A 72,089-nucleotide genomic window follows, 5' to 3' on the forward strand; every position below is an offset into this window, starting at 1 on the left:
GGATGGGCGCTTGAGGGCATCACAGCAGCCACAAGGGGGTGAGTACAGTTGCTATCATTACAACTTACGGCTGTTGGGGTGGCATCCGGGTGGTAGTTGTGTGTCAGCGGGTGCCCCTAGGCCAGGCAAGACATAGCAGCATAGGTCCTCTGGTGGCTAAGGGTTTGAATGTGAAATACTGCTTACCTAGCTTGTTAGTATTCACTTCTGGGCAGGGCTGCGTGAGTCTCAGGTGTGCTGCAGTTGGCGGTGGGTGCCCCTCCTCATTCCTTGGTGACTGGTAGTGCCATGCATAGTGCGAAGGCCTGTTCCCTGTGAGTGAGGGTGCTGTGTATGCCAACAGTGGTGTTGGTGCAATCATTAACCCAGTGTATCCTTTGTCTCTCTCCCCCCTTTCTTGTTTCGTCATCCTGTCCTTATGTGCATTAGCATCATCTGGCGGAGGAGCAGAGGCACTGGCGACAGAGTGAGCTGCATCCCACAGGACCCTGGAGGCGGAGTCCACCGACGCTGAGGGAACCAGTGGGATGGAGGGCGAGGGGAGCACCACGACGGATACTGGAGGAGACAACACAGACACTCATACCTTCTCCGATGAGAGCTCCCTGGTGGTGGCGGACACCTCTGTGACCACCCCAGCTGCAGGTACAACCAACACCCCCCGTACCAGCACCGCCCTCCCAGTAGCCCCACAGCGCATTGCCCATGCCCCCTCACCCAGGAGGGTGGGCATCTCCTTCGCCCCAGGCACCTCAGGCCCTGCCCCAGTGAGCCCTGCTGCCCTGAGTGAGGAGGCTATTGACCTCCTGAGATCCATCTCTGTAGGGCAATCAACCATTGTGAATGCCATCCAGGGGCTGGCAGCCCAGATGCAGCAATGTAATGCATTCCTGGAGGGCATTCACAGTGGATTAGCAGCCCAACAGAGATCGATTCAGGCTCTGGCCTCCTCTCTGATGGCAGCCATTTTCCCTGTTTCAGCCGTTCCCCCTCCAACTTCCACTTGCCAGTCCCATACTCCTCAACCCCAAACCATCCCAAGCACACAGCCAGACGAGTATGCACACAAGACAGCACCCAAGAGTGGCACAGGCAAACACAGGCACTCACACAAACACCATTCAGTTGCAGATATGACAACATCCACTGTCTCCCCCTCCTCCTCCTCCACCTCCCACCCAGTTACATCTACACTCACACCTCCATGCACTACATCAATATCCACTGTCAGCATCATCACCACACCAAGCAGAACACACACCTCACTGGCAGACACCTCCACAACATCCATGCACGTGTCCCCCGTGTGTCCTCTCCCACCGTGTCTGTCCCCCTCCTAAAGGACTCAAATGCAAGCACTGAGACACCCAACAGCCATCCACCTCACAACAGCAAACAGTCCATGCACCTGCACCCAAATCCAGCAGACATACACCTCCAATAACCACTCCCTCATCCTCCACGCCCATCACTTCTTCCTCCTCCCACCCCAACGTCCCTAAAAAGCTTTTCCTTTCCACGATTGACCTCTCCCCTCCTCCTCCTCCCCATCAGGCATGCATGAGCAGGGTAGCAAGGACCCAGCCCAGCACCTCAGCCAAACAGTCCATGGGGCCAGTGGTGGCACCACCTACTCGTGGATTCAAGAGCAACAATACTGAAGGGGAAGGAGCCTGCACCACCAGGCAGAGGGGGGTAGAGCCCATCCACCCCTCCCAGGAAGGGTAAGGGATCCCCAACCCATGACCAGGAGGAGAGGAGGCAATCTACGCCATCGGAGGCTGTCAGCCAAACACCGCCACCACCACCACCAGTTGTCACAGGGCCCCCACCGTCAGCCGTGGTTGTGCAGCCATCAGAAAGTGCAAGGGCTGACCAGGAGCCTCACAGATCCACCACCACAGTGCAGCCATCAGAAAGTGCAGGGGCTGACCAGGAGGCTCCCACAACCACCACCACAGTGCAGCCATCAGAGAGTGCAAGGGCTGACCAGGAGCCTCCCACAACCAGCACCACAGTGCAGCCATCACTGTCGGCGGACGCCATGTAGCCCAGCCTCCAGGGGCTACTGTGCAGCCTGCCCCCTCCAGAACCAGTGGGGAAGACACCCACATGAGAGACTGTGGCCTTGCACTCCCCAGGACAAAACACAGGGCATGTTGCCCCCTCCAGAACCAGGGGGCTTGTTGCAGCATCCGGCTGAGGTACAACCCCCTCCCCCTGAGGTGCCTGCCTATTTGACAACTGATGCCACTGCAATGTTCTATCCGGATTGGTGCAGGATTCGAGTGGGGCCTTGGACTGTGCCCTCTGGCCATGTGGGCCCTTTGAACTATGGACTGGGTAGTGTCCCTTTTTCATACAAGTGTACATATCTGTTTCATGGCCAAATCAGATTGTTGATTTTATTGTTGGACTGATTAAAATCACTTTCGTCAATTCCTGTTGTCCTTGCATTATTCTGCAGTTTTTCGGGGTCAAATTGTTTTTGTAATGCATCTGGTTGTGTGTATGGCGTGTGTGTGTCACTCTCTTTTTCCTCCCACCCTCCCTTGTGTGCTAGGCGGCTGTACTCACCGTTGTCATCTTTATGGAGGCGTGGTTTTTCCCTGTCTCTCCAATGGTGAGTCATTTGACTTTTGTGCTCTGTTTCTGCCAGACTTTTGATTGCACTGGTACCACCCTGGGAATGGTGGTGGATTTTAGTGTCAATATAGTGGGCGGAACTTTGTCTTCCCCCTGGCTGTAGGCGGCTACCGCCGTGGTGACTATTGTTTCCGCCCTGGCGGTCGGTGTGGTACATTGGCTGTCTTTCGGAGATATCACTACCATGGTCATAATTTGGCGGTAGTTACCGCCAGCCTGTTGGTGGTATTACTGCCACTTCATCACCCTCTGCCAGGGTCGTAATGAGGGCCTTTATCTTTAAAATTGTCTTATAAGATAGTGTCAACAGTTGTAGCAGAGAATGTGGGCAGTGCAATTACATTTTAGACTATATATTAGATAAAATATAGAGGGGTGGTTTTGCCGGGCTGCAAAATGGCCACTCCTTAGATGACTTTGTCAGATGACCACCAAACTCCGGCAAATATCGCTTTGACGTGTGCCATCCCCTACCTTGTGGCAAAGGGTTTACATGCACCCAGGACCCTGTTGAAACAACTGTAGCTCGGTGGCAGGCTGTTCCGTTGCTATCTGGGCTGGATGGCGGCCCTGTGTGATTGAGGTTGCCGACCCGCCGTGTAGGAGTGAGAGGCATGCCTCACGGACTCTAGAGGGTGAGACCTGCAGGAGACTATTGAATGAACTGTCACCCTGATCTGACCCCGGAACATCTGTTCATTGCCCGCCAAGCAGGCCGGCTGACTCCAAGTGCTGCGAGGAGGTGCTGGGCCAATGGGTGTGGCCTGGGGAGTCGGCGTTGGGGTATTGGGTCAACGACTTGCACTCTGCCTCAAGAGAGACAAAAGGCGCCCTGACTGTGGACCTGATGAGCCAGTTTGAGAGTTGTGAGACACCTTCTGCAGTCTGCTGCCTGGGGATCAAGTACAGCTACAAGCCTCCCCTTGGAACACCGTTCACCGGCCTGAAACAAATTTCCCAATGAGGAGAACAGACTTACGCACGTATCAGATGGTCAGAAAGACCACCCGAGGCTCTAAGCCTAATCTTAGATTGGGCGAGACACCCTCCTCAACACAGGCCCATCAACAGCCCTAATCACCTTAGGACTATCACCACATGTAGCCCACCATAGCTGTGTTCTCATATCATTCTGTGATCTAAGACTCACCCCTCAGCACTTGACTGGCACCTCGCCTATTCTTGTGCTGTGCAACTTCTGTGTCAACCCAACGTGTGCTGTCAATATAAACTTACCAACCCAGGCGCGGACATCCTACCTGATTGGATTTAGGAATTATCAACCAGGCTCCCCTCTGGGTGACTCCTGTTATCTGGGGCGGCACCATATATAACTGATAATGCTTTGATAAGCCTGCATGTGCCCCCTGAACTGCGGACCTGATTCAAAGGGTGGATAAACACAAGTCGAGATTGGACCGCCTGGAAACTCATGTCTCCAACATCGATGATCAACAGCGTCTCCACATGGATGAGGTACTGGACTTACTCAAAGCAAAAATGAAGACCTTGAAGCTAGACCCAGGCCCAATAATCTGCGAATTACCTGCATCCTGGAATCAACTGCAATTTCAAAAATGAAAGATTTTGTTGAGTCAGTGCTGCAAGATCTGTCTGACGATCACCTTTCTATGGTGCTCATCGCGCTCCCATTATCTGCTTGGTGCCCGGCGGCCCCCAGAAAGCCGGGTCGACCTATCATTGCTAAACTATTAAATTACCACAATCGCAATGCGGTCTTGCAACTGACACGTGATAAAAGTCCAATACAATACCAGGGCAATACCATCTAATTTTTCCCAGACTTCACATTATCGGTGCAAGCGGCCTGCCGTGACTTTTTGTCTGTCAAGAAAATCCTACAAAAAGCTCACATCCCATGTGCTCTACTCTACCCAGCCAAGCTCAAGATAACCCTGGAAGGCCAATCCCATTTTTTACAGATGCAAAGTCAGCATTGAAGTTTGCCAAGATATCCATCAAAACTCACCACTCCCCCTGGAATTCGCCCGGGGCTGCATATCATGCCTCCATGAGTGACATTGACTGAGGTAATGCAACGATGACTCACTGATGGTCAATTATCACAATTACAAGTTCTGTTGTTGTTACAAACCTCATTGTGTCATTTCTGTTAAGCAGGAAATAACAAATCTAATCTGAGGCTCTTCATGACGTCATGGCCTACCCTATGCCAATCCATAAGCTTGTTCACTTACACTGATCGTACTTGACACTTCAAGGTTGGCCGCCCCACCAACCCGGCTGGGTCATTGCTCGGTGTCGCCCCAACCTTAGGGTTGTTTCCCGCTGCTGTTTTTACATTATGGGTTTCGGGCTGCTGGGGAGGGATAGGGATCAAATTCTCAACCATGTTTGGGGGTTGGAGTGGGTGGGGGAAGGTATGGGTCATTTTTTTTTCAAGCATGTTCTTCTCTTTTGCTTGTTTTGTGTTTGGTTCCACACATCACAGCACACATCCGATATTACTCTCAGTAGCACATGGTTACCAACTAGACATGAGCTAGTATACAATTTTATTCACTCATTGCCACGCCGACTACCTTCAAATGCTTAACCTGAAACGTTTGCGGATTAAATGAGCATAGGAAGGCACGCCTACTCCACTCTTACCTACGGAGACACAATGTCGACATATGTTTCCTCCAAGAAGCTTACTTGTCAGACACTAGGTCCCCCAGACTCCAAGCCCAATGTTGGGACAACCCTTACTCATCTACACTCTCCTATTAGGCCAGAGATGTATCAATATTATTGCACAGAGGGCTCCCGTGGCAGACATCTCACACTATAATTAACCCAGAAGGCAGATTCGTAATCCTTGTGGGCTCCCTATACAAGCAACCCATAACACTGGCCGCTGTCTATGGCCCAAATGTGGACAACCCTGAGTTCTTCTCTGAACTATGGACAAAAATACAAAGCCTAGGCCCCCGGCCGATTATTTGGGGCAGGGGCTTTAGTGCAGTCATTCCGAGAGGAAGTACACAAGGAAATCGTAGACTTTGTTGCCCTCAATGAGAGTTCGGTAGAATCACCTTCCACACTATGGGAGGTCTTCAAGGTCGTAATACGCTGCAACTACATTGCTAAACAAGCAGGTGCCCTGAAAGCCATCTAGCCGACATTGACCAAATTCAAACTGGAAATTCAATCTCTTGAAACTCAATACTTTTAGTCTAAAGATGTATATCTCTTGGCTGATATCCGCACCAAACTGAGTGCATTTCAGAAGGAGGCCATTAGGGAAACCCGATACCTCCATCGCGATGCTCAAGCCTGTTAAGAAAAAGGTGACCGCCCGGGTAAAACGCTGGCAGGGCTGCTCCGTTTCCCTTGTGCCTCCACTCATGTAGCTGAACTCTTCGATTCTGAACTCAATCCGGTTTCCTCTACACAGGATTTACTGTGCGTGACATCCGCCTTTTACTCCCAGCTGTACAATGCGACCCCAACCCTTGCTGGGCCTGAACTATCCGCATACTTTGACACCACACACCTGATATGGCTAAACCGTGCACATTGTGCTTATCTAGACTCCCCCATCACCACCGAAGAGATCATTCAAGTTATTGCAGGCCTCCCAGGGGATAAGGCGCAGGGAATTGACAGGCTTACTACAGTCTTTTAAAAGGAGTACCCCTTTATACTAGCCCTGCATCTATTAGCTACCTATCGGGAATCCCGGGACATGGGATCCTTGCCCCCCCTCCCTACGGGAAGCAATAATTATAGCTCTCCTCAAACCGGGCAAGCCCCTTAATCAATGCGACTTTTACAGACCACTCTCCCTCATAAACATAGATAACAAAATATATGCAACAATGCTGACGAATCGCTTGCTACGCCAACTGCCCAAAATTGTACTCCCCAGACTAGGCACATTTTATCCCAGGGCGCTCCACCTCACACAATATCTGCACCTTTTTGCGATCATGCATCATTTAGATCTTCAGGCTTCTGCTATTGCCACCCTAATAGACGCTACCAAAGCATTCATCCCTCTGGAATGGGCCCACCTATTTCCACTACTTTCCCCAAATAGGCCTTAGTCCACAATTCATATAACAAATTCAGTTCTTATACACACTTCCCATAGCTTGCGTGCGCATTAATGGTATCTTATCCACTCCTTTTCCATATCACCTTTACTTTTCGCCATCGTAATGGAACCCCTGGAGGCATGACTCCGCCAATGCCATGCAAACAGAGGCATAGGTGTCACTTCAAGAGGGATAGTGGTGTCAATATGCGTCGATGACATTGCTTTATATGCAGGTAACCCTTGTGAAAACTTGTCACCGATGACAGTGAGGTGGTGCGATTTGACGGATACTCAAGAATACGGGTGTATTGGGCCAAATCTATCATTTTTCCCATTCCTGATAATACTCACCCCTTTCCCATTGAATTTCCTCTGAAATGGGCCGAAGAACCTATAAAAGACCTTGGAATTAGGCTGAGCTGCAACACCGAGGCGATTTGGCTTGCAAACTATGGCAGGGCACTGTCATGGCTAGAGGAGAGCATACCACTGTGGTCCAAATTACCCCTCTCCCTTGCTGCCCGGGTTGTGCTGGTGAAGAAAGTGGTTCACCCCAAATTCCGTTACCTTTTCCTTAACATCCCCATCCCATTAACCTCCCAATTTTTCAAGCACATGAAATCTAATTTAGTCACCCTGGTTTAGGCGGGCAAACAACCACGGGTTTCCTGGGAACTTCTCAAATTACCGCTTAAACAAAGTGGCCTGGGTGCACCGGAAATGCCCCTCTATGCATTTTGCGCTCAGGCACAGTATTTGCACTACTGGCTGTACCCCATATCTTTCCAACCACACACAGCTAAGGAGGCAGATCGTTCCACACCATGGGGGGTTATTCCAACTTTGGAGGAGGTGGTAATCCGTCCCAAATGTGACGGATTTACCACCAGCCGTATTACGAGTTCCATAGGATATAATGGACTCGTAATACGGCTGGTGGTATATCCGTCACTTTACCGTCACTTTTGGGACGGATTACCACTTCCTCCAAAGTTGGAATAACCCCCCCATGTCCCCTACCAACAGCTCTACATCAACCAGGTTTGAGGAAGAGAGCAGGGCTATCAGTGCTTTACGCCCCATCCAACGACTTGGTCCCCCTGCTTCAAGACGAGGGCGCACAGGTACGTACACACACTTATGATCTCATATTATTCTCGGATTTGTTTCCCAATGACCAGTTCCTCCCTGCACTGCCTAATGTGGAAGCTGCATGTCCTGCTTTCTTAGACACATTACTATCGATTACACATGTCGCAATATACACGCTACATTTCAACCCGTGCCTCCTCCCCACCCAGCTATTGAACATATCCTTACAACTACATCTACACAAAGACTGATCACCAGTCTCTACTACGCCACACAGATCTCCACATCAATAATCTTCCCCAGATCATGTGAGCATTGGAACGAGGACATCTCCCCCGCCCTCACGGACACTCAATGGTCCTATTGCTGCGACCAAGTGGAGCTTCCCAGGCCCAACTACAGACTAGCCTGATCCATTTCACATTTCTCCACCTCTTCTACCATCACCCTCTACCGATGTTTAAAATTGGTCTGGCCCCAGGCGCAAACTACGTAAGCTGCAACCACACACAGGCTTCCTTTATCCATCTTACATGGCACTGCCCGGGTATCATGTCCTTTTGGAAAGCTGTATACGAAATTATTCGCACCATTGCTGGCTATTCCCCCCTCTCACTGCGCTGTTGGGCCTTTTGGGATATGTGAAAGAGGTGCCTGGTGATGGCCGGCGCTTCATCGCCATGTTACTCTTACTAGCTAACAAAGGGTGGCGATACATTGGGGCACGAAACACATCCCTTCCACCGCAGCATGGCAACCTGATATGGCTTACTGCCAAGAACTACTCTCCGGGCACTGATGCCTCCAAACTCCCACCCCAGAGACATACGGAAACCATTTCTATCTTTCCTCCTTAGCAGGGACTCAGCCTCGCCCGATGAAATCATAATAGCTGATGCTAATCGCCAAATTTAAATGAGGTGGGGACTGCTGTTCAAGGGTGGGTTCCTCTGCACTATACTGGTATCACAGCGTACCCATTCCCCACTAGTTTACATTGCCTATGATCCGCTCAGTGTCTCATTATAGAATAGACATGCTGCATTGATTCACATTGTCCAATAGTCACAGTGTATGCCATTTCTGGTTGTGACTATAAGCACCATGTACTATGTGTTGTGTTCCTTCTTCCTATTTCTGTTTCTTGCTTTTTGGGCTATGGGAAGTCCCCTAATAATCACACTTCAATGATACTCTCTAGTGTTTGATTCAGAGTTTCGTTTAGTCTCGTCAAGACTGTCTCCCAAAACGTCTGAAGTTGAGTGCACTCCCATGTCATGTGTCTGCGTCCAGGGTTCTACAGCGGGGACAACTCCTAGGTTCGCCTCCATATAAGGCCCTGAGTTTGTGTGGTGTCAGGTACAAACTATGGGTGTAGTTGTGCTGAATGTGTTTGAGGCGAGTGTTGCGGGACACCTGTGCATATGCCAGTATTCTGCTCCATTCACTGTCCGATAGGTCGCAGCCCAGCTCACTGTCCCATCATGCTCTGAGGGCGTCCAGCGGTTTCCTGGCCAGCGCGTTCTGTGCTCTATAGAACCATGTGATCAGGTGTCTTTCTGGCTGCATCATCAATAGCAATTGGAGGATTGCGTGGGTCGGGGTTTCCTCAGCGCCCTGCGCCATAGCTCTCAGAATGTTCACGAAAGCACCTCATAAGTGAGGAACTGGTCAGGGGCAAGTTCTGCTGTGCTATTAGTGATGCTATTCGGATGAAGGCTCCCAAATGGTAGCAATCACTAACCGTTATGATCCCCACTTCTGCCCGTTTGTCCAGCTGTGAAGAAGTTTAGGGGGTCCTCATTGGGCAATCCCACCAGTGGGAGCTCAGGTGCATAAAGCACTGTGCACCTCTGTCATTTGAAGCAGCCTGCCAACAGCGCACGGCAGTGGAAAGGAGGGGACCCGGCCGCAGAATCCTCAGTGTGAGCCTGAGTAGCTTGGCCAACAGGGCCCTCGGTTTTGGCTTGGAGCTCCGCCTGCCCAGTCTCTTCCAGCCACCCGGTAGTCCACTAGAGCTGCACCACTTCAAAAAATAACTCAAAGTGGGGGACTTCCAGTCCTCCCTCAAGTGGTGGGCAGTGGAGACTGCTAAGTGAGACCTATGATGGCTTTTGTCCCAGATTAGTTCTCAAAGTCCAGTTGTATAAACTTGGCTGCTGGTACCCTCACTGGAAGGTCATCAAAATAGTAGAGCAGCCATGGGAGCATGACCATCTTGGAGATTGCTGTGCATGCCATGAGGGGTAGCTTAAGTGATTTTCAGAAGGGAACGCATCACTATTCCCAGGTTTCCCTTCTGCAAATTGTCTATCTCATAAAATATCTAAATGCCAAGGTATCAAAAGGTGCACAGCATCCAGGAGATGTCGGGTGGACAACCAGCTGGCCAGGGGGGCATCACAAACCACCAGGAACACACATTTTTGTCTGGTTAACCCAGAGGTGTGAGTAAGAGCCAAACTCTTTGAGGAGCTGCAGCACAGAGGCGATGTTCTCCTAACCGTTCTGCAGTCGATCAACAGTTCTCTCCCTTCGACTGTGATTTCCTTGCCCCGGCCTGCCATCTCGAACCACTTTGCCAGTGGCTCATTCTGTGACTGCAAATAGGAGGGGTGACAATGGGCACCCTGTCTTGTGCCCTGAATTATGTCATATGCCTTCGAAATAATGCAGCCTATCTTGACCCTGGAGGTGGGGTTTTCATACAACAGTCGCACCAATTGGACCCACCTCTCTCCTATTCCCATGCAGAGCATAACTACTTCCAAGAAGTCCCACAGCACAGTGTCAAAGGCCTTCTGTAGGTCCACTGACATGCCCATGGCCCAAGGATTGGACCTTGCTTCGCAGCTGTAAATGATGTTATGCAGCCAACAAAGACTGAGGGAGGTGTTAACGTGCCAGAATAAATCAGTTTTGTTCTGCATGAATCAGCTCTTGCATGTGCAGTAACAGTGTGGTGGATAGTGCTTTACTAAGTATCTTAAAGTTCATATTGAGTATGGAATGGTGCTGAAAGGCTGAATTCATGTCCCCTGAGGAGCTGGACTTGGGCAACGGGATGACCAGGGCCTCCCTGGTTGTGTCAGGGAGCAGCCCCGATGTAACTGCCTCTGCATATAGTGCCTCCACTCTTGGAGCCAACGCTCCAGCATAGGTCGCGTAAAACTCCACTGACCCTGGGGATTTGCCAGTGGCCATGGCCTTTATGGCATGTTTTATTTACAGGGCCGTAAGTGAGCCTCACAGTTCTCTTGCCACTGCTGTGGGGAGGCATCAAACCTCCAGCCTGTCAAATAGGTCACCAGGGGACCTCAGCATGTTGGTTTCCATCTGTCGGTACAGCTTGACATAGTAGTCTCGGAATGCCGAGCTAATGTCTTTGGGTGAGCAGAGTGTTTCTCCCTCCGGAGACAGCAGCCTGGTCATGGGGGTGCCTCTGCTTTCTGGACTGATGAGCCAGGTCAGGAATTTCCCCAGCCTACCGTCCTCTTTGTGGGCTTGGTTAACATACTCTTTATAGTTATGGCATCTAAGGCACTTCAGGGCTACATTGTATTGTTCTCTGGTTTGCAACAGCCTTGGGAGAGCGTCCACGTGGGGGCCTAGCACATTATCGAGCCTATGGAGGATGTCATCTAGCCGTGCCAGTTCCCGGTCGACTATGCGGTAGATCCCTACTGTTTAGATCAGGCATTGCCCCTGGACCATGATCTTGATGGCTTCCCATTCAACTAGGCAACCTGCGGCTGTCCCTTGGTTTGTAGCAAAGTATTGCACTATTATCTCTCGCAGTGTATACTGGAAGGTAGTATCAGTTAGGGCTGCTGAGTGCAGTCACCACGTTGGGATTGCGGGATGGTCATCAGCCAGTTGAAATGACATTAGAAATGGGCTATTGTCCGAAATAGTGTGGCCTAAGTACTCAGTGTGAGGTATGTAGTGGCACAGTCCCTGTGAGCAGATGTAACAGTCCAACCTTGTGTGGACTCTAGATATGCTGGAATAGTATGAGTAGTCCCTTTCGGTGCCATGTTATGTGCACTAAACATCCTCCAGGTCCCAGTGTGCCATTGTGTATCTTAGGCCCTCAGGTGTTCTGTCGGTGGGAACCCCGGGCTACGGTTGGGTAGAATGGTCCAAGGTAGTGTAGAGAAAAAATTCTCCCCAAGAAGCAGGGCCCCCTTGGCCATGTAGTCCAGCTGCATCGAGAGCGATCTTAGGAAGAGTGCGTGGGTCTGATTTGGCATGCAGACGCTGCTGTAGTGCTTTCCTCTTAGCTAGTTTCTAAGCACTAACATAACACAACAGAAATGCACTTCTGAGGTCAAAGAAGACTTTTATTGTTGTTAATTCTTCCCCAACCACAATATTTATGAATGACGAATTAGTAGCTTTCAAGTCCGCGTTAATCAAACAAAATATATCAGTTTGCAATATACACAGCAGGTTATATTTATAAGATATTGAATGCAAAGCAAAACAAATACTTCACCGTGTGGGAACTATTTACAGCTACATCTTTCTAAGGTCTGCAAGCTGATGACCCCTGTCAGCCGCGAGAAAGAGATTCATCTACCCACACGGGATTGCTGGCAGCTGGCATCTGGAATCTGCCGGACCTCGTGCTGGAGCTTGGCGCCAGCTGCCAGCAATCCCGTGTGGGTAGATGAATCTCTTTCTCGCGGCTGATAGGGGTCATCAGCTTGCAGACCTTAGAAAGATGTAGCTGTAAATAGTTCCCACACGGTGAAGTATTTGTTTTGCTTTGCATTCAATATCTTATAAATATAACCTGCTGTGTATATTGCAAACTGATATATTTTGTTTGATTAACGCGGACTTGAAAGCTACTAATTCGTCATACATAAATATTGTGGTTGGGGAAGAATTAACAACAATAAAAGTCTTCTTTGACCTCAGAAGTGCATTTCTGTTGTGTTATGTTAGTGCTTAGAAACTAGATAAGAGGAAAGCACTACAATTGGTACCAGAAGTGGGGTCGGTCATTAAGAGGTGATTAAGAGGGTGTTGACGAGTTGGTAGATTTCTAAGTGCACACTTTAAAAGTGTAATAGTTTTTTTGTTGTTTGGAGAATTACAGAAATTGTTTTCTGTTTGGGGAATCACAGTAGCACGGCAGACCATGTCTGGGAATGCATGTATTGGTAAACTGCCTGATGGTGCTACGAAAAACTGTGAATTGTTTTCTGTTTGGGGAATTACAGAAGAAAATGCATGTGTAGCTAAAATGCCTGATGGTGTTTTGAGAAATAATTCCTGTTGTACATATGTAGAAAACGTGTCTTTTGGAAGTAATGATGACAGAAAGGTCTGGATACCTTTATCTGCTTACAGAGAAATGCAGGAGAAATGTAGGAAGTTGGAACATGAAAATAGGAATTTACGTGAGCAAATTAGCCCGACTGAAAGTTATAAAACTGCTGTTTTTGAAGAATCTTTCTTTTCCCATTCCAGTAATGAGGGGGTTAAGACAGCTCCGAGCTGCACTGAGTTTTCCTGTGAGCCAGGGTTTTTGGCAGCCAAAATGCATTCCTTAACTGATAACATGGACGAGAGAGACCAGAATGTGATTTACGAGTTACTGTTGCAAAATGCACAAGTAAAACAAAGGATTTTAGAGCAAGACACCCCGAGTTTCATTAGCTTGTTTGATTTTTGGAAAAAGAATAGCCCTCATTTGAGAGAAATCCTAACACTATTGTATATGGTCACTGTGAAAAATTATATGCAGTTGCGCGCTTGTGATTTGGCAAATGAAATAATGCAGACTTTTGGTTTTTGCGCAGTGCAAGAAGGAAATACTTATGTACATGTAATTCAAGAACAAGGGAAGAAAATAGTGCCCCTAGCTAGAATCATACAATGGATCTGGTACTTGCAAGACAGGGCTAGAGTACCACAGGTAAAAGAGTTACCAATGAAGTTGAGTGCACCATTTGAACTCGTGTCCACTGAAGATAAAAAGCATGTTTGTTTTACTAATGATTCATTGACTGAAATGTTGCTTTCTGGCACAGTAGAAGGAACAGCGTTGTATAATGTGTGTCAGATTTTAAAGCAAGAGCTACGTGAGATGTGTCATTTTTACACTGATTTTTGGTCCATTGCTAATGTTTTAGCACCTAACTGGTTCAATTACCTTGCAGATGTTAATGAGAAAAATTCAGAGAGAGAAGTGTTCACCCAGAATTCTGCCTTAGTGGGGATGGCTAAGTGGGTGCCCCAGAAATGTGAACAGCTGAGAGAAAAAGCCACTTACAGGTGGACAGAGATGAGAGAGATGCACATTCCCCTAGATTTGATAAAAACTGTGCAGCACGCACAAAAGCAATCTGTCATGCAAGCAGTCACAGAGCAGTTGGGGAGAGGAAAGTTACCAGGACAGAAATGGCAAATTGATCAGGTTTTAGGGAAAGTGATTGCTGCAAATTACCAAGGAAAAATCGAAATTATGCTGATACCTAGAAAAGAATCTGATTCATTCATACAAATTGGAGACAGAATGGCCCAAATTGGCAAAAGTGCAGTGAATGGAGGTTTGTTAAAGAAGGAGTCTGCCTCAGCCCTTCTGACAGTGCAAGAAAAGGGAAGCTGTGGTGCAGCAGATAAAAACCTCAGTGCTGGTGTGTGGGCTGAAGCCCCAAGTGATCCTCCAGAACCTGCAGAAAATATAACAAAGGGCCTCAAAAACGTACTGCTGATTATAAAACAGGGAAAGAAAGAGGAAGGGTGCAGTTTAAATGAAAAATGTTATTTGCAAGAAAAGTCATACTTGTTTCTTTTGCAGATCCTACCACGTTTCGCCACTGTCCCTGAGTGTGCTGTGTGGTCCCCCTTCCGGTGTGTGCGTGTGGGGTCGGGGAAGGGACCGAATCCCCAACCTGAACCTGGCTGAGTAAAGTGCCAGCACCATGGATCCATTTTGCGCAAACTGCGCCTTCAGTTCAAGTTCAACTTGTTTGATTGCATTCTTCCACTGGAACTAAGCTGTGTTTTTTTTTTTTTCTTTCCCTTCTCGTATGGAACTCTGACTTTTGCTTACCTTCCAGAAAACCTTTCAGGTGGACTGTGCACCTTTACATGAGCAGAACTCATGCCACATCAAATTGCTAACACTGTTGAATTAGAGACTCATTCAGAGTATAAAAATTGCCCAGTCTTTTCTATGTAGATGTATCTGATGTGAAAGGTTATGAAATCTATATGTTAATTCACTTCTATTGCTTTACAGTGATCATTCAAATGTGACTTGCTGATAATGTTTTTTTTTTGTGCTGATGTTTTTTTTTTTTTTGTTTTTGTTTGAAACAAGAGATATGTGAAACAAAAATTCATTGGTCAAAGGGCGGAATGTACTGCCATTTGATAAAGTTTGTTTTGACCAATGACTTTGTGTTTCACCACTGCACATATTAGTTGCTCAATGTTCACCAGTAGCACATGGTATGTTTTGTTCAGTTTAGCCGCCTATGGGCTTTGACATGGCATTAGCCATTACTTTCTGTATTCAGTTTAGCCGCCTATGGGCTTTGACATTGCATTAGTCATTACATTCTGTATTCTGCCTATTGGCTTTGACATGCTGTATCCAGTCTAGCCGCCTATTGGCTTTGACATTGCATTCCTATTGGCTTTGACATGATGTATTCAATTTAGCTGCCTATTGACTTTGACATGCTATTAGATATTCTGCCTATGGGCTTTGACATGATATTATATATTGCATTTTGTATTCAGCTTAACTGCCTATTGGCTTTGACATGATATTATACATTACATTTTGTATTCAGCTCCGCTGCCTATTGGCTTTGACATGATATTATACATTGCATTTTATATTCAGCTCAGCTGCCTATGGGCTTTGTTGTATTCAGCTCAGCTGCCTATTGGCTTTGACATGACACTAGACATTGCATTTGATATTTAGGTTAGCTGCCTATTGCCTTTAACATGACATTGCATTTGATATTTAGGTTAGCTGCCTATTGCCTTTAACGTGGAGTTAGATCTTGCAGTTGAGAATCCAAGCTGTATTTTTCCAAGCTGTGTTTTTGCACCAGAGAACCAAGATGTTTTTCTCACAGTAGACTAGACATGATAAGAGAGAGTACATGGGTGTTGTTTTCTTCGCTTGAGCTTGGGAACAGGAGTAGTCTTGGAGACCTGGCCAGTCTCCAAAAGGCTTGCTCAGTTTCCCAGGTCTGAGAGGAGGGGGCACACCTTTGTAACAAATGTAACAGGCGGCAGAGAGTCAGATTCGAATCTGCCGGACCTCGTGCTGGAGCTTGGCGCCAGCTGCCAGCAATCCCGTGTGGGTAGATGAATCTCTTTCTCGCGGCTGACAGGGGTCATCAGCTTGCAGACCTTAGAAAGATGTAGCTGTAAATAGTTCCCACACAGTGAAGTATTTGTTTTGCTTTGCATTCAATATCTTATAAATATAACCTGCTGTGTATATTGCAAACTGATATATTTTGTTTGATTAACGCGGACTTGAAAGCTACTAATTCGTCATTCATAAATATTGTGGTTGGGGAAGAATTAACAACAATAAAAGTCTTCTTTGACCTCAGAAGTGCATTTCTGTTGTGTTATGTTAGTGCTTACAAACTAGATAAGAGGAAAGCACTACAGCTGCCCAGCACTACACGCCTGCCACACAGAAGACCCTCCACCAGGACAAACCATCCCTGCATGTCTATTTTGACAGTCGTTGAAGTGAAGGGAACTCCCGACTTGACCCATATTAATGCCGCCTGTGCAAATGCCAAGTATGTCATGGCATGAACCTGCCCCCACCAGTGGTGCTGTAATCGCTCTGCCTCCATCTTCATGAGACGTGTCTCATGGAGCATGGCAATGTGTACTCCCTGCCTTATGAGGTACATGCGAATTTTGTGTTGTTTGGCTGCTGTCTTCATCCCTCAGATATTTCACTTCATTAGTGTGAGACTGTGTTGAGTGTGGGCCATGGTGAATGCTGCAATGTGAACCGAACACCACGCCCCTTCCCCCCCACCTTCGCCCCCCAAAGCAGCTCCCCACCTTTTTATTTCTATCCCTGAGATGGTGAAATACAATAACTGTTGCCCCAAAACTCCGACCCCGGAGCAGTCCAGCAATGGCTGGCTGCCCAAAATGTGACTTTTGAAAGTGCAACTAGCACACTTCTCCGTCATCCCAACACCTAAGGAATGGTGGCATGGGTTAGGCTCAGAAAGTAACCAAACTCATGGTCCCATTCCATTGCTGGCCCTGATGTCCCTCTCGCTGCACCAAGGGGAAGCTGTGAACAGATGTTGAGGGGCAGCCCCTTAAGCGTCAAAAGTGACAACAATGGTGCCCCTAACAACAAACCTTTCCTATATGCTGGTCCAAGCTGGCAGTTACTTTAAAGGAGTTTATCTGCAGCCTGAAGAGTTATCCTCGGAGGGACCCACCCCCCCCATTTGGGGTTGTCGAGGTCAGAGTTCACCGAATTGTGCCCTGAGGCAGTGCTATTGTTAGAGTCAGATGGCTTGGCAATTGTGATTGCTGCCGTTGCACGCATTGCTGCCGCTCTGTTTTTGTCCCTATGCACAAGGACATCATCAGCGCCGGGAGTCCCCAAGGCCTAAGCTGGGAGATCACTCAGCGTGTAACCTCCCACAAGGCCACTCGCCCCCTTTGAGGCCTCTCCTGACCACAATCACTCCTGCACCTTCAGGTAGTCTGCACCAGATCCAGGCGACCCTGTTACTGGGTGTTGCCCCTGATTGATTCCCATTGGGAAAGTCGCTGGGCGTCCTAGGGCCTGAACTTCCTTTGCGCCCCCGTTGTGTCTCACTGGGGTCCCTGCAGCCAACTAGCCCTGGTCAGGCCCCCAGCAATCATTTGATCACCTGAAGATCCTGGCCGCCATCAGGGAACTCTCTTAATGCAGCGGGGTCATGGGCGCCACTCTCGTTGACCCACATCAAGGGAGAGCCTCATCACCAGGTGGGGGCCTATGCAGGGGCCCAAATAGTACAGGAGCTGCAGGGGGCCTGTTCTCTATTAGGGGCACCCTCCTTCATCTCCAGGGGCAGCTCCTCACCCCTTCACAGGTCTGTGACACTGCCAAGCCAAACATGTCCTCATTGAGTTGCCTTCTGGCCCCCTCAGCCAGCCAGCTCCCCTCCTGCCTCTGCTGCCCCAAGTGGTTCCTATGGGTTCTGCAATGCCCCTGGGGGAGAGGAAATGGTGGCTGCTATCTTCAGTCTCTGTCACCACTTGAATTGCACAGGCAAAGTTCTTGGGGAGCCCTGGCAGTCTCTCAGGTTGCAGTGTGACTTCAAGTGCTCTCCTTCTTCATCCCCTCTCCACACTGTGGGGGGAGATCTGCGCCATCAGTGTGGGGGACTCCCGGGTGCCTCAGTTGACTCAGCCATCATAGGGGGTAGGGCCTGTCATCTAGGGCCCCTCTCCTCCCTCTTGATAGGCCTTCTCTATCCTGCGCATGCGGACATTGCTCCAGTGAAAGCCCTCCGCACCTGCATGATTCAGGCTCCATCCCTAGGCACACCCAGGCCTCTGAAGGTTGCAGGCTTACTCCTCAAGTGGGCCTCACTTATGCACTAATTTTGACCCTGGCAGTTCACTGACCGCCAGGGCCACGTTGGCGGTATCACCATCGACGGGCTGGCAGTGAAGACCGCCACATAATGAGCCTGGCGGGTTGGCCTCTGCCAACCCGCCACATCCCTACTTGTACCGCCAGGGAGGTTGGACCTGCCAGGCAGGAGATAAGCATCTCTGACCTGGCGGTCCAATAAAGTATTTGGAGCCGGCTTTCCTCCAGGGTTTCAGCAGCTGTAGCACCGCCATGAAAACCCTGGCGGAAAGGCTACCAGTGACAGGAAATTTCTTCCTTTGTCACCGGCAGACGACTCACCCCCCCCCCCAGCAAGCCCAATACCCCCTCCCTCCCTCCATACTGGAACTCCCCATCCCCCACCAGAAAAGCGCTCCCTTCCCCCACCCCCTCTTTTAGTGCAGCATTCCCCACTCCCCGCATGTACGCACACAGACTCCCACACGAACGCCACATACACTCATTCATGCACCTTGCATACACTCATACACCTACACTGACATACATGCATTCACTCACAAGCATCCATACACACATACACTCACATGCATCCATACACGCACTCACCTCAACATTCATACACACACACTCACCTCAACATTCATACACGCACTCACCTCAACATTCATACACGCACTCACCTCAACATTCATACAAGCATTCACCTCAACATTCATACACGCACTCACCTCAACATTCATATATGCATTCAACCACGCATACACAAACACATTCAATACACTCATACACACACACATTCAATACGCTCATACACACATGCATACACACGCATTCAATACACTCATACACACACGCATACACACACGTATACACGCTTACATTCACACACACAGACAGCACCCACTCACACATGCACGCACAACACCCTCCGTCCTCCCACCCCCTCCCCTGTCAGACGCCCGACTTACTTTGTCTGGCGAGGAGGTCATCCGGCAGGGAACGGACGCTTCCACCGCCTGCAGTGCTCATAATACGGCTGGTGGAGTTCTTTTGGCGGGGCGGGCTGGTGGTGTAACCGCCCATGCGCCTCCGAACGCCAGCATGACTACTGGAGGATTTCCACCAAAAATTTGGTGGAAATCCTTCAGTACTCATGATCTGGTGAGCGGAAGACCGCCAGCACTGGCGGTCTTCTGGTGCCCGTGGCTTTGGCGGTCTTGGCAAAAGACTGCTAAAGTCGAAATGAGGGCCTTGGTCTCTTGCTGCCTCACAGAACAAACGCCGCTCCATGGGGCCCATCTCCCATACTGGCTCCAACCTTCACATGAAGAAGCGGGCTCCTCCAGGTGTTCCTGTGACCCACGTGGTCCATATGTGTGCCGACCAGCTCTGCCCACAACTGGTTTCTAGCTGATATCTGGCATCCAGCAGTCCCCAGGGGTACAACAGCCCTCTTTCTGATGCACATGGGTGTCTGATCTCCCCCAGGGGCTTAGTTGCTGGCGATGGCTCCTGGCGTAATTTGCTGGGATCAGGATTGAAACAGGCCAGCCTGGAACTCTGGGATTAAGCGTCCGCCATCTTGGTGGGTGTAGCCACGCCCCCCATTAGGAGTGTTCGTTTTTTTTTTTAGGACTTTGGGTCTGAATTAGATCTCGGCGGACTGCTTACTCCTTCACAATGATAACTGGTATCTTATCTGCTGAAATATAAATCTCATTATTTCCATTTGGATTTATATTTTGGCAGACAGGATATCTGTTCAGACTGAGTGACAGTGCTCATTATTGTGCTTATTTGGGTTTCAATGGAAAAACATTGGGACTGAGATTTACTAAAATTTAGCATTGGGGTTGTGTCACTTACTTGGCGCAGCCCTAATGCAAAATCTATTATGGGATTTACAAAGTTACTCAAAGCCCTGTTAGCATGGATTTGAGTGGCGTGGTACAAAAAAAAACACAAGAGCAGGACAGCGTTACCTTGCATTGGTTTGCGCCTAAATGGTGCACCTACCTGAGGCTGGTCTACCAAGGCGAAATATATGTATTTTTCCTTGTTACTTTCTCTTTGCATGAGTTTGCTGCATTTTGAAGTACAAATGCAAAGAGGGCTAAACATCTAATAATGGGTTTCGGGCAGGAAGTTATCCCTTCCTGCACAATAAGTATTCTGACCACAAATGAGGCACCATTATTGTTAGATTTTTGGTAAACTGATAGATTGAAATCCAAAATCTTGAGATCCATATATTAATTTTGTTGAACTTGTCTGTCAAGTGAAGGTGTGCTTTGTGAGGCACCACATACACACCACATTATCCTGCACTGTGTGATTGGTTGATTATCGCTATGCGCTACAGTTTGACTGGTTAGTCATTACTGTAGCTGTGCTGTGACTAGTCATTGTTTACATCACGTGGTTTGTGTAGAATTGGATTGAGCGAAAATGGGTTCTGCATTGAATACGTTTTTAATCCCTATTATTGAAGGAGAGAAAATAAATCCAGAAGATTCCACTACCTACAAGATGATGCCACACTCAAGGTTCCAAATGTGTAAGTGGTTAAAAGAATGGAATGAGATCACAACAGGTGACAAGAACATGCAATTTCCTTTAGAGGGTACTTTGAATGCGAGAAAGCTTGAGTATTTGAAGAGTGTGATGTATGAAAGAAAACCAGTGCCTCAACCTGCACAGTTTGAAGCACTGAATGAGTGGGATCACACAGCAATTGAAAAGTAATGAAAGAACATAAAAAGCTAGGTTAGAAATGCTGTGAGACTTTGGTTAGATTCAAGAGGGGGAATACAGAGAAAAGCACAGAGAGAGGATACGATGCTTGGGAGGGGTGTGTTTTCTACCTTTGTAATGAGGCAGGTAGAAGGAAAATAGATAACGGAAATGATGAAATTAAAGCTGAATAAAAAAAGAAAACTATATAGAATGATTCAGATGAGGAGAATAGATTTTTAGGTGACTTATTAGACTTGAGACCTTCTCCACATACTGATGATTCAAGTAGGAGCCAAGTATGTGCACACGTATTTCAGGAGTGTCAAGTGCATCACCCAAAAATGAAACAGGTCCTAGTGGGCTTGTTACTACTAATGACATTACACCCACTGCTGATACATCTATTCCTATTATTGGTACAGTTACTCCTGTTACTAACGCACAGTCAGATGAACAGTGAAGAAATACATTAATATTTTTAAATTAAAGGACAAGTTACTTACCTTTGATAATGCATTATCTGATAAAGACAGGATTTAGTCACTGATTCCTTATTTTAGAATCCTCCCCCAGGCGCGAGACTGGATCCGGAAATTGTTCCCACAGCACATCTGCGTGTTGGAAGAGGGCATCATGCGACTTCATAGCAACATCGTCCACCGGATGTGAAGTTGATGGGAGTCCATATAACCCTCTCACTGACGCACTGAAGTCAGTTTATTCTGTGACTATTTTCCACACCCAAAACATGGAGCCACAACTAGAAACTCTCTAATGAAACAGTTTGCTAAAATAAAAGCCATCCTTGTGTCAAATAATCACTGAATTCTTAATTCAGGATGTGAATTTCCATAACAAAATCTTTGAGACAAAAGAGGACTCAGTTCGCACATCGGGGAGGATCATTAAGGAATCTGCGGCTTGATCCTGTACAGATAATACATTACTGAAAGTAAGTAACTTGTTCATCTGATAGAAACATCCAGCTGCAGATTACTTTCTTTAGAATCAGACACCAAAGTCATATCAACCCCGGTTGAGGGCCTGTGAAAAGAGACCAATAAAAGTCTTTAACTAGAAACAAACCTGTCTAGAACAAGAGAAAAAGACCCGATGTTCATAATATTTTAGGTGAGCTATAACACACTCTACAACATAAAAACCTGTGGAAGAAACCACAGGTAAATAAAGTCACAAGACATTACAAAGCAAGGGAATAACATCATCCATATTAGTCTGACAAATCTGTGTCAGAAGCCAACCAACAATATGAATATAAAACTATTCCCACCCTTAATTGGATCCTAACCCATGCATTCTCACCCCATAAAAACTGTGGAAAGGACCAAATGTAAGTAAAGGCAAAAAATGACATTGAAAGCACGGGGACAATGCTAACCATGACAATTGGGCAATTTTGCCAAATGATCTTATGATTATAAATCTATTTGCTCTTATATCCAGACCCGAACTGTGTATTAGATACAAGTGAAAAACAGATCAGCAGGTCATGCCACTGCACAATATCTCTATGCCACATAAAGTCCCGTTCTAGTCAGACCTGCCATGTAAAGACACAGAAAAAAGGTCTATCTCCTGTGGAGAAAGAATGCTCATTAAAAATAACTAAAAGACAACAATAGCAACTATTGGCATAGAATCAATCTTTTCTATAGGAAACTTAACTAGAGATAATACCGATACCTCTAAGACATGTCCTAATGTATATACACCTATCTACCAACAAGTGAAACATTATTACTTATAGATACAAAAATAAAGCTGAGTAATCAGTCAGACAATACTGCCATAACAGAATGGAAACTACAGTGGGCATCATACCGCTTAGGAAAGCAACAGCCATCCAAACCGCCTGAGACACCACCATCCAGCAATAGTAGTATAGAGTTGAATAAGATAGTAAGTATGAAAAAGAAACCCTGATAGCCTTACGAAAACCAAGGTTAGTACAAGACCATACTTGTGATTGTTTTTATGTAGTGAGGTGTCCCTTCCTGCACAAAAAAAATCCTCCGCAATATCCAGGCATCCTTGCAACCTTGGTGCAAGGGTGCCTGCGTTAGCACATGGAAGCAATGAGTGTATCTTGTAGATATGGCGAATTCCTGCCATTTGACGCAGGGTAGTGCAGCAAAAAGGCTTGCAATGCTTTCTTATGCTAAAACTTTGTAAATGAGGCCCATAATTTGTTAAGGCTCACAAGATGATTACCTTCTGGTTTGAAATGTACTAAGTCTAACAAAGTAGACAACTTTTATTATCAATCATAAGAAATGTCATTTATCAACTAAACGTAATGCAAGTACCAGGGTGTTGGACCTGGCTTTTTGACAGGGTCATCCCCAAACTTTTTGCCTTCCTCCTTCTCTTTTTCTGACCTCATTTTTGCTGGCTTTTAGACTCTGCGCACTTTACCACTGCTAACCAGTGCTAAAGTGCATATGCTCTCTCCCCTAAAACATGGTAACCTTGAATCATCCCTGATTGGACTATTAATTTACTTATAAGTCCCTAGTAATGTGCACTTTATGTGCATAGGGCCGGTAGATTAAATGCTACTAGTGGGCCTGCAGCACTGGTTGTGCCACCCACTTAAGTAGCCCCTTTTCCTTGTCTCAGGCCTGCCATTGCAGGGCCTGTGTGTGCAGTTTCACTGCCACCTCGCCTTGGCATTTAAAAGTACTTGCCAAGCCTAAACCTCCCCTTTCTCCACATATAAGTCACCTCTAACGTGTGCCCTAGGTAACCCCTAGAGCCGGGTGCTGTGTGGGTGAAAGGCAGGACATGTACCTATGTAGTTTACATGTCCTGGTAGTGTAAAACTCCTAAATTCATTTTGCACTACTGTAAGGCCTGCTCCCTTCATAGGCTAACATTGGGGCTGCCCTCATACAGTATTGAAGTGGTAGCTGCTGATCTGAAAGGAGTAGGAAGGTCATATTTAGTATGGCCAGAATGGTAATATAAAATCCTGCTGACTGGTGAAGTTGGATTTAATATTACTATTCTAGAAATGCCACTTTTAGAAAGTGAGCATTTCTTTGCACTTAAATCTTTCTGTGCCTTACAATCCACGTCTGGCTGGGCTTAGTTGACAGCTCCTTGTGCATTCACTCAGACACCCCCCAAACACAGGGTACTCAGCCTCACTTGCATACATCTGCATTTTGAATGGGTCTTCCTGGGCTGGGAGGGTGGAGGGCCTGCTCTCACACAAAGGACTGCCACACCCCCTACTGGGACACTGGCAGACAGGATTGAACTGAAAGGGGACCTGGTGCACTTCTTAGCCACTCTTTGAAGTCTCCCCCACTTCAAAGGCACATTTGGATATAAAACAGGGCCTCTGCCCTACCTCATCAGACACTTGCTGGAGAAGAAACCTGAACCAGAAACTACATCCTGCCAAGAAGAACTGGCTGGCTGCTCAAAGGACTCACCTGTCTGCTTTTCTACAAAGGACTGCTGCCTTGCTGTTGGCCTGCTGCCTTGCTGAACTCTTGTCTGGCTGTGAAAGTGCTCTCCAAGGGCTTGGATAGAGCTTGCCTCCTGTTCCCTGAAGTGTCAGGACCAAAAAGACTTCTCTTTTTCACTTGGACGCTCTGTGTGGCGAAATTTTCAACGCACAGTTTGTTCCGCGGCAAGAAAAACGCCGCACACCGACGCTGATCGACGCAACGCCTTCGGGACGACCGAAACTTTGACGCACGGCCTCGCAAGGACAACGCCGCCCGACTTCCAAGGAGAAATCGACGTGACGCCTGCCGTGAGATCGAAACTTTGACGCACGGCCCGCAAGGACAACGCCGCCCGACTTCCAGGGAGAAATCGACGCGACGCCTGCCGTGAGATCGAAACTTCGACGCACAGCCCCGCAGAATGACGCGCAGCCGGAAAACAAGCAGGAAAATCCACGCACAGACCCGGGACATCTGGTAATCCCCACGATCCACAGAAAAGAGACTGTCCGCACACCGGAAAACGACGCACGACTTCCCGCGTGAAGAATAACGACGCAAGTCCGTGTGTGCCGGGGAGAAATTGACGCACACACCCCTTTTTCCACGCATCTCTCCTTCTGTGGCCCTCTGAGGAGATTTCCCGCTCCAACCCAGGTACTTTGTGCTGAAAGAGGCTTTGTTTGCTTTTTAAAGACTTAAGACATTCTGATATCACTTTCCAGTGATATCTCTACAAATTCACATTGCAACTTTATTCTTTTTGACCTACAATTATCCTGATAAATATTAGATATTTTTCTAAACACTGTGTGGTGTATTTTTGTGGTGCTATATGGTGGTATTGTATGATTTATTGCACAAATACTTTACACATTGCCTTCTAAGTTAAGCCTGACTGCTCGTGCCAAGCTACCAGAGGGTGGGCACAGGATAATCTTGGATTGTGTGTGACTTACCCTGACTAGAGTGAGGGCTTTTGCTTGGACAGGGGGTAACCTGACTGCCAACCAAAAACCCCATTTCTAACATTGGTGATCAGCGGTGAGGATAGGACTTGTATTTGTGCAGTGACATACAGTAGCTAAGTATTTCACTACCTACCCACAGTTGAAGGTCAACTTGATTTTTATCTCTTTTTGCAAATTCGTTTTTTCCTGACAATTTTCAAAAACTAAATCCTCACTCAACATGTCTCTGACTGGGTCTCAGATAGGAGACTTTGACCTAGCCCGGTTGGATACATATACGGTCAAACAACTAAGAGGATTCTGCAGGGCAATGAGGGTACCCACCCAAGGGGCCTCCAAAAAGGAGGACTTTCAAGTGGCGCTGAGGGCCTGGGCAGAAGCCCATTTAGAGGATGATGAAGAAGAGGAGCAAGAAAATGGCCCCTCAGAGGATTTTTCACTATCTGTGGATGGTGTTACCACTGCAATTGTGCCCCCTTCCAGACCAGGGAGCAGTGTCTCTGTGCAAAGCCTGACCGCAGAGGAAAGGAGAGAGGAAAGGGAGTTCCAATTGCAAATAGCAAAACTGAAAATTGAGGCTCAACAGGAGGAGAGAAGGGCAGAAAGAGAAGCCAAGCAAGCTGAGGCTGAAAGAGCAGCCCAACAGATTGCAGCTGAGAGAGCCTTGACTGAAAAGAAACTGTTATTGGCTCATGAACTGAGTCTCAAGGAGCTGGACCTCAAGGCAAAACAGTCTGAATCCAGCAATAATGGTGGCAGCATACTGACAGGACCTGCTGGAGAAAAGAAGGTTTGTATACCCAAAAATGTGGTGCCCAGTTTTGTGGTGGGAGATGACATAGATAAATGGTTAGCTGCTTATGAAGTTGCACTAAGGGCTCATGAGGTTCCTGAAGGGCAATGGGGAGTAGCTATGTGGGGTTATGTACCGCCATCGGGAGGGATACACTGGATTGGATCAACTTGATCAAAACACATACCCACTCCAAAAAGCCACTTTACTTGCCAAGTTTGGGCTGACCCCTGAGGGATACCGTCAGAGGTTCAGGGACAGCACCAAACAAACCACACAAACCTGGGTAGATTTCTTTGACTTTTCCAGTAAGGCACTGAATGGATGGGTGTGGGGCAACAAAGTAGATAATTATAAAGGGTTATATGACCTGATTCTGAGAGAGCATATGCTCAATACTACTTTTACAGAGTTGCGCCAGCACTTGGTAGACAGTAAGCTGACTGATGCCAGGAAGCTTGCTGAGGAGGCGGACCTCTGGGCAAGTACCAGAGTGTCCAAAAAGGTATCTGGGAGTGACCCCGAGAAGGGTAGTTCCGGTTCCCCCGACAAAGTGAGGGGGAGGTTAGAGATGACCCAGACGAGTCCCAGAGTAAGGGGGGAGGAAAGGGTTCCCATACCCCATCTGAGAAACAGGGTGGGGGTTCTGGTGGGCAGTGGCCCAAAGCATCCCATTCCCAGCCCCGCTGCTTTGAGTGTTCACAGCTAGGACACAGGAAGGGGGACTCTGTCTGTCCAAAGAACTCATCCAATATTGGGACCTCTACAGGGGTGGCCCATGTGGCCTTAGGGGAATGTAGTCCCCAGGGGCAGGTCATAGACCATGCCTTCATCTCCTTTAGTTGGGAGGTGGACTCAGAGGGTAAACTGGTGATCCCTGAGGGTGGGAGTCGTCACTTCCACCAGGTGGGAGTGAATGGGGTCCCAGTCACCGCTCTGAGAGACACAGGGGCTAGTTTTACCATGATTATGGAGAGACTAGTGTCACCAGAGCAGTACACCGGACAGGTGTGTAGATTGACTCCAGCCATTGGGGAAGATTTCTTCCGCCCCATGGCCCGGGTGTTCCTAGAGTGGGGTGGGGAGGTGACCCAGAGGCGGGTCATAGTTAGTCCCCAGCTGCCCATTGACTGCATTCTGGGGAATGAGTTTCCCTTAGTGTCAGGAGAGCTGAGAGGGTCGACCCCCAAGGGTGCCCTGACAGTTCAGATGTCTGGCAGTACCACTCCCCAGAGGAGGGTATGTAAGCCCAGATGGGGAGGCACGGTGAGGAAGGACTCACCCCTGTCCTCTGTTCAGCCTCAGGGTACAGACCCTGGGCTGAGGGACCAGTATCAGGGACTCACCCCTGACCTGGTGAGAGTGGAGAAGGGGTGCAAGACCCCTGGGGTTACTGCCCCCCCTTCTGGGATGCTACAGGAATCCCTTGGGAGCTCCCTACCAGCCCCCCAGTTGGAGGAGAAGCTCAGCCAACGGCCCCCCTCAGGGTCTCCACCTAGCAGTGGATGGTCGGGGGCCTGGCTCATAACACTGACAACTGTCAGTGGCATCTGTTGGTTTCTGTCCTTATGGCCAGAGTTTTCCCTGGGTGGGGGACAGAAGTCCGACCCAAGGAATGGAATGGGCCACATCACTTTGTTGGCCATGGTGGTACTGTCTGCATACTGGGATGCATCTGTAAGCAAATTAAAGTTAGGAGCTTTACAGATGGGGTCCTCAGGTGATGAGAAGGGTTCCCCATGGGCCAGATCAGTGGCCCCAGAGAGTATAGACAAAGAAGCCTCACTGAGTTCAGAAAGGTGTAGAACTGGCGAGTGCCCCTGCAGTAGTGGCCATTGTCCATGTTCTATCGCCTTAAGCAGGGAAGTCCATCAGAGTGTTGATTAGTCTACCCTGGCTTTAGGCTGGAAGGGGGTCATGTTGGACCTGGCTTTTTGACAGGGTCATCCCCAAACTTTTTGCCTTCCTCCTTCTCTTTTTCTGACCTCATTTTTGCTGGCTTTTAGACTCTGCGCACTTTACCACTGCTAACCAGTGCTAAAGTGCATATGCTCTCTCCCCTAAAACATGGTAACCTTGAATCATCCCTGATTGGACTATTAATTTACTTATAAGTCCCTAGTAATGTGCACTTTATGTGCATAGGGCCGGTAGATTAAATGCTACTAGTGGGCCTGCAGCACTGGTTGTGCCACCCACTTAAGTAGCCCCTTTTCCTTGTCTCAGGCCTGCCATTGCAGGGCCTGTGTGTGCAGTTTCACTGCCACCTAGCCTTGGCATTTAAAAGTACTTGCCAAGCCTAAACCTCCCCTTTCTCCACATATAAGTCACCTCTAATGTGTGCCCTTGGTAACCCCTAGAGCAGGGTGCTGTGTGGGTGAAAGGCAGGACATGTACCTATGTAGTTTACATGTCCTGGTAGTGTAAAACTCCTAAATTCGTTTTGCACTACTGTAAGGCCTGCTCCCTTCATAGGCTAACATTGGGGCTGCCCTCATACAGAATTGAAGTGGTAGCTGCTGATCTGAAAGGAGTAGGAAGGTCATATTTAGTATGGCCAGAATGGTAATATAAAATCCTGCTGACTGGTGAAGTTGGATTTAATATTACTATTCTAGAAATGCCACTTTTAGAAAGTGAGCATTTCTTTGCACTTAAATCTTTCTGTGCCTTACAATCCACGTCTGGCTGGGCTTAGTTGACAGCTCCTTGTGCATTCACTCAGACACCCCCCAAACACAGGGTACTCAGCCTCACTTGCAAACATCTGCATTTTGAATGGGTCTTCCTGGGCTGGGAGGGTGGAGGGCCTGCTCTCACACAAAGGACTGCCACACCCCCTACTGGGACCCTGGCAGACAGGATTGAACTGAAAGGGGACCTGGTGCACTTCTTAGCCACTCTTTGAAGTCTCCCCCACTTCAAAGGCACATTTGGGTATAAAACAGGGCCTCCGCCCTACCTCATCAGACACTTGCTGGAGAAGAAACCTGAACCAGAAACTACATCCTGCCAAGAAGAACTGGCTGGCTGCTCAAAGGACTCACCTGTCTGCTTTTCTACAAAGGACTGCTGCCTTGCTGTTGGCCTGCTGCCTTGCTGAACTCTTGTCTGGCTGTGAAAGTGCTCTCCAAGGGCTTGGATAGAGCTTGCCTCCTGTTCCCTGAAGTCTCAGGACCAAAAAGAATTCTCTTTTTCACTTGGACGCTCTGTGCGCCGAAATGTTCGACGCACAGCTTGTTCCGCGGCAAGAAAAACGCCGCACACCGACGCTGATCGACGCGACGCCTTCGGGACGACCGAAACTTTGACGCACGGCCTCGCAAGGACAACGCCGCCCGACTTCCAAGGAGAAATCAACGCGACGCCTGCCGTGAGATCGAAACTTTGACGCACGGCCCCGCAAGGACAACGCCGCCCGACTTCACACCCCTTTTTCCACGCATCTCTCCTTCTGTGGCCCTCTGAGGAGATTTCCTGCTCCAACCCAGGTACTTTGTGCTGAAAGAGACTTTGTTTGCTTTTTAAAGACTTAAGACATTCTGATATCACTTTCCAGTGATATCTCTACAAATTCACACTGCAACTTTATTCTTTTTGACCTACAATTATCCTGATAAATATGATATCTTTTTCTAAACACTGTGTGGTGTATTTTTGTGGTGCTATATGGTGGTATTGTATGATTTATTGCACAAATACTTTACACATTGCCTTCTAAGTTAAGCCTGACTGCTCGTGCCAAGCTACCAGAGGGTGGGCACAGGATAATCTTGGATTGTGTGTGACTTACCCTGACTAGAGTAAGGGCTTTTGCTTGGACAGGGGGTAACCTGACTGCCAACCAAAAACCCCATTTCTAACACAGGGGAAAAACAGAACCCACATAAACTAATAATGTAGGCTACAAGCTACCTTCTTTAAAAGTGCAATAAGTATTTTTGAGATAGACTTCCTCAGTGCTGTATAATCTCATCAACAGAACATCATTCTATTGATGAACGCCCATAAATGAAGCATAAGGTCAAACAAATACCATATAAAAGTATAAGAGACACTTCAACATATTAACCGAGACTAATAATAGGATCATAGTAAATAAACACTCTTTTCAAAAGGTACATCATATATATTGAGACTCCATGTCAAAAGTACCATATAAGGGATACTAAATCTCACAAATGTTGATATCGTACTTTAGAGAAAATAACACTTTACAGAGGGTGGAACTCTGTACCCTCAAATGAGGATCTAATGGTTCACAAGTAGTCCCAGTATATATATATATATATATATATATATATATATATATATATATATATAAATATGTATATATAAATACACACATACATAATGCTCACCACAGCTTGCAAAAGATACTCCACCTAGAGTACGGTACATACCATGAAGGTATCAACTCTTCAGCTCAAGCTCTTCTTCAGAGTAAAGAAAACTGTATGACCTGTATATCAGGTCTCAGTTGAGAATCAAACGGAAATAAACAGCTGAAAAGCTGTAATCGACAGACCTGAAGTAGAAAGTCACCACTTCTGCACCAAGTAGTAAACAATAATAATGAAAGCCACTAATCTTGGGATAGTAGGGTTTACTTTAAAGACTATGGGGGTCGCGGATGACGGAAGCACCGCCAACAGGCTGGCGGTGCTTCATAGCCCATTCTGACCGCGGCGGTAAAGCTGCGGTCAGAAAACCGGGGCAGGCGGTTTCCCGACGTTTTTGCCCTGGCTGGGCGAATCCGCCATGGCAGCGCTGCAAGCAGCGCTGCCATGGGGATTCTGCCCCCCTTACCGCCAGCCTGTTTCTGGCGGTTGTCACCGCCAGGAAGAGGCTGGCGGTAACGGGTGTCTTGGGGCCCCTGGGGGCCCCTGCACCGCCCATGCCACTGGCATGGGCGGTGCAGGGGCCCCCGAACAGGGCCACGGCCGGCTTTTCACTGCCTGCCTAGCAGACAGTGAAAAGCGCGACGGGTGCAACTGCACCCGTCGCACGGCCGCAACACCGCCGGCTCCATTCGGAGCCGGCTTCTGTGTTGCAGGCCTCCTTCCCGCTGGGCCGGCGGGTGCTAACATGGTTAGCGCCCTCCGGCCCAGCGGGAAGGTTGGAATGCCAGCAGCGGTCTTTTGCCCGCGTAGCGGCCAAATGGCGGTTCCCGCCTGACCGCCTATGACTCCACTTAAAAAGAGTCCTTAGAATAGATGTACCTATAATATCCCTTATTATCCTAATAGGCCGGAAATAAGGGTCATGTTAAAACTTCTAACCACAGAGTAATCTCAATAACCATTAACCGCTGTATTAAGTAGAAACACTGCACTGGTCATTTGGAAACATTCCTTTTCTCAAACGTCGGAAAGAAAGAATCCTAACATAACACTCAGAGATATGCCTAGATGTCCTTGTCACATCGACCAGCTCCAAAACACTGTAAAGGCAAATCAGCATGAACACCACATAAATGTACACCATCAAATGGCATATCTTTCAGGCTATCCTGTACAGCCTCTGAAAACCCAGATTGACGCAGCCTTGGATGTCTGCACAGCGCAACTAACTGAGCCATAGCTCTGACCACAGAATCTGTGGGATCCATACCACATTATACAGTGAATTTTGCCACTTCACAGCCATCTTACACCACTTGTAGGAGTTCATTTCTTGCTTCCTCTGGAAAAGAAGGCAGTATGCATGCCACTGTGTCCAATAATGCATGAGAAAATCTGTGCAGAACACATGCCGTTTTTAACAAACTCAATGCTGAACTGACAGAATATATTTCTCCTACAATGTTCCAGCCTTCTGGTGTCTTTATTGGGAGGAACCAAAGGCAGGACACTAGGGTCCGGAGAGGCCGTAGCAGCCTGCACCACCAGACCCTTTGTGATGGGATGTCTTAAAAGACCAACTGGCTCCTCATGGGCGAGTCAATGCCTATGGGCTATAGCCCGGTCCACTGGTACTCCTGTTTCTAACAAAAGGTCATATGGAGAATTGTTATAAGGGAGTAAAGGATCTACTATCATCTCACCTTGATGAAGAACATCCACTAAATTATCTGTGGATAATTCCACTAAGGGAAGCTGCCAATCTAAGACTACAGCTGTCCTCCTCAATACCTCAGCATAAGAGGAACTCACCTCTGTTGCCATACCAGGAGGAGAAAGTAAGTCTGAAACTGGAGAGAAGTCAAGACCACTAGCCTCACCCAGTTCTGTCAGCCAATTGTCCTCCAAAGGGAGCTGGACAATTGGAGGTTGTCTAAAGGGTTTTGACAACCTACATTTCCCCAAAATATAATATTGATTTATACAATAGAAAAGAATAGCACAGAAATTACAACATGAGCTAGAGAGGATGAAGTGAAGGTAATAGGTCTATTGACCCTGCAACCATTTATTAGAGGATCAGGCAATAGTACTAAAGAAGTGTTAGGTTTAAGGAAATACAGGGATAAGTGCAAAAGGAAAGATGGAGTTAAAACACAAAAGAAAGACAGAATTTTAAAAGATAGTGAATGTAAGTGTGAGTATTAATCAGCAACGGTTGTTGCAGTATTTCCTTTGCTAGAGGTGCAGAGAGGAGCATATGTGCAAGACTACTGGAGCAGTTCTAATCTCTTTGTATTTACAACAAACTTTTGAAAGCCTATGGAAGAACTAGATAAATGGTATGCAGAGGTGGAGAGACTGTGACAATGTCAAAGGTGCTTTGGGTAGATTTGAATACCTTGCTTGAAATCATTGTTCCTAAGGATTTATGGGTTGAATCTGAAGCAACTGTGACATGGCCAACTGAAAGCCTCAAAAATTGCATCCTTACACCAATTCAGCTCTTGTCATGGAGAAGGATAAAGAAAAGCACATTTGAAGCAAAAGGTCTCAGAGAGAGAGGTGATTTGGCCAAAGATTATGAGAGCTACTTAAGAGCCAAAAGAGTCACTGCATACTTAATATGAGAGGTTGACACAGATTTATAGGAAGTATAGTGGAATTGAAGATCCAACAAAAGAGGTCATTAGCAGTTTGGTATCCGCCTTTGTATTAGGTTTGCACCCAGAGTTTAGTTCTCATCTCCAAAAGAATTGATCTGTTGGCAGACTAATAATATTGATGAGATACTTCAGCAAGCCAAATACTGTATTGACTGCCTTGATTCAAAACAGAGGAATCTGAAGGAAAAGCTGATAAATTCAAAGACGAGGCGTTTACAGAGGAGGAGTAAGTATTAGATGATGGACTGTGGTTTTGATTATGATTTTGTTGATGGTACAAATTATGAGGCAAATTCAACCATGCAATGAGTGGGTGTGCAGGGAAATAATGTGCAAATGGCACAAATAGGGAATGCTGTTCCTCATGGTAGAGGATTTGTAAATAACTCTAATGGAATGAATGCAAATATGAAGATGTTAAAGAAAAGTACTCCCTGACACTTTAGCAGGTGTTTTGGGCACTACAAAACTTGGATGTAAATATAATCCAGATGGAATTCCAAAGTATACACAAATGTGTCCCCAGATGTAGTAGACTTCAACTCAGATAGCACAGAATGGAATGTTGCAGGCAAGAGTCCCTGCCTAACTGGCTTCTGTACAGAGGATGGAAAATCAAGGGCAATTCATTGTGAATATACCTGGCGCTCCAGTGATGCTGCAAAACATTTGAAATAAAAAGCCTAATTTTCAACAGAACTACAGTTTTCAGCAAAATCCTTTTATACATTTTTTAAAATGTGTTCTATTGAGTTTTAAATCAGACAATGATAAGGTACAGTCAGGAGAGTATAAGCATACTGTTACATTTGAAATGTTGTGTCTTGATTCATCATCATACAGCAGATACGAGAAGAAGGTAAATCAAACCAAACTAAAATAACTGTAACAGTGGAGTCTATTGAAGATATAAGTAATATGTACTGTGTGGTATTGCTGGTGTGTGTCGATGAGTCTCGAGCTTGGGTGGCAGTGCATGGTTGTGTCACTGGCATCATGGCTCAGTTGTGGGTGGTAAGCATTAGCGCCTGTGGGTCGATGCTGGATGTCAGTGACGGGGTGGGCTTTGCACACCAGTGACTGCTTAGGGTTTCGCATCCAGTGATTTTGTCACCATTTATCTCTCGGACTTCCCTTTGGCCTTGTTGGTTTGAATCAAAGAGAAGGGCTCTGAGTTGGGTGGTGTCCTTCCAGTGTATGAGTTTGTGATGTGTCCCAAACCCCATGATCGAATTTTGTTAATCGTGTTGTGTGGATGTGACCCCCTAACTGCTGAGAGCAGTGTGCGCTTCAGGTTGGGTGTATGTGGTTTTTTGCTTCAGTGTTAGTAAGGTATGCCTCCCAGCATTCGCCGCCCGTTTTGTTGTCTCTCCTCATATGTGGTCACTTGAGTGTATTTGTTTCTGCGTGTGTGCATGTCAATAATGTGCCTTGGCAGCGTTGAGGGACGGGGGCCGTGGGCGCCTTCCATCACATTGATGTTTGTCTCTTAAATAGGACAAATGGTAGGTCAAGGAATCTGTGCATATGCTTGTCACCTTTAGCTTTGGGGCGGAGGCCTAAGAGGCAGGACTTGGGAGTTGGTGTGAGGGTGTGGTCAGCTGGTTCAGAAAATATATTTGTGACCTCATGCCAGATGGCTTGTGACATCAGACACTCCCAGACTATGTGGTAGAATCCTGCTTGTACTTGGGGCACGCAGGGTTGGGAACATGCGCTTAATGCATTGTGGGGAAAGGTAGGCATGATGCTAAATTGTGTGAAGTGGAATGTCAGGTTTCAGGTCACCTCTTTCATGTGCTGGAGCACTTTGGACCAAGCCTTGTAGGGTAACGGTTGCGGCAGGGCACTGTTCCACCAGGCCCATGCCCCCTCCGCATACCATGTTGGGCATGAATTGAGTGATGTGTATAGTGTGGTGATGGCCTGACACGTGCCTCTGTGGGTTAGGAGAGCATGTAGTGTTGGGAGGGGAGTGTGGTTCTGGTTCCCCTGCATTCCATGTGGTGTGCAGCATGTGTAGTGTGGCGTGGAATGTTAGAAAGTGGCAAGCTCCTATGCCATAGGTGCCCATGATGTCTTGGAATGACATGAGGGTGCAGTCTTGGTATAGATTGGCCAATTGGTCAATCTCTGTGGTGTTCCAGTAGGTTCCATATCACGATTGACGGGGAGTACAGAATATGGGGGGCCATGCTATGCACAAATCTGCACCAGCACAATTGAGCCACCGTCATCGGACATGTTTCCTATTGCAGGTGTCTTTCCGGGTCTGTCAGCCACATGTAGATACTTGTCCCTACTAGAATCCTACAGATGGCTGCCCTCTCATGGAATGCAGTTGCATGCAACCAGTTCATTGGCCTTTGCAGCTGCACCACCGAATAAGACAATTCATAGGTATGTGCTTTAAGTTCCCCCTTGAGAAGGGGCCATTCTAAAGTAGCAAGAGCTAACCGCTGTCGGCCTGCACCCCATATCAGTACCAACAGGAGTCCATGAAGTTCATGAAAGAAGCAGCTAGGGAGTATGATCGGGAGTGCTGCAAAGTAGTAGAGTAAGTGGGGTAGCACCAACCTTTTGGAGACCGCCACTCTGCCCAGTGGGGGGAGGGGCAGTGATCGCCAGAAAGGCAAAGACCTGCGGATTGATCCTTGTGGTCTGTCTACGTTGCCTTCCTTGATGTCCCTGTCTGTATGGTGTACCTTGGCACCATAGTATTTAAAGGTGTTGTAGCACCATTTAAGCCAGAATCCCGAATGGGCGATCATGTTTGATTACGGTGTTGGTGCTAAAGAGAACAGGCAGGATTTGGGCCAGTTGACCATGAGCCTGTGATGTTGCAAGTTTCATTTAGTGAGAGCATCAGACCTGGCAGGGAGGCTCTCACCTCCTGTAAGAAAACCAGGACGTCATCTGCATTCAGCAAGATGATGTGGTGTGTGCCCAGTTCTAGGATCTCCCAACAGGGCTCGCGCTGGAGCAGTTGGAAGGCCAGCATTCAGTTTCCAGGGCAAAAATCAGCAAAGCGAGGGCATACCCCTGCCGGGTGCCCCTCTGGATTATAAAACTGTCTGAGATCAGCTGCTCTGTCTGGACTCTCGCCCTCGGGCTCTGATACAGTGTGCAGATCCAACCAAGGTATCCTGGTCCAAACCCCATGTATTCTAGGGTTAGCAATATGCAGTGCCAGCTCAGAGTATCAAACCCCTTTTTGATGTCCAGTGACACCTCCACCCAGCCATGAGCCTCAAGTGAGGTATCCTGAATGAGGCGCAACAAGCGTTGAATATTTAGGAAGGTGCTGTGCCCGGGTATGAACACCAACTGATCTTCATGCACAGGGGTGCAGAGTATGGGGAACAATCTGTATGCCAACACCCTGCCTAGAATTTGATAATCTAGGTTCAGGAGAGAGAATGGTTGGTTGGATCAGACGTCTGGGTCTTGTCCTGGTTTAGGTAAAACTATGATCTGGCTCTCCCTAAGCGAGTCCAGCAGTTGTCCTCTTGGTCTGGCTACGTTGAACATGTCCAATAGATGTTGGGCGATTTGGGCAGAAAATGTGGCATCATACTCCATCTGTAGCCCATCCGTGCCTGGTGTAGTATGGTCAGGCACCACTTATAATTGTTTTTCCCCAGGTGCGTATCTGCTTCACTGCCCTGGATACTCTGCTGTTGAAGTCCCTCCACCATTGCAGTCTGGTTATCCACCTCTGTTTCTAAAGGGCACAACTCCTGTGGAAGAGCCATCAATTCCCCCTGAAATTGTCGGCGTATCCCCCAGGTGGCGGCCATGCAGTGACCTTGTGTGACCACTTTGTATGAATCCCACTCCAGTGCCCTGGATGGGATGGAACCTTTGTTCAGATCAAAGTATTGGGTGATGCACTTCAACAGGCCATCCCTGAATGGGGGGGGGTCAGCATCGCTTCTGTTTGCAGCCACCAGATAGGTATCCTGGGGAGCAGCTTAGGCTATTGCAGGGCTAGTTGCAAGGTGCTCTGACCGCAGTATCTGCACACCCAGTTGCTCGGTGCATAGGAAGAGGTCTAGCCTGGTATGGAGGTCATAGACGGGGATGTAGCCCTAGCTCAGGATTCTGAAACGTCAGTCCTGGAGAGCCAGGTCCATGCCAGATTTTTAGCATATCCACATTTAGAAAACTGTAGATTTTAAATGTGGATATGCTAAAAATCTGGCACGGACCCGGCTCCCCAGGACCGACTTTGCAAAACCCTGCCCTAGCTGCCACGCATCGTGCAGTCGTCTCTGAACAAGTGTTGTGTTGTGCAGATGCATGCGGTGTTACGCAGAGGGGACAGAATGGTCGTGGTCTATATCTGGCACACAGTTGAAGTTGCTGCCTGATATCTCCGGACAGTGTGGGTCACGAAAAAACGCAGGGGTAAGCATGCCCAGGAAGCCTGATTGGTTGGTGTTCGGCACATATACACCCACAAGTGTGAGGTAAGCCCCATCGAGGTGTCCCTCTGTTATCACATATCACCCTACTGGGTGGTGTGGTACTACATAAGGGACCCTTGGGGCAATCCAAAAAAGCACTCCATGTGCATAGACCAATGCAAATGTGCCATACACTTGTCTCCTCCATTTTGTGCGTACTTTATGTAGTTCTGCTAGTGTGAGATGTGTTTCTTGCAGCACTGCAATGTGTGTGAAGCGCTGTTTGAAATATGAATGTATTCAGTAGCGTTTAGCAAGAGCAGCCGTGCCACGCACATTCCATGTCAGGGCATTATACTGTAGGGTGTGACTATCTGTGCTGGTTCCCATGTTGTGTGTTGATAATGTGTGTTTCGGGTGGTATGCCCATACATACATTTCCCATGTATGTAGCGCTCTGCACCAGTTGCTTCTCCACTTTGCAGCTCATTGTGACCTGTGATGTTGTGTTGAAATCCAGCAGTACCTCAAGATCACTCCGCTAAAGTAATAGGAATAACAATAAGATCAAAGAGCCTCAACAGCTGTTCCCATCCCGGGTCAGGTGACTCTTGTGTCCCTAGCCATAAGTCCCCAACATTCAAACAATGAGTAAATTTAGTAAAAGGTGACACATCTCCTCTTTGGAGTCAATGTTGGGCGTGGATGCTCAGCAATTCACACTCTCAGCAAGCGAGTCCATCTCAGAAAATGTGGTATTCTGCCTGCTGCCGTAGTTGGGGTTGTCAGTGATAGAGCTTGCTCAAATAATTCTTCTCCCCTTGCCAGGAACTGTTTCTAGTGCCTGTGAGAGATTTCATATTGGATCATCTGCTGCTCTTGGTGTGAGCTCCGATCCATGACTTGTGTTTGAGGGGTCTGAGTTCCCCTGTCTGAGCCAGAGTCTGAAGCATCCTCAGGTCACAGAGTAGTGAAAGGGTTTGTGCTATGCTGTGACTCCAATGCCACCACTCAGGTCTGTTCTGTGGCCACCTGGCCCTGAGAAGGACAGGTTCTAATTATTATTATTGAGGTTTTATAATGCGCGTAGCTATCCCTAAGTGTTCCCTGTTCTAGGTAACAGGAGGGCAGCCAGGCACACAACAACTTAAAATAGATATGCTGTAAGATCTTTGTGGAAGGAGGTTAGAGAGGTGCAGCTTCGCAGAGATTCCGATAGAGTGTTCCTGAACTTGGAGCCAAGAAACGATAAGCAGCCACCCCCCATCCGAGTTCATTTAATTCTGTGAACTGCGTAAAGTGACCGAATGCTTGAGCGCAATGTGTGAGAGGGGTGGTATAGGGATACCAGTTTATGGGGGCATTGTGGTCCAGACTGAGAGTTGCTTTTGTGCTTATAGCAGAGAGCTTGAACTTGTTGTGTTTATCAACTGTGAGCCAATGTAGGTCACAAAGTAGACCAGACATCGAGGCATATTTAGACAAATGGAACAGGAACCTGGCAGTGGCATTCTGTACCACTTGGAGGCGTCTGGTCACAGTCTTGTCTATCTGAAGATAGAGGCCGTTGCCATAGTCCAATCTAGAAATAATCATGACCTGAATGACTCTTCTTTGGGAAGAGAAAGGAAGCATCCATAGGATCTTGTTTAGCCATTTCAGAGGCTATTTTGGTTGCCTGAGGTTTCATGGACAGGGTGGGATCCAGCCAGAAGCCAAGATTTTTCACCTTCTGGACTGGTTCTGGAAGGACCCCTAAAGTAGCTGGCCACTGCTGGGGATCCCAGAGCTGGATATTCTTGTCCAGTACCATTACCTTGGTCTTGTCACTGTTTAGTTTTATAGAGTTGGAGCTCATCCAGGAGATAAGACCAAGGCAGGAGGCTAAACCTCTGTAGTTGTGTCCCTGCTCTGATGACAAAGAGAAATGATTTGTGTGTCGTCAGCATATGAAAACAGGGTGAGGCTACAGCCTTCCACCAGATCTACTAATGGGCAGACAAATATGTTAAACAGCACAGGACTGAGGGCTGACCCCTGTGGGACACCTGCTGTCAGGGCAAGAGAGCTGGACACAGCATTAGCTGAGAAGACCTGAAAGTGACGGTCAGTCAGGAGGGAGATAAACCAGGCAAGTGTTGTCCCTTGAAGACCCAGCTGAGACAGTCTGATAACAAGAATGCCATGTGACACAGTGTCGAAGGCGGCACTGAGATTTAATAAAATCAGTGCAGCAGTACTGCCCGAATCTAGGAGGCAACTAAGATGTTCTGTGAATCCCAGAAGGGTGGATTCAGTGCTGTGTACTGATCTGAAACCAGACTGTGAAGGATGAAGAGCACCCTTGGCCTTCACTAAGGTTGTCAGTTGAGCACTGACATGATTCTCCAGCACCTTTGTGAAAATGAGCAGCATAGAAATGGGTCTAAAATTGGACCAGATAGATTGGTCCAGATATCTTTTTTTCATAATAAGGGTAGAACCTTTGCATGCTCCCTTGCTTTAGATATATGTCCCGCCTTTCTTTCCTCTGTTAGGTTAGGGCACTACCCATTCGCCATCTGCCTGAATCTCTGTAGAGTTGTGAGCCACTCCCTCAGCATGGAGTCAGCCTCATACAGCCTCTGGGGTTCAGAAGAAGTGGGAGTTCTTGCCATCAATTACTTTGAGCCTTGCTGGGAGCAAGAGTGCATACTTTAGCTGTAACAGCAGGAGATGTTGCTTTGCCTTCGCGTAGGAGCCGCAAAGCCACTCCACCTCAGCTTTGAAATTAGGGTATGCTGCAATCTCTACAATTACGTAGCACCAGGGGCCCTTCATTCAAAACCGCTGCAGGACTAGATATTGGTCCCAGTAATTGAGGAGACAAGCACAAGAGGCCGTGGTGGTGCTCCATGGGGTGGCGATCTGCCAGGTATGCGGTGTGCCCATTCCACAGAGAAAAGTTTCAGAACTCCGTTTTCCAGTACTGTGGTCATCAACCAATTTTTGATGACAAATTCAGCACTGGGGCCTTCTGATTGTCCAGAGAAACCCAGAAAGAAGATGTTATTGCACCATGAGTGCCCCTCAGCCTCCTCTGCTCAGCAGTGCAGCAAGGCCACCTCTTCATTCATGGCTTTCAGCTGTGTCTATAGTTTCCTTACCCTGGGACTCATGGAGGTCAATGCGGATTCTGCACTGTCCATCCGGTCCTCCAGCTTGTGGTGGTCCGCTCTCAGGAGATTCTTGTTCAAAGAAATTGCATCGATTTTTGCCTTCAGCATAATTTTGGTGTCTAAGATACCGTGGATAACCTTCTCAAATTGAGGGGAGTGCGTGTTTAGGGTGGCTTCCAAGTAGCTGAAGGCACTCAAGGCCTGGTCCGCAAAGGGTATCAAGGGCTCGCTGGGGTCTGAGGTCAGGTTTTAGCAGATCTAGGTTTCCACATCATAGTAGTATTGTTTTTAGGGTTGTCAGCTAGTTCTCGTGGGGTATGTGTATGATTTCAGTCCTTTGTCCCGTTTGATGTCGTACAAGTGCCAAGTGTGGTCAGGGAACTAAGCGTTGGAAATAAGGCCTCCCCTGGGGACACCGAGTGCTAATGGAATACCTGGTTGCAGATTGCCCGCAACCAGCTATGTAGCAGTGTTGTTTTCACAGGCCATCAGGCTACTGTGTCTCATTATGTTTTGGTCCAGCAGTATTTGGGCCTGCCCTGGGGTGGCCGCGTATGTTCAAGTTGGTACCCCACTGTGCAGGCACATGGTGAAAGTGCTATTGGGCTCTCCCCCAGCTCACCTCATGAGTTCTGATGTCCCTGCAGCTGTGTGGGCTCCACCAGAGCAGTCCCCCGAGAGCAGGGCAGGGAACAAGGCCCAGCTAAGTGCTGCCTGGAGGACCCTCTGTAGTCAGTTCCAGGTGGGGCCTCCTACATGTGAGTGCCAGGGCAGATCAAGTCTTGTGATGACCTCAGACTGTAGCGAGGCTGCAGGCATAGGAGATAACACAGTCGGGTCCCAACCAGGTCCTTTGCGTGCCTGGCCTGGTTTAATTTGAGCCGTCGGGCCTCATGCAAGCACCCAGCACATGGCGTTTACTATCAGGGCCCCATGGGCCTCTGGGGCCACTGCCTTGTTCAAGTGCCTGTTTGGAGGTGACACCCCTGCTCCAATGTGCATCCCCCTGCAGGTACCTCTAGGCCAGTGATCCAGCCGTGGTCTGCTTACTCTAGGGAGGGCTGGGGCTCTGCGCTAGGAACCGGGCGCAGAGGGCAGTCTCAGGCAGTCGGCCCAGTCTCCCCACCAGTCCCCCGGCACGATCTCGCCAGCGATTCCAGCACTGCCTCCACAGTGCAGCGGCAACGCAACCTCAGTTCGGCTCTGTTGGATGGTCTTACATGGGCCTCAGCCACACTGGTGATCTCTGCACCCAAGTGTTCGACTCTCCTGCAACTCGGTCGGCGTGCACCTGCTTCAGGGAAGGGTAACCCGAACAAATCAGAGTGTCAGCAGGCTGGATGGGGAGGATGATTGGTGGATAGTGCATGGACCTGGTACGAAGCTCACTCAAAGAGCGCCTGATACTGCCGCCATCTTGGCCACGCCCCCACCCTTTAATGATGAATAATGATTTTCCCCAGATTTCAATTGCTTTCAGAATTCCTACAGAACCAAATCCGTTCCATCGATGGTGCTGGAGGGAGGAAGAGGATTGCATGCTTGGTGCAGTCCTAAAAGTACACCAGAGTAGCCCATATGTAGATCATGAGGTGAATGGCTACCCAGTATCACTTTTAATCGATACAGGTGCTATCCGGTCCAAGGTTCAACTCATGGAGGTTCCCAACCTACCCATCATGGGAAAAGTTGTAGGTATATCAAACAAGCAATTATTGCATTGATTATGCTGGTTTAAGGTATAGCAGCATAATGGAAGGCATCACAATTCTTGTGATGAATGTACAGTCGCAAACATAATAATATTAAGTGAGTAGTTTCTTGCAAAGGGAATGGTCTGCACTAAATCACAGCCCAAGCCATATTGGAAATAAGGATTTTTATTGTGTCAAAGAATAGGAAACTGAATTTATTTTTTGTCTTTTAGAAACTGCGCATGTTGTATGAAATTGTGTCCTGAAGAGGGTGGGGTGAACCATCTCAAATACCACCAAAACGCAGCGTCAACAGTTTCTTTTAAATTTCGATTTAGTTTCTGTTTGGTGCTAAAGTTGCGTGACAACTTGTTTTAGTTCATGTGTGGGATATGTGGGTTAATCCTTGGGCCCAAAAGATGTATGAATAATGGAAAAATATGTGAGATGTTTTTTACACAGTAGATTGAGTTTATGTCTTCTTGAATAAGTAGCAATATAGGGTTTCCGAGTGAATAAATGAGTGTCTTGATGCATTCTCATTTGCTCTTGGTGAGTAAACTGAATCCAATTTAAGGAAGGTGCACAAAAGGGAATGTTCTTTTAAGGGTCGAGCCTGCGTTGCATGCGCTCGCGCATGCGTATCGCAGCGAGACGCTTTAGTATTTAGAAAAGGGCTCGGAGCCCTGTCAACTTCACATCAGTGTTTTTTATTGGTTCGTGGGCTTGCCTAATAAAATCTGCTTGCTTTCATTAGTCGAAGGCACGCGTACGTCATGCCTTTTCCGGTGGCTAGCCCTCCTCGAGCGCATCAACAAAGTACAGAAAACATGCGAGGCTCGCTGTTTTCCATCGGGCTCGTAGACTTCTTTTTCTCTAATTTACGAGTGCGATCTGGCTTGGCAGAAGTCGAGTGCTTTACATAGTTAATTTCACTTTTTCGGGTTATGTACATAAATGCACTTTTGCCCGATAGGTGAAAAGTCGGGTTAGGAGTTTACAACGCGATCAGCTCTAACATGAGCAAACGCGAGACCCGTTGCATTGTAAATGCTTGTTTGGATATGTATTGACCCTGTCCCTGTTGGTGGTTGATGTGGAATATGATAACATTCACACTATTGCTGAGGGGGTAATCCCTAGATTTGAAATGCCAATGCCTTTAGAATCAGATAACGATAGTCACTTTAAAAGTGAAATATTGACATTACTGTGCACAGACTTACAAACTGAGCAGAAGTTCCACAGAGTCAACAGTACATTTAAATCTAATGTGACAAACATGTGTGCTTCAACATTACTGAAGTGGCTAGACACCCTTCCACTTGTGCTGATCAGTCTCATGGATACTCCAAATAAACATACAGGTCTCTGACCTCATGAAATGTTAACGGGAAGATCACAGAGAATTCCTTCTATCTTTCAGTTACACTTGCAACTATAAGTGATGATATTGTATAGGACTACGGCAAAGGCCTGGCCGATTTGGTACACGCTCTCTCATCAGGTGAATTTGCCAATACCCTCATAAAAATGAAAAATATGTCACAGAGTCAAACTCAAGTTTGTTGCATGGATGCAGAAGGGGTTGGTGAAGATCAAAATCAAGACTTAAGTTCAAGATTACCGAGAACAGAGAGAAAATATCAACATCAAAGAGTAAAATTAAAAGCTCGAATTTTGAAACCCCCCAGAGGAAATCAGTTTGCAGTGAAAAGAAAGAACCAAGCAGTTCCAGGCAGAAACATGAACCAAGTAGCAACCGAAGAGGCAGTAGTAATCATATACAGATTTAAAGATGAAAACCTGCATCAGGGACATAAATGGCCTGGCCCTTTGATAGTAAGAAAAAGAGTGTTCAAAAAATTCCCAAGACTAGAAACAATCACAGGATAATCAGAGCAAGTAGAACAAGAGTTTAATGACAGTGAAAGTGAACAGGCAGCAATCAAATGAGCAGCAAGAGTAATACTGCTGAATACAACATTTGCCACCCCTGAATAGCCCTAGTTGGTTAACACAAAGCCAAAGGAACATCTGGAAGTCATCAAATTAATCAACAGTCAATTCATTTATGGAGAACCTCCATGAATTCTGATGAATAGAATTGAAGAAAATCTATATTAAATAACTTTCTGAACTGAATTTTTGAGACTGTACTTTTTGAGTTTAATTTTTTCATTCAAAGTGCACAGTATTCATAGATAGAATCTGTTTGCTTTGTTCCTCAGGTATCCAATTGCAAATAACAAGGTTTCTTTCTTGGACTGACATTGAATATATGAACTGAGCCTATTAATTGAACATTAAAAGTAATTGAACTGAAGTCTGATTTTTGATTTGACATCTTAAAAATTAGCAGTTAGATTTTTATTTTGCTTTAGAATTTTTCTTAGCGAATGTAGGGTGATAGCCATGCAAAGATGCTGCTCAATTTTAAAAGTAGTTTTATTACTTATATTATTGATAGTTTTAGTTATCTTTATGAGGAGCTTTATTTCATCAGTTGGATATGAAATATGGAATTGAAATTGGTGAATTAACCAGCACACACAATAGCATAGTATATATAAAGTTATCACATAAAGACAAGTCAATGGGTCATTTCAAGGAGAATGTTTATTCTAATTTGTTAGCCGAGTACGCACAAATCATGAAAAGTCATAGCTGTCATGTCTGTACATTTCTCTCTGCTTCTGTTTCGGAAGGGTGAGTATCTACAGCTTCCTTTAACCTATTTATCATGCAATATTTTTTTTTGTATTCTTCTTGATCAAGAGTTCCTGCAATCTGATCTTACTGTTTAAAACATTTGTTCTTGCGAACTACATGTAATTAGAGGTTTAGAATATATTTTTGATTATTTTAGACTGATCATAAATCTAATCTGGGCCGTAATATGACTAAAATAAGTTTGGGTCTAAAATGTGGGTGTGAAAAAGAAGGTGCTGGCATCAAGAAAGGGGTATACTGATGACATCATACTAGACAACATTAAGGCACGTGCTTTATGAAAATATCAAATTTTGGAAGAATCAAAATCCAAGATCCTGTAAATTATGAAAAATGTGTTACAAATTAATTAAGTTAAAATAGTGTGAATTGTGATGATTAGTTTATCATCAGAGAGGGGATTGTCAGAGCAGATTTTTAATAAGTAAATAAAGACAATTTAGTGACTTGAATGGCTTGCTATAAAAACGAAATTGTTCCACTTTATAAAAGTATATTTTACTTTACCTGACCAAATTAGGACCTGCCTCCATCTTGCATCTCAAATGTGACCATGTTTTCATTTCCCACTGATTCCACACATACCATAATGTGCACTGCAACATTAATGAATGTAATAATTTTGTAACCCTTCTTGCTCTGCTGCTCTTTGTAAGCTCCGGAAAGTTTTCTTCTTAAATGTTACTATTTCTTCAATTCATTCTGCCCAAACTCAGTTGCCTTATTCATTTCATAAGTCTATCATTCTGTTATGTATAACTAGATTTGTACTGTTGCATCCAATGACATTAGGTCAAAGTAGGGATAAATATTATTCATTTAGGGGATAGTATTAGCTACTGATGCATTTTTACTCTGTATTGTGATTTGAGCATATGTAACATTTTGCTCAAATCTTACTTACTGTGCGATTTTTACTGAGTATTTTCTTATAAAAGGGGTATTTTTGTAGGTGGCCCAGAGTTGCTTTCCTGACTCTCAAAGAGCAGAGAGCCTTGTTAGACTGACTCATGCTTAGGACACAGTTGATATTTTCTAGGCTTGACCCTTGCTTTAATGTCAGACCTCATGCTGCTTTTGATGAGCCTCATGCTAATTCCCTATATATGATTTAATATGAATTTTGAAAAATTGTGAAACTTCTGTAATTAACTTCAATAATTTCATAAACCTTCATGGTTTCTAATTTATACCTTGTTGAAAGAAGGCTTCTTTAATTAATTATGCTATTTGATTTGCTGACAATCTGATCAATTTGGGGGCACATTTCCTCATAAGCTCTTGAGGATAACACTTCACCCGATCCTCGTAGGTTCTTTGGGCCAGATGTATCAAAGGGTTTTACCCATTCTATGTCTATGAGAAAATGCTTTAGTACAAATGGCCCTTTATCTCTAGATTATCTGATAAGGTAGTGTCAACACTGTAAAGGTCCTGATTTGTAATTTATCTGCTTATCACCTCACTGCCTCCCAAGTATCTGTTCTTAGCTAGACGTCTCAACTACTCACCCAGATTTCTTCAATATCAAGGTAGAATTGCACACTTTTTCTCTGAGGAAACAGGCTCTATTTCTTTCTTTAAGGAAATGTTGTTGCCACCTTCCCATCAATTTACCAATTCAAACTGCTGTTGAGGTTCTACCCACCCTCACCTTCCATTCCAATGGAAGTCATTACATATGAGAACAAAGTTAAAAAAGTACTCGGATTGTCAAGAGAAGATAAACAGTACATCAGATTTAACATTAATAAAGAGGTGCAAACTGCCTTATGCACCCTCAAGATGCTACATTGACGACCAAACCGGCAGCTTGGATGGGACCTCACACTTTTGCTGGAACACTGCTGTGTTCCTTATCAGCGCTGCACCTACTTTTCCTTTCATTAGGCTGCACGTCTCATCGTTGGTGATTTGATTCCACGCAGAGCAGGTTCTTCTAAGCACTCCCTGTTGGATTTCAGACCTATTTTGATGTGCCTTTGACCCTCCTTTTGCTGCTTTCTTGAACGATCTCATGACTCTGTCCAGATGATTAGCCTTTGTCAACTCAGTCCCTTTGGGGCTGAAAAGTTGACACCCTTTTGCAATAAGGACTGCTTAAAAAAGTGCTACTTATTACTACCCTGATTACTGTATGTTTTAAATTTGCAGCGCATGTAAGGTCTTGAATTTCTGTCTAATTAAGGGTTGTGATTTTATTGCTACACGCGTGAATCAGTTGCAGTTTGTAAGAAAAAAACCTAAATTAAAAAATAATTTTCATGATAGCAATGGTTTGATTTGAAGTTGTAACATTGTGCCCACTGATTCACCGTACATGATTAAGGACATACATCTGGTGACATCTTTGGATGGTGAACAATAAAGTTTAGGAGTCACAACTACTTAGGGATTTGGATATATGGGAGAATCCCTCAGTGAACAATGGCTTAAAACTTTCACCCAAATGTATATCACCTGTCACTGAAAATACAGTGATTGATGAGTTTTATCGATGTGTAACCTCTGATTTATATAAGTTAGAGAATCAATTGCAGACAGGCATGAGATGTAGATGTCCATTTAATCTAACTAGGAAGGATAGAGAAGTGTTACTAATGTTACAGAAAGATTCAAATATTGCGATTTGCGAAGCCAATAAGGGTAGGTTGCGTGAATGGCAACAGGTATGTCTGCTTAATGATCATAAACAGAAATATTTGAAAGTTGATTTCCTAGGTATCCTTGTATATATATACTACCAAAGATTCATAAGAGGGAATTGTTCCCTCTAGGGAGGCTGATATTTCAGGTAACGGTTCTCCAACTGAACATATGGTGGAGTATATTGATGGCTTCTTCCAACCTTTTGTGAAAAACCTCCCTTCATACTTACGAGACAGCAAAGATGTTTTGTGCAAATTGAAGAATTTTAAATGGGACTACCACTATTTGTGGTTTGTCACCATGGATGTGGAAAGCCTCTATACTTGCATTGAAATAAAACATGGTTTGGAGGCATTTTTCGGTATAAACTTAATGCCGTGCACTTTGAACATACCAGAATGTTGTTAGAAATGTCTGAGTTGATTTTGAAAAGGAATATTTTCCTACAATATGGGCAAAGGTTTTTACAAAAATGCGGGTCGGCGCTGGGCTCTAAATTTGCGCCATCATACGCAAACCTGTTTATGGGCCTTTTGGAATATGAACACTTATGGGGTCGTAATGCGAAAAGTTGGATAGATTATGTGATTTTTTTTATGGTAGATATATAGATGACGTTTTAATATTGTGGTATGGGGATGAGGAAGATCTCATAAGATTTCATACTTATCTGAATAACAATAGATTCAGTGTCAAGTTGTCTTTGAAGTATCACAGAACTGAATTGTTTTTGGGGATTTACAGTTGTTCATACATGAGGAAATCATTCATAGTGATGTTTTTGTTAAGGATACTGCCTGTAACAGTGTGCTTCGTGCCTCTAGTGCACATCCAAGAGCCACAATTGAGGCTATCCTCTACGGAGAAATTATGAGGGGCCGACGTAATTTTAGCAGGGCGGTTGATTTTAAGAAGTGCTTTGCCACTATTAAAAGCTATTTTAAAGATAGGGGATATAATGAAAGGGGCCCGTAGTTTGGAACGTGGCCAGACATTAAGGTATGTAGAGAACAAGAGTGATAAATATAAGAGAAAAGAGGTGGTTCCTTTTATAACAAAGTACAGTGCACACAGCAATCTTGTTTATAATACTCTGAGGAAGACCTGAGATATTTTGGAGTATACCACACTACTGGCGTGAATAGTAATGAAGAAACCACAGATTGCATATCGCAGGGGTGTGACGATAAGAAATTTGTTATGTATGAGTTATGTGTGTAATATGGATGAAGAACCCATCTGTAGGAGGCTGGCCTGGCTTCTAGTGGGTACCAAGGGGTACTTACACTCTGTACCAGGTCCAGTTATCCCTTATTAGTGTAGAAGAGGTGTTTCTAGCAGTTTAGGCTGATAGAAGGTAGCTATAGCAGAGCAGCTTAGGCTGAACTAGGAGACATGCAAAGCTCCTACTATACCACTGGTGTCATATGCACAATATCATAAGAAAACACAATACACATATATACTAAAAATAAAGGTACTTTATTTTTATGACAATATGCCAAAAGTATCTCAGTGAGTAACCTCAGTATGAGGATGCCAAATATACACAAGATATATGTACACAATACCAAAAATATGCAGTAATAGCAAAAGGAAGTAATGCAAGCAGAGGAAAGTTACAGTAGATTGCAATAGGAACACATAAGTATAGGGGCCACACAACCCATATACTCCAAAAGTGGAATGCGAACCACGAATGGACCCCAAACCTATGTGAGCTTGTAGAGGGTCGCTGTGACTGTAAGAAAACAGTGAGGGTTAGAAAAATAGCCCACCCCAAGACCCTGAAAAGTAGGTGTAAAGTGCACCCATATTCCCCAGAGAGCACAGAAGTCGTGATAGGGGAATTCTGCAAGGAAGAACAACACCAGCAATGCAACCAAAGTGGATTTCCGGACGAGAGTACCTGTGGAACAAGGGGACCAAGTCCAAGAGTCGCGACAAAGTCGAGAGTGGGCAGATGCCCAGGAAATGCCAGCTGAGGGTGCAAAGAAGCTGCCACCGGATGGTAGAAGCTGTGGATTCTGCAAGAACGAAGAGGACTAGGAACTTCCCCTTTGGAGGATGGATGTCCCACGTCGTGAAGAAGCTTGCAGAGGTATACCCATGCAGAAAGACCGCAAACAAGCCTTGCTAGCTGCAAGGGTTGCGGTTAGGGTTTTTGGATGCTGCTGTGGCCCAGGAGGGACCAGGATGTCGCCACTTGGATGAGGAGACAGAGGGGGCACCCAGCAAGTCAGGGAGCCCTCACAGAAGCAGGCAGCACCCGCAGAAGTACCGGAACAGGCACTTGGAAGAGGAGTGAACGGAGCTCACCCGAAGACACAAAAGGGAATCCCACGACGCCGGAGGACAACTCAGGAGGTTGTGCACTGCAGGTTAGAGTGTCAGGGACCCAGGCTTGGCTGTGCACGAAGGAAATCCTGGAAGAGTGCACAGGAGCCGGAGCAACTGCAAATCACGCGGTACCCAGCAATGCAGTCTAGCGTGGGGAGGCAAGGACTTACCTCCACCAAACTTATGCTGAAGAGTCACTGGACTGTGGGAGTCACTTGGACAGAGTTGCTGAGTTCCAGGGACCACGCTCATCGTGCTGAGAGGGGACCCAGAGGACCGGTGATGCAGTCTTTTGTTGCCTGCGGTTGCAGGGGGAAGATTCCGTCGACCCACTGGAGATTTCTTCAGAGCTCCTGGTGCAAGAAGGAGGCAGGCTACCCCCAGAGCATGCACCACGAGGAAACAGGCGAGAAAGCGGCAGGATCAGTGATGCAAGGTTGCAGTAGTCGTCTTTGCTACTATGTTGCGGTTTTGCAGGCGTCCTGAGCAGTCAGCGGTCGATCCTTTGGCAGAAGGTGAAGAAAGAGATGCAGAGGAACTCTGATGAGCTCTTGCATTCGTTATCTAAAGAATTCCCCAAAGCAGAGACCCTAAATAGCCAGAAAAGGAGGTTTGGCTACCTAGGAAGGAGGATAGGCTAGCAACACAGGTAAGAGCCTATCAGAAGGAGTCTCTGACGTCACCTGCTGGCACTGGCCACTCAGAGCAGTCCAGTGTGCCAGCAGCACCTCTGTTTCCAAGATGGCAGAGGTCTGGAGCACACTGGAGGAGCTCTGGGCACCTCCCCTGGGAGGTGCAGGTCAGGGGAGTGGTCACTCCCCTTTCCTTTGTCCAGTTTCGTGCCAGAGCAGGGCTGGGGGATCCCTGAACCGGTGTAGACTGGCTTATGCAGAGATGGGCACCATCTGTGCCCATCAAAGCATTTCCAGGCTACTCCTCCCCAGCCCTGACACCTTTTTCCAAAGGGAGAGGGTGTAACACCCTCTCTCTGAGGAAGTCCTTTGTTCTGCCTTCCTGGGCCAAGCCTGGCTGGACCCCAGGAGGGCAGAAACCTGTCTGAGGGGTTGGCAGCAGCAGCAGCTGCAGTGAAACCCCGGGAAAGGTGGTTTGGCAGTACCCGGGTCTGTGCTAGAGACTGGGGGGGAACATGGAATTGTCTCCCCAATGCCAGAATGGCATTGGGATGACAATTCCATGATCTTAGACATGTTACATGGCCATGTTCGGAGTTACCATTGTGACGCTATACATAGGTAGTGACCTATGTATAGTGCACGCGTGTAATGGTGTCCCGCACTCACAAAGTCCGGGGAATTTGCCCTGAACGATGTGGGGGCACCTTGGCTAGTGCCAGGGTGCCCACACACTAAGGGGGTCATTCCGACCCTGGGGACCGCGGAAGCACCGGCAACAGGCTGGCGGTGCTTCCTGGGCCATTCTGACCGCGGCGGTAAAGCCGCGGTCAGAAAAGGGCAACCGTCGGTTTCCCGCCGGTTTACCCCTGGCCCAGGGAATCCTCCATGGCGGCGCTGCTTGCAGCGCCGCCATGGGGATTCAGACCCCCTTCCCGCCATCCTGTTCCTGGCGGTTTTTACCGCCAGGAACAGGATGGCAGGAACGGGTATCGTGGGGCCCCCTAACAGGGCCCCATAAAGATTTTCAGTGTCTGCTTTGCAGACACTGAAAATCGCGACGGGTGCCACTGCACCCGTCGCACCCCTACAACTCCGCCGGCTCCATTCGGAGCCGGCTTCATTGTTGAGGGGGGTTTCCAGCTGGGCCGGCGGGCGGCCTTCTGGCGGTCGCCCGCCGGCCCAGCGGGAAAGCCAGAATGGCCGCCGCAGTCTTTTGACCGCGGTGCGGTCATTCGGCGGTTCCCTCTAGACGTGCGGCTCCCGCCGACCGCCGGGGTCAGAATGACCCCCTAAGTAACTTAGCACCCAACCTTCACCAGGAACTGGTTAGCAGAGCCTCAGTGAGACAGTTAGTCATCACACAGGGAACACATACAGGGCACACTTATGAGCACTGGGGCCCTGGCTGGCAGGGTCCCGGTGACACATACACTAAAACAACATATATACAGTGAAATATGGGGGTAACATGCCAGGCAAGATGGTACTTTCCTACACCATCCATTCGTGGATGCCGGGCAAACCAAATGTGTTTTATACTTGTAGTTGCTGTAGTTTGTGTGGGTTTGGGAAGAACAAAATTATTGTATTCCACTATAACACTTCTGTGGAATATACAGTAACTAGTTTTACTAACTGTAATATGCCCTGCACTGTGTACATTCTTGGATGTGCATGTGGTAAAGTTAATGTGGGTGGTAGTATTCGTTCTCTCAAAATCAGTAAACAGGAACATGTGGTTTTCAAGTGCCAGTATATATTGACAATGAATGTAATCCAATGGTCTTGTTTTACTTGAAAATATAATGTTTCATTTTCCATAAACAGAAATAGACAAATATAGTACGCTTGACTGGTTATGACAACAGCGCATGAGAGTGACTTCACACCATCATGCGTTGTATATTTTGGATGCTGCTCAGTGGTCTGAAAGTATTGGCCAGCTAGTGGTTTTTAAGTTTTGACTAGTTAAATATGGCGCCTCCAGTATGGGACAGGTTTGGTCTCAGTGTTAAATGTACACTCTCAGTTTATGTAGAGACATTGGGTAAATATAGCACATTAAATATTTAGTAAATATGGTACATTTAAGTTTTAATATTTTGTTTTATTATGTGCCATATAGTTTTGGCTGCCATTTCATGTTGTCTCTTTTTGAGTAGGCAAATATGGCACATATAGCAAACCAGTATATAGGGACAGATCAACATACAGGAGAGTAAACGATCAGGAGATAGATTACAGAACCGGAGGCTGTTTTAAAAAGAAGGTGTTTTTGAGAGGACTCGTTTGTACTTTTTGGCTGAGAACGGTCAATAACAGGGAAGGAGAGATACAAACTGCAAGTGAGTAGGATTCCTAGTTGGTGGTGTGTCTCTTTTTTTGAGAGCGTGTCAACTGTTAAAAATCTGATGAAACTTTGAGTAAAGTCTAATTTGTCTTATATGACAATGTTTTAAGCTAATTTGGACGGTTTCCTATAAGACTGTTTGTCTCATTTCGAATAGGAGGCTTTGGGGAAGAGGGAACAGCACCACAACACATTTGTTGTGTGTAAAAGGCTGCTTTATTGGAAAAAAGTGCACTTACAATATCAAACCTTGGCCTATGGCCTCACAAAACTAACATCCACACTATACATCCAATTTTACCTAACCAAAAATGCTCCCCCTTCCCTACCCTACTCTCCCCCCTCCCTTTACCCTTAACCTTGCAGTCTCTTAATACACTCTTCCTTTTAGCAATGATTTCTTTGTAGAATCTGTTTTTGTCACCTTAATAGTCTCCTGCTGCCACCTAACCATTGGACTTGCAACTAGCAAACCCCTAATGCCAAATGTTTCCTGTCTGTCCTGTCCTGCTGCTGTCCACCCCTTTCAAGCTGAAAGTGTCTTGTTTGATTTGCTGTCCATCCCTCTTTTCATTGTGAAGTGAACTCTCTCTGCCTCTGCCACCAGAAAAAGGAAAGCCTTCCTTTTTCGGCCCCCCCTTGAGTAACTGGGCCGTCACCCCATTATCCCCTGTGTTTTTTTTAAATTCCCTGACACTACTTTCAGGACTTCCTTCATTTGGAGCAGGTACAACTCCATGCCCATAAAGGACATGTGTACACCGTCGCCCCCGAAAAACTACCTGTCTTCATAACGACTATCCTGATGCTCTAAATATGTTGAACCTTTGCCTACACAAATACTTTTAATTTCCTTGTTTATTTTCCTATGTGCCCACTCTATAGCCCCCGTTTTTTTCCCTCCTCTCCACACCCTCCTAAGAACAAAAGCTGTCCAAATCATATGACCACTATGCCACTGCTGATGAAGCTCCTGTAAGTCCATCTTCCTGCTCATCATTATATCTAAACCCCGTCCTCTGATCTAAATCATTTTCCCCTATATGTATCAGTAGGACATCCAGACAAAAACCCCTCGCTCGTGACTTCTCTAAGTTCCCTAATAACTCCTGCCACCTCATCGCCCCTTCCATCCCACCGCACCTGATACTGCTCCTGATCCAAGCCCAAATTTTCCCCAATAGCCATTTGCCTTGCTTGCTTCTGGACCCACTTGACAAATGAATGCGACCCATGTTGATAGGAAGCGCACCTCTGGCCCTGGTACGGAAACTGCAAATGAAGGTCACTTACCTCCACCCCCTCCACCTTCCTTACATACTTCTTGTAGGAATGCGATTTCCACCTCCCCAACCTCATTAGTTCCAGCTTATTCCTCCCTCTGATCCCCGCCTCTTTCGCCATCCCGATCTGGAAGTAGTGGGTCCCAAATTGAGAGGCGTTCCGTCCCACCACCCTCAGGCCTGCCCTCAAGGCTGCTAAAAGTTGGTATGCAGAAACACCCTACCCATCTTTATGGTGAAAAATCTCTGCATCCCCACCCATATCTATACTCCTCAGCCATCTGCCAGCGATACAGGGCATATCCCAGAAACGGGATATGCCCGGAGCACCATGTGTACTCGCTTCCCCAGTTGGTCTGTTTTAGAACTCCTGATCAGCAGGGCCACCCCGTGCGCCCCAAACCTCACTTCGTCCCACTTTACGCCCGGTCTGGCTTTTGACCCCAACAATTCTGAAACCTGGAAGGCCCCAAAAAACATTAAAGACATTAATGTCTTAAATAATAGGCATTCATCCTCATCTGAACATACCAGCTTCAGTGCTTGCAAAACCTCCTTTAGGAGTCACAGCGACATAGGCTGCCTCACACTGCCCCTCCTCTCTTCTTCCTTAGGCCAACTATCCAAAAGCCTTTGACCCAGCTCCCCTGCCGATGAAGCGTAACTCCACAACAATTTTCCCATAAAGGCAATGCCCTCCATCTTCCCTGGTATGGTGATTCTAGAATGACGTCCCTCCACCACGTCCATATAAATTGCACCATGTCTTCCAATCTATCTTTGTCTGAGTCCCTATTCCACGCCCCGGACCACAGAAACTCACCACGCCCGGGCATACTCCTATTGTGTGGATAGCACCAATGAGTTCACCACCAGACGCAACATCCGCCATTGCCTATGGTCCACAGTGCCTCCGCCACTGTCGTCCTCACAGGTCCTCTTCCGCAACCAACCCATGGAACCTCTCCCACTGTAAACGAGACAACGCATCCGCAATGTCATTGTTCGCTCCCAGAACATGTAGAGCCTTAAACATAATGTTGCGCCGCAGACATTCCAACACAAAGACTCGCAGCAATTGCAACACCTGCACATCCTTCGCCGACTGCCTATTAACAACCTGTACCACTGCCAGATTGTCCACCCTGAACAACACTTTTTTTGTGCTCCAAAAGCTGACCCCATATGCATACTGCCACCACCAATGGAAACACCGCCATGCCACTGGCCATTCCTCCGCACAGTACTTGCCCTGCTAGTAAAGTCCAAAACCCGATGCTCCAGCTGCATCAGAAAATATTTGTGCATCCCATTCGCAGACTGTCCATGCCTCTATAGGTATGTTGTTAAAAGATTCCAAGCAATATACACCACATCCTCAAATCCTCCTTCACCCCAGTGCTAAGCCGCACATAGTGATGGGGTAATCGATGCCTTGACAAAGCCATACCCAGTCTCCTACAAAAGGTCCTCACGGCTCTTACCACCCTGCATGCAAATTTAAGGTGGCCAAGTAGTACCTGAATATCCATAACCGAGCCACCATAGCCTCCATGACCAATTCAATGCCCAGAAAAGCCAAGGCCGTACTGGGCCCGCTGTTTTTTCGGGAGCCAGGGGTACACCCAGTTCCCCCATAATTTCCTGAAACTGCCATAGCACCACTGCACACCAGTCCAAACCTGTCAGAGCTGCAAAGAAAAAACTATCCAAATAATGTGTCACTTTCCTGTGTCCTGTTATTGTGGTAAATATCCATTGCAAACATGTGCTGAAGCATTCAAATAAGGAGCAGGAAATCGAAAAGCTCATGGGTAGTGCTTTGTCCACGTATCCTCCCTTGAAATTGGATGCCCAAAAGCTCAAAGTCACTTGGACTCACTGGCAAAAGCCTAAAAGCTGATTTTATATCCATCTTGGCCATCAATGCTTCAGGGCCCAGGGACTCCACCATATCAATAGCCACATCCACCATCGCATACAACACCTTTGTCAGCTCCTCCAGAATGAAATCGTTAACAGAGGACCCCTCCGGCCAAGATAAGTGATGGATCAGTCGGTACTGCCCCGTTTCTTTTTTGGGCACCACCCCAATCGGGGAAACAATAAGATTTTCCAAGGGCCGGGTCTGAGAAAGGGCCCTCCATGCGTCCCTCAGCCACCTCTTTTTCAAGCTTAAGTCGCACCACCTCCTCTTTGCCCCTGACTGACCTCAAATTTTCCGACCACCGTCGCTACCTCTGTCCAGTGTACCCCAAATGAAAACCTTGCAAAAAACCCTGCAACAAAACCTGCACCACACCCTTGTTGTCATACCTCTCCAACCAGAAACACAGTCTGTCAATTTTAACTGGAGTAAGAGCTTTTTCCCATCGAGCCTGATCCTCTTTTGGCCTAGCTGGACCCTGTTCCCCTTGGGTGCCCCCTGGATGATTCTGAGCCTGCCCCATGCCCTGGGAACCCCTGTTGCCGGTGCCATAACAGTTAATAAGCGCATTTCGCCCTGCGCACCGAGAGCACTTGTGTCGAAATTTACAGTATTCACGAGTGCCCAACCCTTTATTGTAGTCCCCACATGCTCCTGTCTTCGCTACCCTGGTTCCTGTAGCTCCCGGCCCCCCTTTTGGGCTCGCTCTAGCCCCACCTAGGGTGGGATGCTCTCGAAAGGACCGATAAGTAATAGGCAAACCACTGGCCGTAAAAATGGTTTTGCCAAATTTCAAGGGGCCCATCTTGTGTTGCCATAAATCTCTAATAATCTCCCCCACTGAACTTCCGGGTCAGCTGCCATTCGTACCCGAAACTCCTCATCATACTGTACCCAGGCATAACCCCCATAATTTAGGTGTGCCTTCCGGATAATGTCCATGTATTTAAACAGCGCCACTGACCTCTCTGGGAACCGTTTGCAGTACACGCTTGCAAATATTAATCATGCAGCCGTCATTTTCAATAGTAATCGGGACTCTTGGCCGCTTAGCTAGCTCATACTCCTCTTCTTTTGAGCCCTCTTTGGACCTGACCTCCCGATGTAAAAGTTTTAACATTTCTACATATTTCCCCACCAAATCTTCTCCTTCGTACTCAACATAAGGTGTGCCCCGAGGCGTTTGGCTGTACCCATGTAGGGTAGTTTCTTGACCTTTCCACCCACCTTATCAGTGCCTGCGTCCTCTTTTGGCTTTCCTGCCTCACCCAATGTCCCCGAAGTCACTGTTCCACCCCCCTTCCATCCCCACCCCTCCATCCGAAACATAAACCCCTTTATGTAACCGCTCCTCTGAACTGTCCACCTTCGCCTCAATCGCCACTGAAACCAAACTAGTGTGTTTCCGATCCAAATTCTTACCTGGCGTCAAGGACAGGGGCCACTCCCGAGCCATCCACCACGCCAGTTGTCTGCCGCCTTTCGGCTCAGCCCCCACCTGCAACAAATGAGGGACAGGATTAAACACTCTCCCCCCATGTGCACCACCACTCCTCTTCCTTATCCTCTCTCAGCTCTCGCTCCACAATACTGCCCTCACTGCGCTAACCTCCATCTCCTGGCCCTCAGCCTCCCCACCATCCACCCAATCACTTTTGGCCTCTAGAACCCATCGCCTGGGATGCACCCTCAACGTGACGCCATCTTCTTCGACCTCTTGCCCCCCCTATTCCTCCTCACTCCATTCCAGCAGGACGTCCAACCTCGGGGATACGGTGCCCCACATCCCACTCCATGACTGGCAGTGTCCCCAGCCCACATCCCCATCCCCCCCTACCTTAACAGAGGCCCGCCCCAACCCACGGGGCCTATTCACACTGTCCCTTGCAGCCCTTTCTCCTCCATTTGCCTCACCCACTTGCAAAAGCACGCCCGGGGAGATCCCCTCCCTGCACCCTCTCCCCCCACACATGTCCTCCCCTCCCTTCGGGCCCTCCTCCCTCCCCCACCTGCCCTACTTGATGGATGTCCGCCCCGTGCTCAAAAACCATTACGGGACCCACTCCCGGCACGCCCATTACCATGCGCCCTCCCCGTGTCCCCACCAATGAATTAGGGCGCTCGTCAAGCACGCCTCTGGCCTGTGATACAACTTGGTGTGTCCGCATCGGCCCTGCTGTTACAGGGGGCGGGGAAGCCGTGCGTGCTCCCCACCCCCCGACGCTGAGAAACTCCCTCCACGCCATTTCCTCCGGCTCTCAGCCTTACCTGTGGTCCTGTGCGGCGGTGAGCAGGCCAACATGGCCACCGCCACACCGCTCCTCTGGCTGGGTTCAGGTGCTCGAATCCCACGCAGCCCAGCCCCAACGCTGTACGGACTCAGATCTGGCCCTCGCTGCCGACGTTACATCAACGCCCGCACCGACTGACCACGTAAGTACCTGTTCCCCGATAAATTACACCTAAAACTAAGGGTATTATTAATATTTATTCATTACACTGCTGGCAACCTAGCCCTACAACCAAAATTTGTCTCCCTACTTATCTCCCTCCCCGTCACCCAAAAAACACCCAAATGGCACCCGTGGTCCTTACCACCTTCCCCAAAGTTCCCGGGGAGACCACTCGCCGTTTGGCAATCCCCCCAAGAACCCCTTTATAAGCAATGTCCTTATAATGTTGTTAAGTGAGAGGTCCTATGCGTCTCGCTGATTACAATTTTGTAGATACGCCCATGATGTGGGTTACAAGTATAACGGATATGTTATGGGCGACTGACCTCATATGCACATAGCACCCGCAAAATGAATTTGACGTGCAACATGAAAATTGTGTGTGGATTTATGCTTTATATCCTAACAGAAAGTCGGGGTCAAAATACAATAGAGACCATTCCTTTCCATTAGGGTTTTATTGAATAGATACATGGGAGTAATGATATAGAGGATCCAACTCAGAGTATTTAGGGTGGTGGTATATATAATATGGGATACTGTTTTGGTTAGTGATGGAATAATTTGCTAAATGTTATTTGGTTTTTTATACAGTTAGTAGGAAAATGAGGGTGCAATGTTGAATGTGAAGTGATGTTGTGGGTATGGCTTGAAGAGCCAACATGGCAGATATGGAATAGTGGAGCTCTGCCGCACCGCCTAATTATCCTGCTGAAATATTTTACTTGGTGGGCCTTCTAACACTGTTATTAGTGTGCATGGCGAGCTGACAAGTTGGACTGCTGCACCGAGTTTGTGATGCGCCCGAAGGTGCACGACACGTTACATGCTGCCCTGAGAGTGGGAGACCTGGATGGGAAATGGCACGTTGGCCTGCTACCTGACTGGGCAGCGAGTGTGCTGCTGCCTCGCGACCAGACAGTACTGGCGGACCCAGATAGCCAGGGCCTGCCGCAATCTAGGGTAAACTTGCGCGGCCTGGGAGACGTAGAGGGTGGCCTCATGGACGGAGGGCCGCGGGTGAGGCTATAGGATTGCTAGTACAATATGCCGCTGTGAACCTCGGCCAAAGGGCGCCACTGTGAAGGTACATGAGGCCTGGAGAGTGACTGCCTCTAGGAATTAAGACCTGCTATCCCGGCTGTGAGCTAAAGTGGCTTCTGTGCTTCAGGAGTAGTGCCTGGGAGGGAAGTTTGGCATTAACGTGACCCCTGGGGGGGGGGGCTCCCTCCTCGACTGCAGGTGTGGTACCCATTCCTCCCTTTCTTCTGGATGCCCCGCTCAGTGCTCCTCCCACTGCTGTGACTGCCCTCGCAAGAAGCACTGTGTGCGGAGACCGCCCAGGGGAGCACCCACTGTGGAGGGTTGCACCACAATGTTATGAGTGGACACCAGGATTTGCACTACTACTGCTAAGTGAGGACCTTATAGACCGTCCACAGACTTCTATGCCCGGCCTGTTAAGTCAGATTGTGGCGATAATGTGATCTGCTGATTCCCCAGTGAACAGTGGTGCTTCCACGACAGGTGAGCAGGAAAGTGCTGAACAGTGATCTATTACACCGGCACCAGACATGTGCCCCAAAACACTGGAGGACAAACCTGATGCCGTATTATTGGCAACAGAGAACACGCGGACATCATTGGAGTCTAAAATAGACACGGTTGCCTTTGATCTAAGTATTCTCCATTCACCATAGGAAACTAGCAGGCAGGGTGAACCTAACAGAGCAAACTGTTGCAATGCTACCACCTAGAACACATACCTGGAATCCTCCCTACAAGAATTGACAAAGTGGGTGTGTATACTGGAACTTCGAGCAGAAGATGCGGAAGGCGTATCCTGTAGAAATAATGTCCGACTGGTGGGATTGCCGGAAGGTGCCGAAGGTCAGGACCCAGTGTGGAATCTTAAAGACTGGATACAAACTATTCTTCCCCCCAGGCGCACTGTCACAACTCTACTCCAATGAACGGGCACATTACGTTCCCGCGCGAAGACCCCCACCAGGTGCCAATCCACACCTGAGGGTGATACACTTTCTACACTATTGTGACAGAGATGTGGTATATAAGGAAACACACCTGCTCACTAACATACAGGTGGACAATGCCAAAGTTATGTTTCTTGCAGATTATATGATTTCCATACAGAAACAATGTAGAACATTTCTAGCAGTCAAACAACGGCTATGTGAGGTGGGTCTTGGATATTCCCTCCTCTATCCAGCTAGGCTTCGAGTAGTGGCTGATAACACCACACATTTCTTCACCACCCCTGAGGAGGTATGAACTTGGCTTGAGAGAGTCAACGGCCAAACCAACTGCACCACTCAGATGGCGGGGTTGGGAGCCGGGAGGCCTCAGCACAATCAGTGGGGACACCAGGGGCCTCGGTTGCAGGTGGGGGGGGGGGGCCTGTGGCCTAAGACTTGGAGCAAAGACTCCACGGGCATTATAGAGCCCGATAACCGGGAGCTGCACTCTGGGACAACAGGCGATGCTCCAGCCCAAATGTTCTGGATTCTCCTTCATCAGATGATGAGAGCTCCATAGCTACAAGGCCCTCTGTGCAGATCTTGCACATCCCACTGGACATAACCCCGCAAATGGTGGATTCCATAATCTGATACAACCTAACTTCCCTGTACCCTCAATGCCTTGCATAATATGTTGTATGTTTACTCTTTTAAATTTTAAAAATGTGCTGTTCACAATGTTAGTGCCTTGCATTTTCTCACACGACCACTGACCTATGTCCGCCTATCCCTGCTGTAAGGCCAGTTCTTTTTCCATTTTTGTTTATCTTATCTGGTTTGGGTAGCCACGTGTTTTAGTATGCTACTCTATTGGTATTCATTATGTTATTGTTACCGTTGTGCTGTTAAATGCTACGTCCTGTACAATCCATTCCCTGTTAAGCAATCCATAACATTAACAATTACACTCTGGCATACTCCTCTGAACACACAGATAGAATTAAAAGGCAGGTATGCATTTCACGTACTGCCCATACATGCTAAGTGTTCCCCTCTTATGGCCCTTATTTATGTATTAACATGAAACATTTGCGGCATGCACACCCCAGCACGTAGATATGCTGTATACTCCTATCTGAAATTATGAAATAGCCATATTGCCCTACTTCAAGAGTCCCATCTGACAACATAAGAGGCAGACACACTTAGGAAAAAATGTGGAGCCAGGTATATTCTACAAATTACTTCTCATATGCACAGAGAGTTTTAATATGGGTTCAGCCTGGGATTCCATTTGAGGTGACAGAAGATGCTATAGATGCGAACTGCCGTTATGTATTCCTTAAGGGTAGATTAAGCGGACTCCACATTGTTATTAGTAACATATATGTCCCTAGCACAGATCAGACTTCTTTTCTACACACACTTAATGGTCTGCTTGCTTGATGAAGTGATATTCCTTGGCTTTTAGGAGGGGATTTTAATTGTGTGTTGGATACACACTTGGATAGATCCTTCCCACTCCTGGCATACACTGCAGCCACTTCTAATGCCCACGCCCGGACAAATTGGCTAAGTCACTGGCATTTAACAGATGTTTGGTGTCATTACAATGCCACCTCTATGGTGTATTCATTTTATTCAGCCCGTATGGCTTGCATGTCCACCTTGATAGACTGATTTGTACTGCTAACCTGATTCTGGTGATAGTGCAGACAGACTCCCTAGGACGGACCCATTCTGATCACAACCCTCAATACCTTCAGCTTGAATGGGGAGGGACCACTCACCTCCTGTCCCCACATGGTGATTGCAACTTGCAGCACAGGAAGACCCAGCATTCCTTAGCTCAACCGAGCAGCAGTTTAGCGACTATTTTGAACTCAATAGAGGCTCGCCCACTTCATGATCTGTAGAATGGGATGCCTTCAAGGTTCCGATGCGTGGCCACTGCCTAGGTCTTAGCTGGGGCATGCGTAAACAGTTGGATAGAGAGGTGTCTGATGCTCAATAACAGTTATTACACTATGAGTCGGAGGCAACACGAAATCCTAACACTTTGCCACAGTTACATGCAAAGAGTAAAGCTCATTCTGGGCTACTTGAAAGAATGAGATACTTAAACTATGCCGCACACTCAGCGAACACACATGCAAAAGAGGATAGAGCGGGATCCCTGCTTGCTTGGTTAATACCACAAGAAAGCTTACCTCACCTGGTCAAGGCAGTTTGCTCGCCCTCTGGCTCTCTGCTGTATGCGCAAAATTAGATCCATAGGGCAATCCACTTACATTATACATAATTATATTGCTCTGCCTCAACCTCCACACTAGATGATATTGCTCTTTTTCTTGCTGACATTCCCCTTCCCCCGTAACACAGCCGTACAACACTTGGAGTTGGAGGGTCACATTATGCTATCTGAGATCCAAGATGCCATCCGCACTCCTTCTAATGGCAAAACTCCTGGGCCTGATGGGCTGCCAGCAGAATTCTTTAAAACATACTCTACCCAACTTGCACTCCAACTGCATAATCTGTCTGAGGAGGCCCTAGACCTTGCAAGATGACCCACCACGCTTTGGTAGTCCACGCTAATTTCACTGCTGAAACCACATAAGGACCCCACTAGCCTTCCTTCTTATAGACTGTTAGCACTCCTAAACACGGACCATAAGATATTAACTAAAATTGTCACGACACGACTTGCCCCATTGGTACTTGCATTGGTGCACGAAGATCAAAATAGCTTTGTACCCAGTCAGTTGCACCACATCCCTCAATTTACACCGCTTTTTCCGTATTCTGAAATATGCCCCTTATTGCTAGCCCGAGTGGGCTGTCTTGTGATATACCTGGAGAAGGCATTTGATTATTTGGAATGGCCCTTCCTATTTAAAGTCCTACCAAGATATGGGTTAGGCCCACATTTTCAAAATCTGGTAAAATTATTATATACTCTCCCATTGGCCTGAACCAAGATTGGACAACACGTATCATCGCCAATCCACATCGAGAGAGGTACAAGGCAGGGGTGTCCCTTATGTCTCCTACTTTTCGCCCTGGCAATGGAACCTCTGGCTGCTGCACTTCAGCAGAGAGGTTGTGCAAGGGGTATACCCCAAGGAAACAGGCTCCATACTGCATCCCTGTATGCAGGTGATCTTCTTGAATAAATTAAGGACCTAACGGACTTCCCTAGAGATATAGTAGCCCTCTTCGATACATATGCAAAGGTATCGGGTCTGAGTGTTAATTGGGCCAAGTCGTGCATTTACCCACTGCTACGCATTATGGCTGACTCAGGCCCCATCCCTGTTGCTCATGAATTAATCTGGCAGCCGAGCACATTTAGATATCTTGGTATTTAGAAATACCATACTAAAACTGATCTTTTTGATGGGAACCTAGCACGCGCCACTGTAGCTCTACGAAACCAGATAACATTCTGGAAGACTCTACAGTTATCTGTGATGGGCAGAGTAGCCCTCGTTAAAATTATAATTTTACCTTGCCTTTTATATTACTTTGTGAATCTCCCATTATATAGCCCAAATCCTTTTTTCAATCCTTAGAGCGTGACATACACAGCTTTATTTGGAATGCCTCTCGCTGCAGAGTAGCCCTTGCTAAACTCTACCGCCCTACGAACCTGGGTGGGTTTTGCCAAATCAAGCGCACTACTACTTAGCTGCACAACTACAGTGGGTGGCCCATTGGTTCTCCTCCCGATACCCCTCGGATACCGCTACTAATTTAAATGTATGGTCACATCACAAATTGTTGCATTTATTTCACCCTTGTGCCAAGTCCCCTACTCCAGAACCCCTATTATTGAACTTAGCGTACTGTGCTATCGTAGGTGTTGTTACCTCACTAGGGATCTGGTCCCCTTTGCACCATCCATCCCATTGCTGGGGCACCACGTGGCTTGTATGTTACATCGTCTAATGAATTAGCTCCCTGGCATGCAGTGGGGATTCATACATTGGGGATCTTTACACTGATAGTATGCTGTACACTCATGACACCCTGATGGAGGACAGTGGCTTGTCCCTGGGAATCTTTTTGTTATATAGCTCCATTTGAGGTGCGCTACAGTGAGCATGGGGTGACTTGACAAGGGAACCCCAAATATATCTCACATTACAATATCGACATGTATTTGGTGAGGGGAGGCACCTGATGCGCTGGATAGCGGACTCTTTAGGCTCCTCGCTTCTCGGCCACTCACTGCTCTACGTGGGCAATAGGAGGTGGATAAATGAGTGGGCCACAGACTGATAAGGAATGGATGGCAATATTACACGGTCCTACGTGCATTACATGTAATATGAGATTTCGCCTGAAACAATACTGTGTTACACAGAGGGCCTATCTTACCCATGATAAGATTAACAGATACTGTTCCCGTACGGATGCTGCATTCCCATGCTTTCAGGGAGTGGGAGCAGATTTGTTACACATGTTGTGAACCGCTTAACCCATTGTGGGGGCCGTTCTGTGCACCAAACGTGGGAAACTTGTATCTTGGAGTTGTTTCCAAGGGGCAAAAAATCTAAGAGCCACGTCCTGTTTCCTAGATTTGAGCTTATTGTTGGCTAAACACCTTATAACTCACAGATGGCGCTCCCCCGATCCACCGACTTATGACGCCTGGTTGCAATCACTAAATGTCTGGGAGAGAGAGGAGGAAACAGCTCTTTGTCGTGAAGACATCCTAGGTATATGCAAATATCCACTCGCATCTTAATGCCAGCTAATTCTACCAGATCTCTACACGCCACTTACCACAACACCACATAGTTAAGAGGCTCTGCTACAGGTAGCGGCCATTTATGATGTGTCATTCCCCTCTTCGGTCACAACTCTGAGCAGGCAGTGAAATTTTGCAGACAGTAAGTACATCTGAATGATAATGAGCTGGTTGAAATTACTGCTGAAATTGTGCATTGGAGATGCTTGTTGCGAGGACATAGTACTCCAACTATTGTCCTGCTGGACTTACTACAAAATGTCATTGATTTGATTTGCCTATACCATCCCCCTTTCCTGAACGTCAGTCAATGCATATCGTCTACATGTATTATCTACGTGTTTTTTGCTATGTTACTTGATTGTTGTATGTATTTCAATATAAATGTAATTAAAAAAAATATATATAATTAAGTGATGCTGTGTTAGTTATATACAACTTTGACATTTTAGACTTGAATGTTATGGTTTTTTAGGTTACTGTTACTACGCTTTTGACAGGTGCTTTAGCGTTTGACTGAAGATTTTGAAGAAACATTTATATTGGAGTTAGACTGACCTGACATTACAGAAGAGATATATGTAGGAGGTATGACTTTACTTGAATTATATATAAGATTTTTTATTTACTTATTTTTGCTAGTGTGTAAAGATTATACTTAAACTATGCATAATAAATTAGGAGTGGTTTCCCCAACTGTTGAAATATATAGATAATGTACATTTGCTTACACATATAAGTCATGGGATATGTGATATTTGGGTATTAAGATGGAAGATCGTTATGGATATATATATATACTATTCAATGAAATAGGATTAACTTAATTCTCAGAAGGCTCTGTTTGGTGTATGAAATTAATGGATAATTGTTTATGATATAAAAGGCATTTGATTGAATGAACTGATTAAGAATGTGTTCTTAAAATAGATTGTTGTTAAATGAAGTTTATGATGTTCAAATCTTTTGTGGCTGTGTCTCATTAGGTTTGACATATGGACTGTGTACTTAATTATTGTTTAAAAGTTGATTTTTATATGTGGTTTTGATATTTCTTCTTCACAGTTTTCAGATTTGCAATATGATTTTTATATGTATAAATATGTTTTTCTGTAGCCCTGAAGAAGTCCTTAAACAGGACGAAACGCGTTGGCTAGTCATTGGAGACATTCGAGGATTACAAGATAAAGAATTTTCATAAACAAAGGTGGAGACTCTTCTGAGGCTTTTTTGCATTAAAATATTGAATACGAGAATTACATATCGACATGGGAATTGAATGTGGGTGACCTTCCTATGAGTTTACCCATTTAATTTGAATGATCACGTGTTTTGCATGTTGTGCTTGCCGCTTGGGTTTTTATTAGATTGCAAGCTAAAACACGCCTTATGGTCTACATTTTGCAGTCCATCAACACAATATGAGTAGTTTCATTTTGAGATGTGTAACATTTAGTTGTTTCATCACTGTTGTGAGCTTTCATTGGTGTGTACTTTGTGTTTTTACAGTGAAAACCTAAAGCACTGAGTATTACTGCTGTGTTGTCATGCACAAATGCTACCCACTATAGATTATTTTTCCTGGGCAAAGCTAAATATTCAGGATTGACATGTCACTGCCTTCTTAAATTCAATTGTGAATTTCTCTCTACTGGTGCTAATAATTACGTGTACAAACATCTTGCATCTATATTACATTAATTATGTATTCATTTTTGTATCCATCCTGGAATTCACCTATGTATCCATCCACCTATACATTCATCTGTCCATTATCACTTCCCTCGGTATGCCCATGCCTCTGTCCAACTGTTCATTTTAGTGTGATGTTTGACTGTGTGTGTGTGTATGTTTATGTGCATGTGATTGTGCCTCACTGTGTGTGTGTGTGCCTTTCCATTTACTGTGTAAACAGTTACCTGTATGCATGATTCCTGTGTGGGTGGTTACCTATACACGTGCAAACTTGCCTGGATACGTATCTGTGGGTCTGTTAATCAGTGTGCATGAGTGCTTGTATGCCAGCTGATCTGCGCATATGGATATCAATATGTGCAAGGGTGCTTGTACATTATAGTTTGCGTTTTTTTAGTTCAAATCATGGCTCTTTACTATTTTTTCTTGTAGGATTTATATGTATGCAGTTGTGGATTTACCAGTGGAGGCTGCTGCATAGCCGTGTCTATGAAGGGGCCATGCCCATTATAGGTAAAGGAGTCGTTTTGGAATTTGGGATTTCCCTTTGGTTTTGAGGGGAGGTGGGTGTTTATGGCCTGCCACCAAACCTATGCAAAGTTGAGGTACATTAGGACTTTCTCTGTGGGGTCAGTCACAGTGTGAGCCTAACACCTGCGAACTGTCAGTTTGTCCACCTGCTTAGTAAACCTTGGGCCTGATTAACAAAGTGATTTTATGGTCACAACAGTCAAATGTGAGTCTTTCTGAAGGCTAAATTAGTATTTTTAAATGTATAAAACTCAAATTATGACTGGGTAACATCTTACCGAATGCAATTTGGGTTGTAGTCTAAATACCTAATCAGTATTTGGAAGTGAGGGCATGCCTTCCAAATACTGATTCCTTAATTTACATATTGTTTTGCAACTGAACTTCAGTTGCAAAACGTTATTTTACATCCACATTGGAGGTATCCATTCATAAACAGGACTGGTTCCCTAAAGGACCCCTTTGTGTAAGTCAACAAAAACATTTTTAGGAGCAGGCAGGTTTATTCACAAAATACCAATGCATTTGGTAGATATTGGTGGGCAAATTGCACCAATTTTTACCAAATGCCTTTAAGTAGATTCCTAATCTCTAATCACAAATTGCACATTGTTATTTGATGCAATTTATGATTTCTTATTAGGAATCATTGCACATCAGGCCCTATTAGATTTAAGGCGTATAATTGTACTTTTCTAGATTTCTGTGGAACCGTTTACATGAGTGGCTTTGTTGGATCTATTGGCTTGTAGTTGTTTTTAATGTCAGGCTGGTGAAATGTTGATCTATTTATGGCCACAGTAAGGTTTTTAATTTGTTGAGGATGTCAGTCAAAGTAGACGGTTCGTTCTGTAGCTGTGATTTGCCAAGGGCAACATTATACTGGCATTTTACTTCGTTCATGTCTCTGGCTCCCTCTACCTCAATGTCTCTATTCTGTTATCCCGGGCTTTAATTGGGGGTGGTCCCTGTAAGATCAGACCCAGCAGTAATTAAAACCTGACTTTGAAAGGTTACCTATCGGGCCCTATAGTCATGCCCTTAACATTAAAGGCAAAAACTGATTGATTTCTCAAGAATGACTGTACACACTGTTGAGGTACTCCATGTCAGCAGTGCAGCCCCTGCTTACCTTTCACATTTTTTACTTTATGTTGCATTCTTTAAGATTAGTTGCTTTTTCCACATAATGTGTTTCTCTCGCTTTCTGTTGTGTAGTGCATACTGTGCACTAAGTCACCTCCAGGTATCTGAGTGAGTCCAGAGTGTAGATGTGTATTTATGAGGGAATGAGGGGCCTGATTTGGGGCTTTGGTGTTGAGGCTGAAGGCAATGAGTTTCTCTCTGTGCCAGTCAGTGGGTCTTAAAGGTGGTCAGTCTACATTCACATTGAATTATTGTCCCCTCTGCAGGGTACACAGAGTGATGTGCAATCTACAATTGTGTGAAAGTGTGTGAATGAGGTTCAAAGCTGTTCAAATATAGGCAGTGCCAAAGGAAAAGAAAATGTAGTGATTACAGGAGAGTTGCTGGATTGTGTGTGTAATTGTGTGTGTGGGAGGAGGGTGAGGTGGCAATGAAAGAACATATGTGAAGGACAGAGTAAAGAGATGTGCAGAAGAGGAAAGAGATGGCACATAAGATATACAGATGAAGGGCTTCAGAAATATGTGGGGAGAAAAAGTGTATGTGTTTAATACAGTGAGGGATTGTAAAGGAAAGTAGTGTAAGGGTGAGCTCAGTGTTGAATGAGATGCTCTGAAGACCACTACCCCTGCCACAGATCTCAGCAATGTCTATTTCATAGTCTCATGTTTTCAGAATTAAAACATGTTCAATACTAATCATTTACAGCAAAATCATTATTGTTTCTCACTTATTTGATTATTTTAATAAGCATTAGCATAACCAACAGGTGTGGCTTGTTTTAGGCACATGCTCATTGTTGTGTGATATGTCTGAAGGTACCCAAGTATGGTTCGGGTATCATACTGTGTGGATGACAGGCTTTTTAGTTTACTTGTTTTGGATACCTTACCTTAATTACATAGGTCACTCATCTTGGAAAAGCTTTCTAGTTACACTTCTTTGGCCACCTCCTGGTTAGAGAACCCCTTCCTCCTCTTTTTCATCTTATCTAAAGCCCTGTACCCAGGTCTACCCATTCAGGAACATTTAGATTTCCTAAAATGCTCAGAGTATTTCTATTGGGCAGCAATTGCCAAATATATAGCCTCCTGCACATTAGGTGGGCAAAATCAGGTTTGTGATTGTGGGTATAACCAACAGAGGTTTTTAATGCACGGGGAGATATGTTTGGGTATTACGTTAACCTGTCCCAGTACATAGGAGTGATGTGGTTGTAAGATGGGGTTTTTCCTATAATGTTGTTTTACAGGATGATGACAGATTTTGTGACAATCAGAAATAACCTTAGCAGTTGATTGCAATGATCGTTATGGGGTTTAGCAAGTCAGGCCTTCAATTATCCCTGAGGGGTGCTCTGCGAGGGGTGAAGAGGTGACTGGTGATTTTGTTGTCTGTCTAACCTGGATTACTGGTGCCAATGTTTTCTCGTAGGTGCTCGCTTGATGGTGTTATGGGTTCTATGGAGAATTGGATGTAGACTGACAGGTAGACGGACAGAAGAGACAGATAGACTGATAATCAGACAATCATGCGCCTGTCCAGGGAATGAGCAGAGTACCAAAGGGATGCTTAGCTAGTTCTGCTGTCGGGCGAGGGGTAGCTCTGTTGTCTGGTACAAGCAAGGGGTAGCTATGTTGCCAGTGCAGAGTAAGAGGTCAGTCAGCTAAGAGAGCGATTGCTTTTCCAAAGGTGACGTATAGTGGTGTTGATTGTGACTAGCGAGGAGGTTCGTTCTGCGTTTTGTGAGAGATAGCTCTGCTGTCAGCACTGAGCAAGGATATGACCGAAAAATGGCTCTGTTGTCAGTTGCAAGTAGAAATCTGCCCTCTTGCTCCTGTCTGTGGCCTTGTGGCAGCATATGCCCTGCCTTGCTGTGCTCTCAGAGCCCTGCCCTACAGGGTCTGCATGGGCAGGCAGGCACAGTTGCTCCTAGCTTGCCACTGCTCCAAATATTCGCCTGCAGTCACAAGCAAGCCGTTTTGTTCCCTCTCGCTAATCGTGTGTGTATCTGTGAGCTACTCAGGTCGCATGACTCTTGCTCCAGCTGCAGCCATGTGTGCTCGAGGTGAAAACGTGTGCCCGTATGTTGTGTCCCCCGTGGCACCCGCTACTCCATTGCCAAGTCATTTGACACTCGCACTGCCAATACGTAAGCATCTCTTTGCTTGGCCCTGTCATGGCTACATCTGTTCTCACTCCATAGTCACCTCTTCGTCTCTGTCTCCTCATGCTCAGTCATCACCATCACCTCGCCCCCTCCCTGTTATCGCCCTCTTCCCATTTCAGTCCCCCATGGATTCTCTTCCAGTCCTCTATTTACACAGACGAAATAGTGTAAATATTGCTGCATCCTGATACAGATGTAGTTGGATGCTTCCTCCGAGAGACGCATTATAATTAGAGTTAATTCTGACTCTGAAATTAACAAGGATGCCGACTGCCGTCGCTGCTAATCGGGAACAGGCTTTCTTGGAAAATGCCGCGCGTCACAACACCTCTGTCAAGTGATCAGCATGAATTATGTAGGAGACTGCATGCTAGGTGCGAGTATGAAACCGGCCGGTCGGAGCGTCGAAATATCGCAAGACAGTTATTTTTATCATCCAGCAGTGAATTATCAATTAAAACGCCAGAATGGTCCCAGCAGGTTTATAACCTGGTGTTTTTAAAAGGTGGAAAAGATCATTGGGAAGGGGGTGTTTAATTTTTAATTTTCACAGCTATTCTTTTACATTACGCCACACGTCGCCTTTGGCTTCCATTTTGCAGCAGGAGCAGATGCGCATCCTTCGCAGCAGCAAGTCCTGGTTTGCATTAGCAAAGGTCTCTGCAGTCATTATTGGCCTTCAGGAATACTTTATTCCCAACCCCCACAGTCTTCTACACTTATAACGAACCAGAGCGACAAAAACCTCTCAGGGTTCCTTTTAACCGTACCTCTCAAAAATCAAAGCGC

This window comes from Pleurodeles waltl, chromosome 6 (genome assembly GCF_031143425.1).
Source record: "Pleurodeles waltl isolate 20211129_DDA chromosome 6, aPleWal1.hap1.20221129, whole genome shotgun sequence".
Lineage (NCBI taxonomy): Eukaryota > Metazoa > Chordata > Amphibia > Caudata > Salamandridae > Pleurodeles > Pleurodeles waltl.